Source organism: Lepus europaeus, chromosome 23 (assembly GCF_033115175.1).
Source record: "Lepus europaeus isolate LE1 chromosome 23, mLepTim1.pri, whole genome shotgun sequence".
NCBI lineage: Eukaryota > Metazoa > Chordata > Mammalia > Lagomorpha > Leporidae > Lepus > Lepus europaeus.
This window is the reverse complement of record NC_084849.1, coordinates 28,141,592-28,212,692: the sequence shown is the minus strand read 5'-3', so window position 1 is coordinate 28,212,692 and position 71,101 is coordinate 28,141,592. Positions and strand designations below refer to the sequence as shown.

General features: G+C 50.4%; 2 pseudogenes; one reads left to right on the top strand and one right to left on the bottom strand.

Annotated features, from left to right (window-relative positions):
- Positions 1–12,533: 12,533 nt before the first annotated feature.
- On the bottom strand, positions 12,534–19,402 carry LOC133752060 (coiled-coil domain-containing protein 85C-like; annotated as a pseudogene).
- A 21,484-nt stretch (positions 19,403–40,886) lies between these two features.
- LOC133752059 (coiled-coil domain-containing protein 85C-like) lies at positions 40,887–48,073 on the top strand (annotated as a pseudogene).
- The last annotated feature ends 23,028 nt before the right edge of the window (positions 48,074–71,101 follow it).

Genomic DNA, 71,101 nt, shown 5'->3' with positions numbered 1-71,101 from the left:
TGTCCTGGCTTGAAGCACCAGCAGCCCAGATGGGCGCAGGTTTGAGACCTGCCTGCTCCCCTTCCAATACAGCTCTCTGCTATGGCCTGGGAAAGCAGTAGAAGGTGGCCCATGTCCTTGGGCCCCTGCACCCGCGTGGGAGACCTGGAAGAAGCTCCTGGCTTTGGACCAGCCCAGCTCCAGCTGTTGCGACCATTTGGGCATTGAACCACCGGAAGGAAGACCTTTCTCTCTGTATCTCCCTCTCACTGTCTCAAACAAATAAATCATTAAAAAATATATTGGCAAAGATGGTGAGCAGTCAGAATCATCACACATTACCTGCTATGCCACAACACTGGCCCCATCTCTCTGTTTTTAAAGATTATTTATGTATTTGAAAGTCAGACTTATAGAGAGAGGGAGAGACACACACACACACACACACACAAGCTTCTATTTGTTGGCTCACTCCCCAAATGGCTGCAACAGCTGCTGCTGGCCCAGGCCGAAGCCAGGAGCCAGGCACTTCTTCCAGGTCTCTGACATGGGTGCAGGGGCCCAAGCCCTTGGGCCATCCTCTGCTGCTTTTCCGGGTACATCAGCAGGGAGCTGCATTGGAAGTGGAGCAGCCAGGATGCAAACCAGTGCCCATTTGGAATGTTGGTGCCACAGGGGGCTGTTTAACCCACTATGCCACAATGCCGGCCCACGTAGTGTTTTCTTAACATGCTTATTTATTTTCATCTACTTTGGGGGAGGGAACAGAGAGAGAAAGAGAGCGAGAAGACGAGAAGAGAAAAGAAGAGAAGAGAAAAGAGAGAACCCTTCCACTGGTTCATTCCCCAAGTGCCTACAATAGCCAGAGTTGGCCCAGATCAAAGCCAGGACACAGAAACTCCCTATGGGTCTTCCACATAGGTGGCAGTGGCACAGGCACTTGAGCCATCATTCGCTGCCTCCCAGCATGCACTAGCAGGAAGCTGGATTGGAAACAGAGCAGCTGGGACTCGAACTGGCACTCTGATAGAGAACACGGGCATTCCAGGCAGCGACGACTGAACATGCTGTACCATGATGCCCAGCTCTATCATTTTTTTAATGTATTTTGGATTCATGTCTACTGCTTCAACATTTTTGCACTGATATTTAAAAATGAGATGAGTCTTTAATTTTATTATTTTTCTATGCTGTAGTTGCTAAGTTTTAGCATTAGTATCTTCAGGTTCATAAAATTAATCTGCCTTCCTATTTCTTATTTTTAAAAATGTTTTGACAGGTAGAATTATAGACAGAGAGAGAGACAGAGAGAAAGGTCTTCCTTCCATTGGTTCAGCCCCTAAATGGCCGCCACAGCCAGCGCAGTGCCGATCCACAGCCAGGAGCCAGGTGCTTCCTCCTGGTCTCCCACGCAGGTGCAGGGCCCAAGCACTTGAGCCATCCTCCACTGCACTCCCGGGCCACAGCAGAGAGCTGGCCTGGAAGAGGAGCTCCCAGGACAGAATCCGGCGCCCATATGAGATGCTGGCACCACAAGCAGAGTATTAACCAAATGATCCAGGGCGCTGGCCCAATCTGTCTTCCTTTTAGCTCTATGTTGTCTAACAATTTAAAGCTGAAATCTGTGTTTTAAAATTTCTCAGAAAAATGCCTTTTCAACCACAGCGAACTAATGAAAATATAAAAGCAAAATCAAACACCTACGGGGTTAGATAAAGTAGAAACACAATATGCACCTAAATCAAGAGAAAGAAGTGTTTGAGGGGCTAGCGCTGTGGCGCAGTGGGTTAAAGCTGTGGCCTGCAGCACCGGCATCCCATACGGACGCCGGTTCGAGTCCTGGCTGCTCCACTTCCAATCCAGCTCTCTGCTATGGCCTGGGAAGCAGTAGAAGATGGCCCAAGTGTTCGGACCCTGCACCCACGTGGGAGACTTGGAGGAAGCTTTACCGCTTTACCACAGGACTGGCCCTACAAACTCTGGTTACCAATCTTTGTCACAGTGAAGAATTCGACACTACTACAGTTTTTTTAATTTTTTTTTTTGACAGGCAGAGTGGACAGTGAGAGAGAGAGAGAACAGAGAGAAAGGTCTTCCTTTTGCCGTTGGTTCACCCTCCAGTGGCCACCGCGGCCGGTGCACTGTGCTGCTCGGAAGGCAGGAGCCAGGTGCTTCTCCTGGTCTCAAATGGGGTGCAGGGCCTAAGGACCTGGGCCATCCTCCACTGCACTCCCTGGCCACAGCAGAGAGCTGGCCTGGAAGAAGGGCAACTGGGACAGAATCCGGCGTCCCACCGGGACTAGAACCTGGTGTACCGGCGCCACTAGGCGGAGGATTAGCCTGTTGAGCCACGGCGCCGGCCACTACTACAGTGTTAATGATTCTGTGACTTTAAACTTAGGAGTGAATTTGAAATCTTTTCATCTGATGACCATTTACAGCCCTTGCCTGCACTCCTGCTCAGCTACAGGATTTTCACTTTGTACTTGTTGAACTCTTCACTTTGTGCAGCACTAAGCCTTTGACCACAACGGGAACCAAGAATGCTACCTCAAAAACAAAACATTGATAAACTAAAAAAAAATCAAGTAAAAAAATAAAAGTGTAAGGATGACCAATCAACCACACCAGCACCCACAATAACCAACTTTCCTCACTAGGACACCACAGCTGGACAACCACAAAGGCCAGCTTCTTCAACCTCAGTCACTCCATCGTCTGAATTCTACAAGCCAGTAACAATTTCTACCTTATCACCACCCACCCTGCACATCATTCTACACACCCGCACAACTGGAAGGCACCCAAAACCCCATCACGTGACCCCCAAGTTTCAGGACACCTTCAGTAGCCAAGGCAGTTATACAACCCAACACCGCAAGAACACGCCCTAAATAGGAATACTATTCACCCTAAAAACCTTCCCCCAAGACTTCACATGATTCCGCACCCAAAACTTCCCCAACGATAAACCCGAACCACGAGAAACAGAAGCGTTGAAATGGAAACCTTACACAATACACCACACACACACACACACAATCTTAATGAAAACCCAGCGCACGTCGTAATTCTCACGTGGAATTTAACCAGACCAACGACAAAAAACAAATCCTCCCTCTGTTCCGCGACAGGAACTTACCGGCCCCGGCAGCACCTGCAGCAGGAAACCCAGCAGACCACCCGCCCCCCAAGCAGCCCCAAGTCCCCGACACCCACACTCCCAGCGACCTGGAGGCTTCCTCCCGGCTCCCACCCCCCAGGAGAGCGTCCCGGGCCTCCGGTCAAGACCCCCACCCCGCGACGCCCCACAGACGCTGACCACAGGACTCACCGGGCCTCAGGGCAGCACGGGGATGGCGACGCGACGCGCAGGCACCGGGACCGGGCACCTTCTCAGGCGGGAGGCGCACCCGCCCGGCACCTGGAGCACTCGTGTCCGCGTGCCGGCCCTTTCTTCCGTGCGGCCTCTCCACAGCATCTTCTGGTCCTGAAGGTCAAGCCTGGCGCGCTGCACATCCTGCAGGGGACAACCCTCCGCCTCAGAACACAACCACAGGAACAACACGGCTGACGCAGCCCCGGGCAGCGCATTTATAGCCCCGCTATTCAAATGAGGGCTCCTGAGAGGTTCACTTCCATTGGGTACCCTGGAAGGCACCAACCAATCAGAAAGGACCGCTGGCGACTGCGCAAAGGCGGCCGTCCCCAAGCCACTCCAAGGCTGCTGAGCATCCTGAAGTGGCGCGAGTGAGTTCTCTGCGCCTGCGCAGTGATGCGGGGCAGCGGGCGCACGGCACCACAGCCTCCCTGCCTGAAGAGGGCGCTCCTGCGACGCGGCGGCTGCCGGCCCAGGAAGCCCGAGTGTCCCGCCCCTCCCGGCTGCCCAGAAGCCGGGCGCTGACAGCAGCGGGGCCTGCAGCCGGCGCCCAGGGAGGACGGAGCAGCCCCGGCCGCCCGTGACGCCCCTGCCCGCGAGCGCCCTGAGGAGCCGCTGCTGGCAAGGCCGCCTTCCCGGACCCCGCCTGCCCGGGGAGCCCCGGCAGGCAGGTCCCCATCTCGCCCAGGTTCCCGGCCCCGGGGCTCGGCAGGCGCCCTCCCCCACCTGACCTGTGTCCTCCAGGCTCGGTTGGCCTTGCCTTTTGGACTGGACCCTCGCCTAGCCCGGCGGTGGCCTGCAGTCCGCTCTCCAGCGCCTCTGCTCGCACTGCCGGTGCCGGGCTGCGGCTACCTCGGTGCCCGCCGCTCCCTGTCCAGCGGGGCCGGGCCCCAGTGCGTGGAAGATCTCTGTTTCTCGTCCTGTCAGGAGAAAATAAATAATGGAGCATTTGCTAAAGGGAGCGGACGAAATGAGAAACTTGGAGACCTGAACGGACTGAAAGCCGCTTTTCCAGCTGAGAGACTGTGAGATCCCTGCTCAGGAGGTTTTCCCCGGGCTGGGTGTCTTGTATTTTCCTCACAGCTTTGGAACCAAGATTACCCCGGAGTCACGAAGTGATATGGGCAGTTTTTGCTTTTATTTATTTTCTGGAAACCTTGTAAGAGATTAGGAATGTAGTAGACTTTATTAGCAAAGCCATCTGGGCTTAGAGCTCTGGGAGAGATGCTTTGATTAGTATTTCTAGCCATTAATTGCTTTATTTTCGCATCCAAAATTTCTTCTTTTGCCCAAAATGCCAATACATAATTCCCCAGGAATGTATGCATTGAAGATAGGTTTAGAAATGGATCAAAGGGCCGGCACTGGGGTGCAACGCATAAAGCCCCGCCTGTGGTGCCAGCATCCATATGGGCGCTGGTTTGAGTCCCGGCTGCTCTACATCGGATCCAGCTCTCCGCTGTGGCCTGGGAAAGCAGTAGAGGATGGCCCAAGACTTTGTGCCCTGCACCCAGGGGGGAGACCCAGAGGAAGCTCCTGGCTCCTGGCTCTGGATCAGCACAGCTCCTGCTGTTGTGGCCGTTTGGAGAGTGAACCAGCAGATGGAAGACTTCTCTCTCTGTCTCTCTGCCTCTGCCTCTCAAATAAATAAATAAATCTTTTTTTTAAAGAAATGTATCAATACATGTATTCATAATATTTAGAAGTAATTTCTGAAAGATTCTTTGTTTTTCCTCCCTGCTTTCTGTTTGGCATTTTATGCATCTCATCTTTTCCCCCTCTCTCTTAGAAGATGTCTACCTCATCAGTCTTGAAAGAACCAGGTCTTGGTTTTCCTGAGCATTGTACTTTTTCACTGTGCACTTCACTGATTTCTATTACTATCCCCACCCCTGCCACCGCCCCGTCCAGCCTTAGGTTCCTTAATGTGTCGGAAGCTTGGCCCTCACTGTGCATGTTTGGGAGGGTGGACCTTTAAGAGGTGAGGCCCAGCAGGAAGTCCCAAGGTCAACTGGGGGCACTACTCTCAGAAGGGACTGTGCAAGCTCCATCTTGCTCTGGCTCCCAGTGTTGAGATGTGATCTCTTCTTCCACAACCCATGTGCCGTGGAGCCCTCACCAGAGTCAGGTTATGCTGTTTGGGCTTTTAGCCTCCAAACCTGTGAGCTGAATATACCTGCTTACTTCATACAGTTAGTTTGCCTTGGGCGTTTCATTACAGTAACAGAAGCTGACTAGTCGTCTTTGTTATTTTATTTCTCCTTGTATATCTGTCTTCTTCTTAATCTTCTTTGGTCTACAGCTCTTTATGTAATTTCTGGATTTCAATGTTTAGTTCATTACAGCTAACTATTCACAACTCCCAAAAATGTACATTTAATATACTGTTTGCAATATGCCCTAAAAGTTCACATGCAGGGGCCGGCTCTGTGGCATAGTAGGTAACGCCACCACCTGCAGGGCGAGCATCCCATATGGGCACTGGTTCAAGATCCAGCTGCTCCACTTCCGATCCAGCTCTCTGCCATGGCCTGGGAAAGCAGTAGAAGATGGCCCAAGTCCTTGGGCCCCTGCACCCGCGTGGGAGACCCGGAAGAACCTCCTGGATCCTGGCTTCGGATCAGTGCAGCTCTGGCCGCTCTGGCCAATTGGAGAGTGAACCAGAGGATAGAAGACTTTCTCTCTCTCTCTCTCTCTCTCTCTCTCTCTCTCTCTCTCTTCCCCTTCTCGTCTCTCTCTGTACCTCTGACTTTCAAATAAATAAATCTTTTTTAAAAAAAGTTGACATGCAGTGTTTTCATTGCCATTCAGTTCTAAATGTGATTTTTTGACTTTCCAGTCCACAAGCTACATAATAACATGCTACTTAATTTTCAGATTCAAGCGATTTTAGAAACTGTTCTTTAGCTTTTACTTTCTAATTTTGATCCTTCTGAACACAGTGTTTGATATCTATCCACTGATTAGTAATCTAAAACCTCTTTTACAGCCTAATTATGGGCAATTTTTTTAAAATGTAAATGTGCTTGAAAAGAATGTTTATATTTTGTTTGCTTGGTACAGAAAATTTTATACAACTAAGATACACAAATTGTTATTGCCGTATAACCTAGCCTGTTAGTTGCACCGCTTAGATTCTGGAGGGCTCTGACTTTTCTGTCATGATTGCTTCCAGAGGGAGTACTAACATCTCTGACCACAGCTAATGTTGTTACATGTGGCACCCAAGCTGGCACCGTGAGAAAAGACAAAGAAACTAAAGGCTCAAGGAGAGAAAAGAGAAAGATGAAGCTTTTCATTATTCATAGATGATATACTATGTGAATTAAAATTTATATAAAGTTTTTAGCATTTTTCTTTTTTCTTTTTTTTAAGAGGCAGAGTGAACAGTGAGAGAGAGAGAGACAGAGAGAAAGGTCTTCCTTTTTCCGTTGGTTCACCCCCCAAGGGCCGCTGCGCTGTGGTGATCCAAAGCCAGGAGCCAGGTGCTTCTCCTGGTCTCCCATGCAGGTGCAGGGTCCAAGCACTTGGGTCATCCTCCACTGCCTTCCCGGGGCACAGCAGAGAGCTGGACTGGAAGAGGAGCAACTGGGACAGAATCTGGCGCCCCGACTGGGATTAGAACCCGGGGTGCTGGTGCCGCAGGCGGAGGATTAGCCTAGTGAGCCGTGGCGCCAGCCTAAAGTTTTTAGTATTAATGCTAGTATCTAGGTAGCTGACAAAAGAAGAAATTTAAATTTGCCCGCCTGGCACTGTGGTACAGCGGGTTAATGCCCTGGCCAGAAGCGTCAGCATCCCATATGGGCGCCAGTTTGAAACCCAGCTGCTCAGCTGCTCCACTTCCCATCCCGCTCTCTGCTATGGCCTAGGAAAGCAGTAGAAGATGGCCCAAGACCTTGGGTCCCTGAACCCATGTGAGAGACCCAGAAGAAGCTTCTGGCTTCCGGCTTCAGATCAGCACAACTCTGGCTATTGCGGCCATTGGGGAGTGAACCACCGGATGGAAGACCTCTGTCTCTCTGCCTTTCCTCTCTCTGTGTAACTCTTTCAAATAAATAAATGAATCTTTTAAAAATTCGCATTTCTGTACATAAATGATAAAGAATTAGGACATGTCATTTAAGAAGCATTACTGATCAGAAGAACCAAGCATATAAGGTCACTAGGGGTCAGACAGGTGTAACAGAGATGCACACCCAAGAATGGAGCATCAGGGATTGTGATGGTGAACACTGGAAATCACACCTGTGAACTAGCTAACTTTATTCTGGTAGCCATACACAGCAGAGGGACGCTACCATCCTGAAATGAGGTCTTGAGGTGGACACAGGCTGGTGGGTAGGATGCTGGTCAGGACACGTGTGCCCATGTACCCATGTGGCAGTGCCTGGGTTTGAGTCCCAGCTCCACCCCTGCTCATGTGCATGCTGGGAGGCAGCAGGTGATGGCTCCAGTGGGTGGGTTCCCATCACCCATGTGGGAGACCTGGATTGAGTTCCAGCCTCCCAGTTCTGTGTGGCCCAGCCCTGGCCATCTGTGGGCATCTGGGGATGGGGAGAGAACCAGCAGATAGATGGGAGCACTTTTTATTTTATCTGTCTCTGCCTCTCCAATAAAAATCTTAAAAATCCCTAAAAAGGAAAACGTTTATAGTTGTTTACTGACATGCAAAGATGTTTGAACCATGTTTACGAGTAAAAAGAAAACCAAGAGATGTCCGAGAATAGCAGCAGCATGCTCCCAGTTATGTAAGATAATGCATACACGCCTACTTGCTTTATGCACTAAACGGCATCTGGCAGCAGGTTCACTAAGATACTGTGTGTCACCTTCTGATGGGATTTTGGTGATTTCGTGTTTGAACTTTTCTTTATAGTGTGACTCTGCCAGTGAGGATGTGGCATTGTTATTCTCAGGTATGGCTATGTACTGGTTCCTTTTTTAAAAAAAAAGATTTTTTGTATTTATTTGACAGGTAGAGTTACAGAGAGAGAGAGAGAGAGGGAGAGAGAGAGAGAGAGAGGTCTTCCTTTCCTTCCATTGGTTCACTCCCCAAACAGCCACAATGGCCAGAGCTGTGCCGATCCAAAGCCAGGAGCCAGGTGCTTCCTCCTGGTCTCCCACGCAGGTGCAGGTCCCAAGCATCTGGGCCATCCTCCACTGCACTCCTGGACCACAGCAGAGAGCTGGACAGGAAGAGGAGCAACTGGGACAGAACCTAGCGCCCATATGGGCTGCCGGCACCGCAGGTGGAGGATTAACCTACTGCGCCACGGCGCCAGCCCCTATGTGCTGGTTCTTAACTCGGGTACTGGTCACACAGTTGCTTCCTCATCATTCTTCTGATGTACATTTCACTATAACAATATTTCAAAAGAATGTATCACTGTTATAAGCAGAGCAAAAAAAAAAAGCCATTGTTCATTTCCAACAAAATTGTGCTTTTTAGACAATGATAGGAAAAAATTCAAGAGTTGTAGATGGGGCTGTGGAAGAAACAGTTTAATTTGTATTTATTTATTTTTATTTTATTTGAAGGGAGAGAGACAAATGCAGAGAGAGAGAGAGAGAGAGAGAGAGAGAGAGAGAGATCTTCCATCCACTGATTCACTCCCTCAGTTATTTGCAATGGCTGAAGCCAGGAGCTGGGAACTCAGCCCAGGTCTCCCACGTGGCTGGCAGGAGCCCAGCTGCTTGCGCCTTCATCTGCTGCTTCCCAGGCAGCACGTCAGCAGGAAGCAGGGATCAGCAGTGGAGCCGACACTCAAACCCAGGCATTCCAATACGGGGTGCAGGCATCCCAACACCACTGTGTCAAACAACCACCCTGAAAATCGCATTTCCATGGAACTTCTTACACTGCTATTTGGGCAATAAATACAAATTGGTTGGGGAAATCTGACCACGGAATGGACAGGTCCACAGTTCCTTCAAGCTGCAGACTGTACTGGGGCCCGGAATGTCTAGCACACTCCCAAGACTCCATGAGCAGTGGTTCTAGTGACAAGGCCTCTAATTACCTGATCCGCACTCCAGGAGTAGAAGGTGAGGGAAGAGACACCGAAGATGAGTCCTGGCCAGGGGATGTCCCCAGAGACAGGATCACAGAAATGTGGAAAGCATCCGGGCGAAGGAGGTAGCACCTCCGGCTTGGCAGTCCAGTAGCCATCACTGATGACCCTGGGGATGGCATCAAAGTACTTATTCAGCAGCTCCTGGTATCCTCCCACTGCAACAAAGGCTGAAAAAGATCACACTCGTCAGCTCCTTAAACAGAGTGTTCACATACCATACTTTTGATTTTAAACAAATGTTTGTTTTTTGTTTACTTAAAAGGCAGAAAGAGAGAGAGAGAGAGGGAGAGAGAGAGAGAGAGAGAGACCTTTCATCTCCTGGTTCATTCCCCAAATGCCTTCAAAAGCCAAGGCCAGGCTGATGCCAGGGTGCCAGAGTTCCATCCAAGTCTTCCATGTGGATGGCAGGGCCCCAAGCACCTGAGCCATCAGCAGCCTGGGAGGGTACAGACTAGCAGGAAGCTAGACCTGGAAGTGGACTCAACCCCAGGCACTCCATTATGGGATGCAGGCATCTGAAGTGGCATTTAAACTACTGTCCTCAAACCTGCCCTGTGGTCTCCATTTCTAGTCAACACTATACTAAGGTCCTAGCCAGTGTAATAAGGCAAGAAAAACAATTTTAGTCTAGAAAGGAAGAAAACAAAAGAGTAACATCTTGACCTGGGTGCTGGGTACCAGAGTGGTTTTGCTTTGATCTTTTATCAGTTTGCACTCTGATTTGTGTACTTTTCAGTTAAAAAGTTTATCAAAAATATAAAAACAGAAAAAATGAAGCAGATCTCTACTCAGTGACACAGAAAACCTGCCCGTAATATAGTACCAGTGGGAGAATAACTGGATGTAAAACTTTTTTTATTTAAAGATTTATTCATTTATTTGAAAGGCAGAGTTACAGATAGGGGGAGAGAGAGAGAGAGAGAGAGAGAGAGAGAGAGAGAGAGAGAGAGACTCCATCTGCTGGTTCACTCCCAAATGACTGCAGTGGCTGGAGCTGTGCCGATCCAAAGCCAGGAGCCAGGAGCTTCTTCTGGGTCTCCCATGCGCGTGCAGGGTCCCAAGCACTTGGGCCATCTTCTGCTGCTTTCCCAGGCCACAGCAGAGAGCTGGATCAGAAGTAGAGCAGCTGGGACTTGCTGGAGCCCATAAGGGATGCCAGCACTGCAGACAATGGCTTTACCCACTACTCCATGGCGCTGTGGCATAGCTGGTAAGGCCACCACCTGCAGCACCGGCATCCCACGGAGGGTGCCAGTTTGAGTCACTGATGCTCGACTTCCGATCCAGATCTCTGCTGTGGCCTGGGAAAGCAGTGGAGGATGGCCAAGTGCTTTGGCCCCTGCACCCATGTGGGGACCTGGAAGAAGCTCCTGGTTCTTGGCTTCGAATCAGCCCAGCTCTGGCTATAGCAGCCATCTGGGGAATGAACCAGTGGATGGAAGACCTCTCTCTCTCTGCCTCTGCCTCTCTATAACTCTGCCTCTTGAATATCTATTCTTTTCTCTCCCCAAATCAAAGTGGCTCAACAGGAGGTAGAAACGGGCCGGGCACCCACGGCTCTGGCTGCGGGCGGGCGGCTGCAGGTCTCACCGCGGGCACCGCCTCAGAAGCCAGTGTTGCGCCCGCACAGCGTGAACAGACGCCTGTGCCGCTCCGCAGCCGTGCAGTCTGCTCCTTAAAAAATCAGTAGTATGCAGTTTGCTCACTCTCAAGTCTCAAGAAAAAAAAATGAAAGGTCACTTTTTTCTCTTTAAACACCAGTGTGTGGCAAGAACTCGTGGAGAGAAACACGCCTGCCTAAAAACTCAGCAGATTCTGACTTCAGGGTGGCAGGCCCCCGAGCGGGGCTGGGCCAGTGGCCTCCTTCACGGTGGGGCTCTCAGCACCCCAGCCCAACGAGGGGCTCAGAGCTGAGGCTCCAGAGGGAGGGGCTGGCCCCATGTCACCCTGCTAGTGGCAGAGCTGGGCATCACCCTGAGCCACGGCCAAATGGCCACCTGAGGCCCCAGCCGCTGGCTCTACGGCCACCAGCTGTACCCAGGCGCACAGTCGTGGCTCCATTTGAGATGTGTCCCACGGGCAGTTCCACCCTCGCAAACCAGAGGCCGCCAGCAGGGGCAGGAAGGGACAGGAGGGCTCTCAGGATGTGCTCCGCGGGTCCCTGGACACCACACAGCTTTAGGGACAGGGTCACTCCCCTCTGGAAGGGAAGGTCGCTTCAAGGCCCACCTGCAGGGGACTGACCGATCCCAGGAGTCTACTCATTGCTTATTTCTGTGGTGGCCTGGCTACCTGATGTGCACACAACACACTCCCGGCTCTGCTCCAGGCAGCTGCGGTCCCACCCACTCCCGGGCTGCTCTGCGGCTCTGTGGATTCCAGGACCCAGAAGGTGCCTCTGGCGCTCCCAGCCCGGCTGCCCACCTGGGCAGGAATCACCCAGTGCCATGACCAGCAGGTGTTCACCCAGCTTCAAGAGCACAGCCTGGTGATGGAAGCTCCTTCCAGAAAAAGCTCAGAGGGCTCCCTGGAACTGCACACGGCCCGTCCCCTGTTCAGTGCCCCTCAGCACGCCCTGGGCCGTGAGCCTTTCCCCTGAGTTAGGACCCAAGGGTGCCGCAGGCACACACAGTGGGAACAACCCCCGTGCCTTGGATCCCCAGGCCTCACAGGGGCCCAGATGGGACCTGCCGGCCACACACGGCCCCTGGGCACCTCGCTCAGTACTGTGGAAGAGTGAGGAAGGTGCTGAAGCAGTGTGCGCAAGGTGGCCCGTCCCGTCCTAGGTCCCCAGGACCCAGGAGCTCATCGCACTGCCCACACGACCACCAGCTCTGGGCCTCGTCCTCACATGTCCTCACGTGTCCTCACGTGTCAGTTCCTGCTTCCCTTCACAGCTGACCCACGGAGCCGCCTCGGCAGTGGCCGACAGCCCTGAGGCTCAGAGGGGACTTGGTGAGTTTCCTTGTCCAGGACATAGGGAGCCCAGATGGAGGCCTGGCCAGGCCGGGCACGCCGCGTGCTATGTACAGTGCGCCCCCAGGTAGGAAGACGGCGTCTGGGCACCAGGCGTGCCAGTTCACGGCCGGGGAGGAGCGGCCCTACAAGGGCCCCTTGAACTGGTTGCCAGCCAGGTGCTGCCGGGTGGAGGGCTTGGAGCTGGCAGCGTCTCCCAGCTTCCTCCAGACCATGTTGCAGATCTCGCGGCCGATGGCCTTCTCCTTCTCGCTCAGGTCCTCCTCACAGCTGTCCTGGAGCTGCCGGTCCAGCTTCTCGTGCACCTCCAGGACCTTCATCGCATGCACAACAGCCTCGGGCTTCTGTCCCGCAGAGCTGTAGCCGGAGGAGGCAGGCGAGGGCAGCTCAGGCACAGGGCAGGCGGGGCCATTCGGCAGGCCGTCCTGGTAGGGCGGGGGCAGGGCGGCGAGCTGGGAAGCCTTTCCGCAGTGTCCGGAACCCTCCGGGGCCCGCCTGTGCCGGGAGCTTGTCACCTTCGAGCAGCTTCACCTTGGACTCCAGCTGCCTGACGTAGGTGGACGATGGATCGGCAAGCCACTGGGGATGCTGCGGTAAGTGGCGGCGCTGAGAGATCGTCCAGGGACCGGCGGTGACTCCGGCCTTGCCTCCGGGCGCCTTGAGCGGCCCGGGAGGCAGCAGCGCGGGTGGGACGTGGTGGTGGTGGTGCCGGTCCGGCCTGCCGCCGCTGCCAGCACTGCAGGTGCTGCTCCAGTCGCCCACGTCGCGGGTCCCCGCGCCCGGCGCCGCCCGCCAGCGGCCCGCTCATGCTGGCCTGGCTGTCGATGGAGCTGCGGGAGCCCGCGCCGCCGCCAACGCCGCGCGCTCCTCGCCCAGCAGCAGCACCAGCTCCTTGAGCTCCAGGTTCTCGCGCAGCAGGGCCTCCTGGCGCGCCCGGAGCTCGCGCAGCTTCTGCTGCGAGCAGGCAACCCCGTGCCACACGGCGCCGGCCTGCGCCCCTTCTGCCGGTGTCGCCGAGGAAGCAGCAGAGCTAGCGCAGCTCCTGGCTGTCGTCCTGCAGCCGCCGGTTCACGTGCTTGAGGCCGCGGATCTCCAGCAGGTGCAGCCGCCGCCGGTTCACGTCCCAGAGGCCGCGGATCTCCAGCAGGTGCAGCCGCCGCCGGTTCACGCCCCAGAGGCCGCGGATCTCCAGCAGGTGCAGCCGCCGCCGGTTCACATCCTAGAGGCCGCGGATCTCCAGCAGGTGCAGCCGCCGCCGGTTCACATCCTAGAGGCCGCGGATCTCCAGCGTGAGGCCCACCTTCTCGCCCTCGGCGCGCCGGAGCCGCCGCGCCAGCTCCTCCTTGCTCCAGCGCAGCATCTCCTCGTCGGGCACCTGGCTCAGCGCCTCCGCCTCCTCCTCCTCCGCCTCCGCCGCCGGGGCTTCGCCATGGCGGGGCCGTCACCGCGGCATCGCCCTCGCCGAGCTGGCGCTCCCTGCGCTGAGGCTGCGCTGGGCCGGTCCGCGCGCGGGCGGGGGGCGGTTGGGGGCGCGCGTGGCCCGCCCCGCGCCACCTCGCGTGCCCTCACGCAGCGCCCGCTGGGCCGCCGGGGAGCCCGCGTGCCTGGGGACTCAGGAGCGGGGACGGCTGCTGCGTCAGCGGCCGCCGAGCCGGGCTCACCACGCTGGGGAGAAGCGGGTGGAGGCCCGCCCCCGGCCCCGCTCCCCGAGCCCCCCTGATTATCTGTAAGACACTAGTTAAGACAAGGTACATGCATATGATGAAATACAATGTAGATTACAAAAATAAGGTAGCTCTACTATGTGACAAAAATAATATGCAATACATAATCTCATTAAAATCCTACAGGTCTATGACACTTGTGGACACATTTAGATATGCAGGATAGTGACTTTGGCAGTGTATAGAACAAAATTTTTCTGGGACTAGAATTATGGTGATAAAGATGAAGTAGGGAGAAAATGTCAAGTTCTGTACTTGAACTGTAACATTTGTTTTCTTACAGCCAGCAACTGTCACATTCAAAGTAAAAGAAATTCCTAGAGGCATTTAAAAAGGAACAAAAGACCTCCCAAGGCAATAATAACTTTTGAATGGAGTGGAAGTAACCACTCCATTCAAAACCAAAACTTGGCACCTGTGTTGTGGCGTAGCAGGTGAGGCTGCTGCCTGTAATGCTGGTATCCCATGTGGGTGCTGGTTCAAGTCCTGGCAGCTCCACTTCTGGTCCCGCCCCCTTAGGAAATGGCCTAAGTGCTTGGGCCCCTGCACCCTTGTAGGAGATCCAGAAGAAGCTTCTGGCTCCTGGCTCCCGACCGGCTCAGATCCAGCCATTGTGGCCATTTGGGGGGGGGGGGGGGGTGAACTAGCGGACGGAAGAGCTCTCTCTGTGTCTCTCCCTCCCTCTCCCTCTGTAACTCTGCCTTTCAAATAGATAAATAAATATTCCAAAAAAAAAACAAAACAAAACAAAAAAACAAGCAAAAAAAATCCAAACCCAACTCTTGGGGCCGGTGTTGTGGCAGTGAATTAAGCTGCTGCCTGTTAACTCCAGCATCCCATATGGGCACCAGTTCAAGTCCCGGCTGCTCCATTTCTGATCCAGCTCCCTGCTATGGCCTGGGAAAGCAGTAGAAGATGGTCCAAGTCCTTGGGCCCCTGAACCCACGTAGGAGACTGGGAGGAAGTTCCTGGCTCCTGGCTTTGGATCGGCCCAGCTCCAGCCGTTGCAGACATCTGGGGACTGAACCAGCAGATGAAAGACCCCTCTCTCTGTCTCTACCTCCCTCTGGAACTCTGTCTTTCAAATAAATAAAATAAATCTTAACAAAAAAAAAAAAAGAAAGAAAGGTTGAGGGGCAGACATTTAGTGTAGCAATGAAGATGCTGCTTGGGATGCTCACCTCTTATATTAGAGCTGGACACTAGCCCTGCAAGAACTTTTTTATTTTTAAGATTTATTTTATTTATTTGAAAGACAGAGTTACAGAGAGAGGTAGAGCCCGAGAGAGAGAGAAAGAGAGGTCTTTCATCCACTGGTTCACTTGCCAGATGGCTGCAATAGCCAGAGCTGAGCTAATGCAAGGCCAGGAGCCCAAGGGCTTTGGCCAACTTCTGGGGCTTTCCCAGGTCATAGCAGAGACCTGGATCATAAGTGGAGCAGCCAGGACTCGAGGTGGTGCCCATGTGGGATACTGGCACTGCAGGTGACAGCTTTACCCACTATGCCACAGAGCCAGCCCCGAGGTGTCATTTTTTTTTTTAAGATTTTTATTTATTTATTTGAATGGTTGAGTTACAGAGAGAGGGAAAGACAGATAGGTCTTCCGTCCGCTGGTTCACTCCCCAAATGGCCACAACTGCTGAGCCACACAATTAGCTGAGCCAATCTGAAACCAGGAGCCAGGAGTTTCTTCCAGGTCTCCCATGTGGGAGCAGGGGCCCAAGCACTTGGGCCATCTTTTACTGCTTTCCCAGGCCACAGCAGAGAGCTGGATCAGAAATGAAGCAGCTGGGACTTGAATCGGCGCCCATACGGGATGCAGGCACTGCAGGCCGGGGCTTTACCCCACTGTGCCACAGTGCCGGTCCCCGGGTTTCACTTCCAATCCAGATTCCTGGTAACACACACCTTGGGAGGCAGCAGATGGTGGTTTAGGTAGCTGATTCTCCACCCCCCATGTGAGAGATGTGGACTGAGTTCCTGGCTTTTGGTTTTGGCCTGGCCTAGCCCTAGCTGTTGTGGACACCTGGGGAGTGAATCCCTGGATGGAAGCTCTCCCTCTGTTTCTCTGCCTTTTAAAGGAAAATGAAAATTTTAAAAAGGCTTCAAACAACAAAGCCTTTTAGGTGAATAAAAACAAAAGAACAGGCTGGCGCCCATGGCTCAGTAGGCTAATCCTCCGCCTTGCAGCGCCGGCACACCGGGTTCTAGTCCCGGTCGGGGCACCAATCCTGTCCCGGTTGCCCCTCTTCCAGGCCAGCTCTCTGCTGTGGCCAGGGAGTGCAGTGGAGGATGGCCCAAGTGCTTGGGCCCTGCACCCGCATGGGAGACCAGGAAAAGCACCTGGCTCCTGCCATCGGAACAGCGCGGTGCGCCGGCCGCAGCGCGCCTACCGCGGCGGCCATTGGAGGGTGAACCAATGGCAAAAAGGAAGACCTTTCTCTCTGTCTCCCTCTACTGTCCACTCTGCCTGTCAAAAAACAAAACAAAACAAAACATAGCACTGACAATGTTAATACAAGATAAAGTATTATACAAGAACAAAAGCATTAAACAAAAGAATTTTTTAAAAAAGATTCATTTATTTATTTGAAAGGCAGAGTTACAGAGAGGCAGAGACAGAGACAGAGAGAGAGGCCTTCCAACCACTGGTTCACTCCCCAGATGGCTGCAATGGCCACAACTGTGCAGATCTGAAGCCAGGAGCCAAGAGCCTCCTCTGGATCTCCAATGCTGGTGCAGGGGCCCAAGGACCTGGGCCATCTTCTACTGCTTTCCCAGGCCACAGCAGAGAGCTGGATCAGAAGTGGAGCAGCTGGGACTCAAACTGGTGCCCCTATGGGATGCTGGCCCTGTAGGTGGCAGCTTTACTGGCTATACCACAGCACTGGCCACAACAAAGGAATTTTTTTAAAAAGTAACTATCCAAGGTAAAATGCACAAATTAGACATAGTTCAGAATATGCATGTATCGGGCCGGTGCCGTGGCTCAACAGGCTAATCCTCCGCCTAGCGGCGCCGGCACACCAGGTTCTAGTCCCGGTTGGGGTGCCAGATTCTGTCCTGGATGCCCCTCTTCCAGGCCAGCTCTCTGCTGTGGCCCAGGAGTGCAGTGGAGGATGGCCCAAGTGCTTGGGCCCTGCACCCCATGGGAGACCAGAGAAGCACCTGGCTCCTGCCTTCAGATCAGCGTGGTGGGCCGGCTGCAGCGCGCTGGCCGCGGCGGCCATTGGAGGGTCAACCAACAGCAAAGGAAGACCTTTCTCTCTGTCTCTCTCTCTCTCTCTGTCCACTCTACCTGTCAAAAAAAATTAAATTAAAAATTAAAAAAGAATATGCATGTATCAAACACCTTAGCGGGGGAAAATGTAAGGCAACAAACAAAACCAAAGCCTTAGAGGAGGCACATTAATAAGTGAAGAATGGTAGTTATTTGTGCTATTAAGAATGTCTGTTAGGAGCCAGTGTTGTGGTGTCCCGGGAAAGTGACACTGGCATCCTATATGGGTTCCGATTCATGTCCCAGCTGCTCCATTTTCCATCAAGCTCCCTGTTAATGCACCTGGGAAAGCAGTGGAAGCTGGCCCAAGTGTTTGTCCTCTGTGACCTCATGGGACACCTGGAAGAAACTCCAGGCTTCTGGCTTCAGGCCCCGGGCCTTGCAGCCATCTGGGGAATGAACCAGCAGATGGAATATTTCTCTCTCTGTGTCTTCCCTTCTTTCTGTAACTATGACTCTCAAAATACATAAATAAAAAAAGAATGCTTGCTATATTTGTCATAGAACAAAATTATATATGATCTAAATTGCCTAATAAGTTCATAAATAGTGGAATGTCTACATAATTTAATACTATGCACATGAGTATAAAATACCTGTGCTATCTATGTTTATACAGGTCTGGAAAGACAGTCTCCAAATATTATTAAATGAAAATGACAGTTAAAAAGTCACCATTCAGGGGATAATGATGTGCTAAAGGCAGGTAAGCCATTGCCTACAGCACCAGCATCCCATATGGGTGCTGGTTTGTGTCCTGGCTGCTCCACTTCTCCACTTCTGATCCAGCTCTCTGCTATAGCCTGGGAAAGCAGTGGAAGATGGCCGAAGTCCTTGGCCCCTGCAATAGTGTGGGAGACCTGGAAAAAGCTCCTGGCTCCTGGCTTTGGCCTGGCCCAGCCCTGGCTGTTGCAGCCATTTGGGGAGTGAACCAGCGGATGGAAGACTCTCTCTCTCTCTCTCTCTCTCTCTCTCTCTCTCTCTGTATCTCAGCTTTTGAATAAATAACTCTTTAACAAAAAAGTTCTTGACTTTGAAAAAAAAAAAAAAGAGCAAAGGCCCTTAGGCTTTTCTTTTCTTTTCTTCTTCTTCTTCTTTTTTTTTTTTTTTTTTTTCGGTGATACCCAATTTATTACATCTCAACGTAAAAAGAGGGCTGGGGAGGGGGCGGCCACGGGAAGCCGCGCTCTGGATTGTCGCGCCCCAGACCGCGAGGGCTGAGGTCGCACAGGACGCAGGAGGTCTGCGGTTTCGGACAGGGTGGGCGCGGGCGATGCACTTCAACCATGAGAGGGGCCGGGGCGGGGCGGGGGTGAGGGGCTGCGGCGACACTACCGTGGCAGGGTCCCGGGGACCGGGTATTGCACTGAGCCAGGTGCGGGGGCGCGGGGCGCGGGAGTTCCCAGCTCACCCAGGTTGTACAGCACAGGAGTGCGGGCGCCGCCCACCGCTCGTGCTAGCAGCCACGGGGGAGGAGCGAGCGGGGGTGTCACCAAGGAGTTTGCAGATCTGAGGGTGGGGTCCTCGGGCCGCCCCCGGCAGAGAAGCCCCGCCTCTAGACGACGGGCCCGCCCCTAGACGGCGGACCACGCCCCGCCGGAGAGGCCCCGCCCCGGCGGCAGACCCGCCCCACCGGCCTCGCTCTGTAGCCTCAGACAAGGTCCCCAGAGGGTCTCGGCGTCTCCCGCTAGGGGCGTCCCTGGACGCGGGGTCCGGACGACGCCAGGCTGCGGACGCGGCCTCCCTGGTCCCTGTGGTCCCCCTGCCCCCGCCCCGGGGACCTGGCCCAGGCAGGCTGGTGCTGATGGGGTGGGGGCGGGCCAGCAGTGTGGAGATCTCCGTGCGCGCCATGAGGACCCAGAGCAGCGGGTACGCGGGTCGGCGCTCGGTGGTGGTGTGCGCTGGGGGCTCGGCCGTCCGCGTCTGTCCAGGGGCCGGGCAGCGCCTCCGGGCGGCGATGGGCACTGGGCTCCGGGTCTGGGAGTGCATAGAAGTTAAAAGTAGATGTCGGCGGCTGGCGTGTCCTCCCCGTCCGAGGCCTGGCTGGCGGGCTCCGAGGCGGCCTCCACGCCCGCGGCCGCCTCCTTGGGCACGATGATCTGCACGCTGCACGCGGGTTTCACCTGCACGGTGACCTGCCGCGGGTCCTCCTGGGGCTGGCCGTCGTGCCCCGAGGACTGCGTGCGCCGCCTGTACCGCGCGGTTGCTCCGATGTCTCCGACGGGGACTGCTCCGAGATGGACAGCGAGGTGGACGACAGGGTCGTGGCGATGGAGGCCGTCGTGGCTTCTTCCAAGGAAGGCGGCGTGCAGGGCAGGAGGTCGGGCCGGCCTTCGACCTCCAGCGTGGGGTAGCTGCGGGCCCCCGCAGGTCGTACTGCCTGTCCTCCCGCTCGCTGGGGATCTGGCTGGCCGAGAAGGCGGCCGTGGGCCCCAGGGGCTTCACGGCCAGCAACGCGCCGCGCCCCTTCTTGGACGGCGAGGACTTGAGGGAGTTCTTCCGGAAGACCGTGTTGCTCATGAACTTGAAGAAGCGCTCCGCGTAGACGCTGGGGCGGTGCACGGAGACGGTGTCTCCGTCGTGGACAGCGCCTTCCAGGTGTGTTCCAGCTTCTTGATGAACCTGTAGGACTGCAGGATGTCGATGGTGCCCATGTGCAGCAGCAGGTGCTCGCCGCGCCCATTCACGGCCGGGATCCCGCCCATCCTGTCCTTGGCCTCCATGGCCTCACCCCAACGTTCAAGGATATGGACTCGAGCTGGGGAGAGCTCCTAAGAGGCCAAGCCCAGGAGGGACGGAGGGGTGGATCAGCTGTGGCCTAATGTAGCTTGTTACAAACTGCTGCGCTTTCATTCAGGGTGACCTGGGAGTTTCTGGAGGATTTTAAGCCAAAAAACCTCACGGTCTGTTGAGATTTTTCAAACAACTTCTCTTTGGCCATGTTGTTGAGACTAGGCGTGGAGGAGCACAGGTAGAAGGAGGGATCCCACAGTGAGGACGGCAGCTTGGAACCCAGGGAAATGGTCAGATCCCAAGCAGCCGCAGGCAGAATTGCAGGATTTCCTGATGGACAGGGTGCTAGACGTGAGGCAATGAGGAAGGGCTGGGGATGACTCCAAGTTGGTCAACCTGAGCAACCAGAAGGATGGAGATGCTATTGACAGGATGGGGAACATTCGCAGAGGAAAAACCCAGCATTCCCTTTGAGATCTGTCCAAGGTGAGATTTCTGATGAACTTTTCAACTGAAGACAATAGCAGGCCATGCAACACACCAGTCTGAGCCCCAGCCAGAGACCTGGGTTCAGATACACATTTGGGACTGGTGAGCACGGAATGGGGTCTGAAGTCATGAGACCAGATGAGACTGCCGAGAGCTGAGGAGAGATCAGATCAGGAGTTCTGGTACCTTCAGCATTAAGAGGCTAGGGAGACCAGGACGTGGGCAGCGGCTGGTGCAGTGGTGGACATGAGCAAGGGTGATGGTCAACCCAACAGGGAAGGACTGGGACTGCGGGTTTCTAAAGCTACATCTGAGCCGGGTGAGAGGACCGAGAACTGGGCATGGGAATAAGTGCTGTGGAGGTCACTGGGGTTCCTGGCAGAAACCACTGATACCCAGCAGCTATCTGCTGGTTGAAAAAATACAAAAAGAAGAGTGAGAAATTTTTTATTTCATTCCAATTTCCTTTAAATATGCTACAATACAGTGTATTCATTCAGCCATAATTATATTGAAAAGTCACAGCAACAAATTAATAAATTGCAACACTGATATGTAAATACCGGGAATCATTAAACCATGTTGATGTATTTTGAAAACTCCCTCAAGTGTCTCAATCTTGTAAGACACAGGCTGCTGGTTCCCATTTTTCTGGGTACTGAAAACATGACTTTAAGGTCAAAGACAAGTTCAGACAAAGACTAGAAGTGGACTGGTGTTGTGGCATAGCGGACAGAGCCACCACCTGTGATGCCATCATACCATATGAATGCCAGTTCAAGTTCCAGCTGCTCCACTTCCGATCCAGCTCCCTGCTAATGTGCCTGGGAAAAGCAGTAGAAAATGGCCCAAGTGCTTGGGCTCCTTCCACCCTCGAGGGAGACTCAGAAGAAGCTCCTGGCTCTTGGCTTTGGCCAGGCCCAGCCCCAGCCCCAGTCCCAGCAGCCATCTTGGGAGGAAACCAGCAGATAGAACCCTCTCTGTAACTCTGACTTTCAAATAAATAAATACATCTTTTTAAAAAAAAGAAGAAGACTGGAGGTCTTATAGCCCAGGAAGAGATCCTGGTGATAAGGGTCCTCATCCAAAATAAATAAATAAATAAATAAATAAAGTAGGAGTCCTACATTAATCAATGTTTACAATAAGAGAAAAAAATTAACGCCTAATCCAGAAAGCTCACCCCAGGAAAAAGCATTTCCTCAAATCTCCCAGATACTGGGGAAAGATGTTTCTTTTAGGTTGTTTATGGCTGCACGTTCCTCTTCCCTCAAAGGAAGGCAGTCTGTCCTCCCGAGACCGGGCTTCTCTGCAGGAGAAGCTGCCCCATGTGAAAACCGCACACGTGCCACAGACTTCACCTCTGAGGCCAAAGAATAAACGATTAAATAAGGTCTTGGTTCTTGCACAATTTCCTGTTTGTACCTTACATTCTTATGTGGGCACTCTGTGTAGATTTTTACATCACAATAATAAACTGTGAAGATGGCTCAGGCTTGGCACAGTTCCCATCTTTCTCCCTAGGATGGCCCCCTGACCCCTACCCATGGGCAGAAAGCTGCTTGTACCGCTGTGGGGACTGTGAGTCCCTCTTCTTGGATGGAATAATTCTGTATGACAAATAAATATTTAATATACAAACAAAACCTATTTCTAGCCTTCTACCCTGCCCCCACCGTCAGCTTTGTGCTATTCCACAGCTCCATGTTTGGCCTCTTTTGCTCCCTTTCTGGAATGGTCTCACACTTCAGTTACCTGGAAAACACCTACTCCACCTCCAAATCCTGCTCAAACAACCCCGCCTCTCCAGGACCTTTCCTATCTCACAGTAAGTGTTCCCTCTACCCAGCAAGCCTGAGTTTACCTGCGCACCTCCTTTTAGGCTCCCTGTGCAGTACTGATTAATGTATTCTGATTAGACCAATATGCACCTAACTCCCATTCCAGAGGGTGGAGTTATCTATTTTTTGTCTGTGTCTTGGAACTTAGAACAGTACCTTATACTTACTGGGTACCTAATAAATGGTTATTGAACTAAACTGAGTGGACGAATGGAAATATTTAATTAAGAACCTTGAGTTAAGGGAAGGGCTGGCACTGTGGCATAGTAGGCTAAGTCTCCACGTGTGGCGCCAGCATCCTATATGGGTGCTGGTTCTTGTTCCGACTGCTCCTCTTCCAATCCAGCACTCTGCTTATGGCCTGAGAAATCAGTGGAAGATGGCCCAAGTCCTTGGTCCCCTGCATACGTGTGGGAGACCCAGAAAAAGCTCCTGGCTCCTGGCTTTGGATCGGCCCCGTTCTGGCCATTGTGGCCATTTGGGGAGTGAACCGGCAGATGGAAGACCTCTCTCTGTCTCTCCCTCTCTCTCTGTAACTCTACCTCTCAAATAAATAAAAAAATAAAATCTTTAACAAAAAGAGTTATGGGAACTACTGATTAAATGGCATTTCAGATTTAACAACTTAAAATTATTCTAAGTAAAAGACATGTAAATTAAAGTAATAAACAGCTAGGATGTGGCCCCCAGAGTGGAATGCCGCACGTGAGGCTTGCTCACCGGGAACCATGTGAGATTTCAGCTAGCCAGGAAGAAGTCTCCTATTGTCACACATCTGCGGGACAGCACAGCCTATAATACAATAATAATAATAAAAACAATAATATCCCAGTGGAATACGAGAGTCTAAACTGCTCCAAAGACACAGGTCTCTAAAGGAGATGGCCTTCATTTAGCAAATCCACACTTCCCCTCTTTCATCTGAAGGACAGAACCCATGGCAACAACAGCTGGGACTGGGCCAGGCTTGGGCCAAACACTCTATGACTCTAAAGATCTTCTAAAGAAAGGTATCAACAACGTGTTGGTAGAGGCACATTAGAACTTTAAAAAGGAATTTACACAATATTTTAAGAAGAAAGAAATTGCTGTTTCAATTAGAAAAGCACCAAACAGGGGCTGGCATTGTGGTGTAGTGGGTTAAGCCACCACCTGCAGTACCAGCATCCCATATAGTCACCAGTTCAAGTCCTACCTGCTCCATTTCCAAGACAGCTCCCTGCTAATGGCCTGGGAAAGCAGCAGAAGATAGCCCAGTCCTTGGGCCCCTGCATCCATGTGGGAGAACTTAGAAGAAGCTCTTGGCTCCTGGCTTTGGCCTGGCCCAACCCTGGCCACTGCAGCCATTTGGGGAGTGAACCAGGGACGGAAAAGATCTCTGTCTCTCCCTCTCTCTGTGTAAATCAGCATTTCAACTAAATAAAATAAAATTTAAAAGAAAAACTTAAAAAGCACCAAACCAGAAGGAGAGATTCTGGGAAGAAGGTGACTTAGCACATGTCCCTGACTTCTTCCTCTAGACTAGCTATTTATTTATTTATAATTTGTATTATCTCATATATACAACACTATGTACATAGTAATTCTTCCCACTGTACCCGCCTTCCACTCGTTCTCCCCTGGTTCCTGCTCCCTCCCATGTTTTATCTGAGAAATAAAAATAAAAATAAATGAATGGCATAAAGACAACTGAGAGAAGTATTCCTCAACAGTCTATACAAGGGCTGATAGATCTTTTGGAACTCTCAGACATAACTATTACTTATGAGACATAATAATAGCCTCCTTTTAATATACTAAAAGAACAAGTTTTACTGTTGAGCTTCATGGTACCACTCTTTGGGAGACAGAAGTCCTTGGTGGGAAGTTAGTGCACAGTGACTCTTGTTGTTTATTTAACAAATAAGACTCTTATGGATGACATCAGTAATCACCAAGACTCTTGAGATGATCTGCCTCGCCAATGGAAGCCTTTTGGATCCACTAGCTGGACAAGGCCATAAGCAAAGTTCTCTCCTCCCTTCAGAGAAAAGTACATCCTTCCTTGGTGGCCCCCTTTTCCACTGGGGTCTCACCCACAGGGGTCTTTTATGTAGGACATCTTTTGCCCGAGTGTCTTGGCTTTCCATGCCTGATATGTTCCCCCTGGGCTTTCCAGCCACCTTGAAGTGCCTTAAAGGGCTGATTCTGACGTTGGAGCCTCCATGCTCTCTTTCTGGAAAAATACAACACCCACAGCAGCCAGGCTGATGCGGTGGAAAATGCATCCAACTTTCTCTAAGATGTCTGGGCTGAAACTATTAAAGAGAAAACAAACAAACAAAAGTGTAAGGCCCCCATGCCCTGCGTTAATATCTTTTAAGAGCCAAGGCACCAGCGGCAGAGTAAGACTCCCCAGTCCCTGTGGGGCTCAGCAGTCAGAAGCTTATGAATGTTTTCAGAAAGGAGGCCCAACTGTGCAAACGTGGGCACTTCTGGTCTGTGGGAAGAGGGCGTTGTGTTTAATAATGGGAAGAAAATAAAATTAAAACACCTCTCATCTATCATATAATAAAGGTAAATTCCAGAGGGTCTGAGATTGAATCACTTAAAATCTATAAAAATGTTATTAAAATGTTTAGAATAATACTTGTGCAATCTTGGGGTGGGAGAAAATCAAGTGACTTCTGCAAAATGAATAAAATTTCTAATAACAAAAAGACACTATTGAGAGCAGTGATTCTCAACCAGGGGTGATTTCCCCACCCCCTTAGGGAGCATCTGGCAACATCTGGAGACAGCTTTGACAGCCACAAGTTCTCTCTCTCTCTCCCTGTAACTCTTTCAAATAAATAAATAAACAAACCTTAAAATAAAAATAATGGCAGTAAAGGAGAGGTAGTCTCTACTCTCTTAAGAAAACCTTGTGGAAATATATTAAACACTGTTTAATCAAATTTGAAAGGAACATTTAGAGTCTAGGAGTATAGTGATTCTTTCCAACATACCCACCCTGACACTCACTCTCTTTGGTTTTGTTTGTTTGTTTGTTTTTGTTTTGTTTTGTTTTTGACAGGCAGAGTGGACAGTGAGAGAGAGAGAGACAGAGAGAAAGGTCTTCCTTTTTCTGTTGGTTCACCCTCCAATGACCACTGCGGCCAGCACACCGCACTGATCCGAAAGCAGGAGCCAGGTGCTTCTGCTGGTCTCCTATGCGGGTGCAGGACCCAAGGACTTGGGCCATCCTCCATTGCACTTCTGGGCCACAGTAGAGAGCTGGCCTGGAAGAGGAGCAACCGTGACAGAATCCGGTGCCCCAACCGGGACCAGAACCCAGTGTGCCGGTGCCACAGGTAGAGGATTAGCCTATTGAGCCTCAGCGCCGGCCCCTGCCACTCACTCTCTCACCCCTCCTCCTCCTCCCTCTCCCATTCCCAGTCCCATTCTCCACTAAGATCTATTGGTGATGTATGCATTTTAAATCTGGGCCTGCCATGACTCTCCTTGACATGTTTGTCCCTTAAATTGTGCTTACACAAATTTTTTGGTCGATAGTACTAAGACCTGCTATTGTAACTAGTGTGCTACAGCTTTTTCTACGTGCCATATCTCCTCCTATGCACTTTACATTCCCAGAGGTTAATCCATTTAATTCTCACTGTAAGCAAATCACCTGGGTCTTTGACAAGGGCAAGGAAGACTGTTTTGGTGCCCAGTCAGTAGTTTATGGTGGGGGCAGGCACTGTGGCGTAGACGGTTGGGCCTTAGCCTGCAGTGTCAGCATCCACACGGGCGCCGGTTCCTTGCATCCACTTGGGGGGTGAACCAGCTGATGGAAGTATCTCTCTCTCCTCCACTCTCTCTATCCCTGCCTTTCAAATAAACAAATAAATCTTCAAGTAAAAAAAGAAATGAAAACTTTTGAAAAAGCAAAATAAAAAAATAGAAAAAAAAAAGAGAAGTCAATGGTTTTGGCATCCAGAGCAAAATAATGTGGCCCTCATTTAGTACAGTGCTGCTCAATAGGAAGTCTAATGGGAATCACAGGTGCACTTTAAAGTTTCCATGAGCCACATTAAAAAAAAAAAGTAAGAGAGGGGGTGGGCATATGGCTCAGTGGTTATATCACTGCTTGGGACTCCTGCATCCCATATTGGAGTGCCTGGTTCAAGTCTTGGTTATTCAACTTCCCATCCAGTTTCGCTGGTTCTTGTAATTTAGCTTATTCATACACTGTACATAGTAGTGAGAAAATATCAGTACAGAGTGCCATTAAAATAATTAATTGCCTTCTGTTTCTTTCAACAGTTCCATAAGTGGTGAAGATTCATAGAACTTGCACATAAATACTGAATGCTCTTCGCAAGCATACCCACTCATGCTGCTTTTCATAGTTTGCTGTAAAAACTGATTTTGGAAAGAGTTCTTTATTTGAAAGGCAGAAGGAGGGAGAGACACAGGGACATCTTTCATCCACTGGTTCACTCCTCCAATAGCCATGATGTCAGGGTTGGCCAGGTGAAATACAGCAGCCTAGAACTCCATCCGGGTCTCCCACAAGAGTGACAAAGGCCCAGCACTTGGGCTACCTGCCATTGCCTTCACAGCCATATTCGCTGGAAGCTAGGTCAGGAGTGGAGCTATCAGGACTGGAACTGGCACTCTGATGTGGGATGCTGTTGTCCTGAGCATGGACTCGACCTGCTGTGCCATAGTGCTGGCCCCTACTTACACTATTAATGGAACAATATTTCTTTTTTTAAAATAAAGATTTATTTGAAACTCAGATTTACACAGTGAGAGAAGGAGAGGCAGAGAGAGAGAGGTCTTCCATCTGTTGGTTCACTAGTTGGCTACAACAGCCAGAGCTGTGCTGATCCAAAGTCAGGAGCCAGGAGCCAGGAGCCAGGAGTGTCTTCCAGGTCTCCCATGCAGGTGCAGGGGCCCAAAGGACTTGGGCCATCTTCCACTGCTTTCCCAGGCCATAGCAGAGAGCTGGGTCAGAAGTGGAGCAGTCAGGACTAGAACTGGTGTCCATATGGAATGCCAGCACTGCAGGTGGCTTTACCGGCTATGCCACAGCGCTGGTCACAGTTGAACAATATTTCTTGCTGCATGACAACCAAAATAAAAGAAAGGTACTTGCCAAACTTCAAATTTTGAATCCATTAATATTTAATTAAAAGCATAACATATAATGTACTAAAAGTTAAAATATAAACATATAATTATGAGCAATTATTTGAAATTCATTTGAAAAAAAATTCATTTTTTGTAAGATATCTCTTAAAGCATTTTTCTCATGATTTTCTAAGAAGTTTCATGACTGCAATGATAATTCCATTTGTCATCTTTCCATCTGAAATGTTTTCCTTTTGGTACAAGAATACAAGCTGCTTTAAATATGGCCTTGAGTTATTGACTCAAATTCTGTTAAATTATTTTTAATTTCAAGCAACTGATCTTATAATGTTTTAAAATCAATGAAACTGGCCGACGCCACAGCTCTCTAGGCTAATCCTCCACCTGCAGCGCCGGCACACTGGGTTCTAGTCTCGGTCAGCGCCGGTTTCTGTCCCGGTTGCCCCTCTTCCAGGCCAGCTCTCTGCTGTGGCCAGGGAGTGCAGTGGAGGATGGCCCAGGTGCTTGGGCCCTGCACCCCATGGGAGACCAGGATAAGCACCTGGCTCCTGCCCAGTGCCCCTTTGGGCACCACCCTCAAGTTCAGGGGTCCCGGGACCACCTTACTTGACAGCAGTCGGTGATGCACTTGGGAGTCTCCAGTGTGGAGACTTGGAATGACCCACAGGACTCCCTGGAAACCATCACGCTCACGGCCATGGTTACCCCAGGAAGCTAAAGGAAGGGGCCCGGTGCGGACCTTGGACATTTCTCCCCGCAGGGTCACAGATGGCAGTGCCAGGACAATGCGCACACTCAGCACGGCCAGCCGGGGTTGGGGGCCTGGGCGCCGGAGCCCAGAGTTTGCCCAGCAGTGTTGTTACGTGGGCAGGATGGCCTGCCTGCCCTCGCCAGAGGGGTTGATCCTCCCAGGGTGATTCGTCCGTGTTGCGTCCTTGTTGGGGCAAGCTCAGGCTGATAAGAACTCCCCCTGGGCCACCTCCCCGCTCCAGGACAAGGGACAAAGGCCAGGGTCTCTCTGGGGGAGACCCAGTGCCTCAGCCCCTGACCTCTGCCCTCGAGCTGGGTGTGCACCCCAGTTCTGGGGCACCTTTGGTGCCCAAAGGGGCACTGTGCCCTCACCTTGCCCACCCGTCTGTCCGCACAGCCTGTGACGTGTCCGCCATCTGCCCCGCCACCTTCACGGCCGGGCAAAGCCCACGGTTCTCGAATGCTTGTCAGGAGAAGCACTTGCCCTTTGTCCCCGCCTGGGCCGTGGCACCTGGCAGTGAGGCCGAGACTGCAAAAGACCCCTGAAGCCTCCCAAGAGCCCCGGGGGTGAGATGAGGGCGTGGCCCTGCGCAGAGGCCGGGCAGCTCCAAGCGCTGGGTCGGCCTTTCCCCAGGGCGAGCCAGAGCGGGGCCCTCCACACCACGCCACGCCACGCCAGGGACTGAGTGTGTCACCCAGATATGGGGCATGCCGGGCTGAGTCAGGCCAGGGCCTTACCCAGAGCAGAGGAGCTGATGCTGGTGCTGGCCAAGCCGAGACCTGACCGTCGCCAAGGCTGGCCATGGGCAGCTCAGCCAGGCTTGCACTGTGAGGTCCAGTTCTCAGCTACAAAGAGGGGACTTGGTCAGGCGGTGGTGTGTGGGGTCCCCGGCACCGGGCTTCCAGAAGCATCAGAGATTGCAGGTGACAGGAGCCAGCAGAGGGGCTAGAGGGGTCCAAGCCCAGCCCCGAGGTCTGAGGGTGGTGCACAGGGAGGGGCTCCGGGAGCCAACTCCATTCCTTGCAGACAACCCCTCCCTGGCCCCTACAGGACGGATCCCACCGGCTCACTTGGGGACAGCTGCAGCTTGAGGCCATCGGCTGGCCGCAGAGCACACCCAGGCTGCCGCAGCCTCCCTGGCTTCCGGGAGTGTGGGAGCCTCGCTGCCTGCAGCCCACCCCCCAGGGCGAGGGGTCCTTCTGTAGGCTCCTCTGTTCGTCTTCACACGAGGTCTTAGTGCCAGCATCCCATGTGGGCACCGGTTAGTCTTGGCCGCTCCACTATCAAGGGTCCAGCTCTCTGCTGTGGCCTGAGAAAGCAGTAGAAGATGGCCCAAGTAGGCGTAAGAGTGTTAATTGTTAAATTAACAAGAGTCACTGTGCATTAACTTCCCATGCAGGACTTCTGTCCTCAAAGAGTTGCATTATAGTTATGTCTATGTGCTCTCAAAAGATGTATCATTCTTGGGTGCTTCTTTAAAGTTAACTAAGTTTATAAAAAGGAAAAAGAAGTGAAATTAACTTCAAGATACAATGACTGAACAACCCTTGTCTCGACTGTTGAGTAATTTTGTTTGTGTGTGTGTAAATTGTTGAACTTTTTACTTAGTATAGAGTTGGTCTTCTGTGTATAAAGTTAATTGAAAATGGATCTTAGTGGAGAATGGGACTGGGAATGGGAGGGAGGAGGAGGAGGGGTGAGAGAGTGAGTTGGAGGGTGGGTGTGTTGGGAAGAATCACTATACTCCTAGAGTTGTACTTATGAAATGCACAAAGTTTGTATTCTTAAATAAAAGGTTTATTTGGAGGAAAATAAAATAAAATAATCTTACTTACAAAAATGTCTTTCAAAAAAGATTTTGAGGGCTGGTATCATGGCACAGTGAGTTAAAGCACTACGTGCAACACTGGCATCCCATATGAGCTCTGGTTCTAGTCCTATCTGCTCTGCTTCCAATCCAGCTCCCTGTAATGCACCCGGGGAAATCAGTGCAAGATGGCCCAAGTACTTGGATGCCTGCCACCCACACACATGGGAAACCTGGGTGCTCTTGGCTCCAACCTGGCCCACCCCAGCCATTGTGGCCATTTGGGGAATGGACCAGGGAATGGAAGATATATCTCTCTCTCCCTCTCTCCCTCTCTCCCTCTCTCTCTCTCTCTTTCTCTGTTTCTTTCTCTCTCCCTCTATCACTCTGCCTTACAGATAAAATAAATCTTTAGAAAAAGAGATTTTAAGACGTACTAAAACTGAAAGGACAATCACCAGACTTGCAATACAAATGAACAATGTTAGAGAAAGTCATTCAAGCAGGAAGACATGACATCAGATAGAAATTTGGACCTACACAAATGAATAACAAAGAATGCTGGAAATGGTAGCCATGTGGGAAAATGTAAGGATTTGTTTCATACTATTTAAATATATTTATTTTGAAAGATAAATATCACTAACTACAATGTCACATTTCTAACAACTATGAAGTAACAGTGTGTGAAAACAATTTCATAAAGACTGAGAAGGAAGATAATGAAAGTGAACCTTGCAGAGCTCTTTTCCCATATGTGAAGTGAAATAATATCACTTGAATGGAAAGCAGGTTAAGTTTAACATCTATATGATAGGGGGCCTGCTCTGTGGCATAGCAGGTAAAGCCGCCTGCCTGCAGTGCCAGCATCCCACATGGGCACCGGTTCAGGTCCCGGCTGCTTCACTTCCAATCCAGCTCTCTGCTGTGGCCTGGGAAAGCAGTAGAAGATGGCCCAAGTCCTTGGGCCCCTGCACCCAGGTGGGAGACCCGGAAGAAGCTCCTGGTTCCTGGTTTAGATAGGCGCAGCTCTGGCCGCTGTGGCCATTAGGGAGTAAATCAGCGGATAGAAGACCTCTCTGTCTCTGCCTGTCTTTCTCTCTGTGTGTTACTCTGACTTTCAAATAAATAAATAAATCTTAAAAAAATAAATAAAATGTATATGATAAATCCTAACATAACCACTGATAAAACCCAACAGAGTTACAGCGAATTAGATAATAAAGGAGATAAAATGAAAGCATGCAGATACACACACACACACCCCAATTCAAGAGAAGGAAAAAAAAGAATGTATGGGGTAAATGGAAAACAACTCACATTTTGCTATATTTAGAGCAAACATATCAATAATTATATTAGATGAAAATGGTATGGATTCAGCATTGTGGCACAGGTTAAGCTACCACTTATGACCCTGGCATCCCGTACTGCAGTGCCAGTTTGAGTGCTGGCTGTTTTGCTTCTGGCATTCTAATGACATGGAAGAGAGTATCTGATTAAATAAGAAATTAAGATCAAGCACCTGCTAGCTACAAGAAACGTACTTTGAATATAAAGACATAAATAGGCTAAAAGAGTAGAAAAAAGATTTACTAACACTAATCAAGGAAAGTTGGAAGTCATGTTAACCCAAGATAGATTTCAGAACAAAGACAGAACAAACACCAGGTACAAGTAGGGTCATTTTATAACAAAGGCCACTTCACCTAAAGGACATAACACTTATATGCTTCATGCAATAGCACAGCTCTTGTTGGATATGCCAAAATATTTTAAGATAAAAAAATAAACAGTATTAAGAGGAACTTTCAACTACTCCATAGTAAATTTGATCAAAAGTTTCCTTTCATTGATTTTATTTATTTATTTATTTATTTATTTATTTATTGACAGGCAGAGTGAACAGTGAGAGAGACAGAGAGAAAGGTCTTCCTTTGCCATTGGTTCACCCTCCAATGGCCGCCGTGGCTGGTGCACCACGCTGATCCAAAGGCAGGAGCCAGGTGCTTACCCTGGTCTCCCATGGGGTGCAGGGCCCAAGCACCTGGGCCATCCTCCACTGCACTCCTGGGCCATAGCAGAGAGCTGGCCTGGAAGAGGGGCAACCGGGACAGAATCCGGCGCTGACCGAGACTAGAACCCAGTGTGCCGGCGCTGCAGGTGGAGGATTAGCCTAGAGAGCTGTGGCGTCGGCCGGTTTCATTGATTTTAAAACATTATAAGATCAGTTGCTTGAAATTAAAAATAATTTAACAGAATTTGAGTCAATAACTCAAGGCCATATTTAAAGCAGCTTGTATTCTTGTACCAAAAGGAAAACATTTCAGATGGAAAGATGACAAATGGAATTATCATTGCAGTCATGAAACTTCTTAGAAAATCATGAGAAAAATGCTTTAAGAGATATCTTACAAAAAATGAATTTTTTTTCAAATGAATTTCAAATAATTGCTCATAATTATATGTTTATATTTTAACTTTTAGTACATTATATGTTATGCTTTTAATTAAATATTAATGGATTCAAAATTTGAAGTTTGGCAAGTACCTTTCTTTTATTTTGGTTGTCATGCAGCAAGAAATATTGTTCAACTGTGACCAGCACTGTGGCATAGCCAGTAAAGCCACCTGCAGTGCTGGCATTCCATATGGACACCAGTTCTAGTCCTGACTGCTCCACTTCTGACCCAGCTCTCTGCTGTGGCCTGGGAAAGCAGTGGAGGTGGAGAATGGCCCAAGTCCTTGGGCCCCTGCACCTGCGTGGGAGACCTGGAAGACACTCCTGGCTCCTGGCTTTGGATCAGCACAGCTCTGGCTGTTGTAGCCAACTAGTGAACCAACAGATGGAAGACCTCTCTCTCTCTGCCTCTCCTTCTCTCACTGTGTAAATCTGAGTTTCAAATAAATCTTTTTTTAAAAAAGAAATATTGTTCCATTAATAGTGTAAGTAGGGGCCAGCACTATGGCACAGCAGGTCGAGTCCATGCTCAGGACAACAGCATCCCACATCAGAGTGCCAGTTCCAGTCCTGATAGCTCCACTCCTGACCTAGCTTCCAGCGAATATGGCTGTGAAGGCAATGGCAGGTAGCCCAAGTGCTGGGTCTTTGTCACTCTTGTGGGAGACCCAGATGGAGTTCTAGGCTGCTGTATTTCACCTGGCCAACCCTGACATCATGGCTATTGGAGGAGTGAACCAGTGGATGAAAGATGTCCCTGTGTCTCTCCCTCCTTCTGCCTTTCAAATAAAGAACTCTTTCCAAAATCAGTTTTTACAGCAAACTATGAAAAGCAGCATGAGTGGGTATGCTTGCGAAGAGCATTCAGTATTTATGTGCAAGTTCTATGAATCTTCACCACTTATGGAACTGTTGAAAGAAACAGAAGGCAATTAATTATTTTAATGGCACTCTGTACTGATATTTTCTCACTACTATGTACAGTGTATGAATAAGCTAAATTACAAGAACCAGCGAAACTGGATGGGAAGTTGAATAACCAAGACTTGAACCAGGCACTCCAATATGGGATGCAGGAGTCCCAAGCAGTGATATAACCACTGAGCCATATGCCCACCCCCTCTCTTACTTTTTTTTTTTAATGTGGCTCATGGAAACTTTAAAGTGCACCTGTGATTCCCATTAGACTTCCTATTGAGCAGCACTGTACTAAATGAGGGCCACATTATTTTGCTCTGGATGCCAAAACCATTGACTTCTCTTTTTTTTTTCTATTTTTTTATTTTGCTTTTTCAAAAGTTTTCATTTCTTTTTTTACTTGAAGATTTATTTGTTTATTTGAAAGGCAGGGATAGAGAGAGTGGAGGAGAGAGAGATACTTCCATCAGCTGGTTCACCCCCCAAGTGGATGCAAGGAACCGGCGCCCGTGTGGATGCTGACACTGCAGGCTAAGGCCCAACCGTCTACGCCACAGTGCCTGCCCCCACCATAAACTACTGACTGGGCACCAAAACAGTCTTCCTTGCCCTTGTCAAAGACCCAGGTGATTTGCTTACAGTGAGAATTAAATGGATTAACCTCTGGGAATGTAAAGTGCATAGGAGGAGATATGGCACGTAGAAAAAGCTGTAGCACACTAGTTACAATAGCAGGTCTTAGTACTATCGACCAAAAAATTTGTGTAAGCACAATTTAAGGGACAAACATGTCAAGGAGAGTCATGGCAGGCCCAGATTTAAAATGCATACATCACCAATAGATCTTAGTGGAGAATGGGACTGGGAATGGGAGAGGGAGGAGGAGGAGGGGTGAGAGAGTGAGTGGCAGGGGCCGGCGCTGAGGCTCAATAGGCTAATCCTCTACCTGTGGCACCGGCACACTGGGTTCTGGTCCCGGTTGGGGCACCGGATTCTGTCACGGTTGCTCCTCTTCCAGGCCAGCTCTCTACTGTGGCCCAGAAGTGCAATGGAGGATGGCCCAAGTCCTTGGGTCCTGCACCCGCATAGGAGACCAGCAGAAGCACCTGGCTCCTGCTTTCGGATCAGTGCGGTGTGCTGGCCGCAGTGGTCATTGGAGGGTGAACCAACAGAAAAAGGAAGACCTTTCTCTCTGTCTCTCTCTCTCTCACTGTCCACTCTGCCTGTCAAAAACAAAACAAAACAAAAACAAACAAACAAACAAAACCAAAGAGAGTGAGTGTCAGGGTGGGTATGTTGGAAAGAATCACTATACTCCTAGACTCTAAATGTTCCTTTCAAATTTGATTAAACAGTGTTTAATATATTTCCACAAGGTTTTCTTAAGAGAGTAGAGACTACCTCTCCTTTACTGCCATTATTTTTATTTTAAGGTTTGTTTATTTATTTATTTGAAAGAGTTACAGGGAGAGAGAGAGAGAACTTGTGGCTGTCAAAGCTGTCTCCAGATGTTGCCAGATGCTCCCTAAGGGGGTGGGGAAATCACCCCTGGTTGAGAATCACTGCTCTCAATAGTGTCTTTTTGTTATTAGAAATTTTATTCATTTTGCAGAAGTCACTTGATTTTCTCCCACCCCAAGATTGCACAAGTATTATTCTAAACATTTTAATAACATTTTTATAGATTTTAAGTGATTCAATCTCAGACCCTCTGGAATTTACCTTTATTATATGATAGATGAGAGGTGTTTTAATTTTATTTTCTTCCCATTATTAAACACAACGCCCTCTTCCCACAGACCAGAAGTGCCCACGTTTGCACAGTTGGGCCTCCTTTCTGAAAACATTCATAAGCTTCTGACTGCTGAGCCCCACAGGGACTGGGGAGTCTTACTCTGCCGCTGGTGCCTTGGCTCTTAAAAGATATTAACGCAGGGCATGGGGGCCTTACACTTTTGTTTGTTTGTTTTCTCTTTAATAGTTTCAGCCCAGACATCTTAGAGAAAGTTGGATGCATTTTCCACCGCATCAGCCTGGCTGCTGTGGGTGTTGTATTTTTCCAGAAAGAGAGCATGGAGGCTCCAACGTCAGAATCAGCCCTTTAAGGCACTTCAAGGTGGCTGGAAAGCCCAGGGGGAACATATCAGGCATGGAAAGCCAAGACACTCGGGCAAAAGATGTCCTACATAAAAGACCCCTGTGGGTGAGACCCCAGTGGAAAAGGGGGCCACCAAGGAAGGATGTACTTTTCTCTGAAGGGAGGAGAGAACTTTGCTTATGGCCTTGTCCAGCTAGTGGATCCAAAAGGCTTCCATTGGCGAGGCAGATCATCTCAAGAGTCTTGGTGATTACTGATGTCATCCATAAGAGTCTTATTTGTTAAATAAACAACAAGAGTCACTGTGCACTAACTTCCCACCAAGGACTTCTGTCTCCCAAAGAGTGGTACCATGAAGCTCAACAGTAAAACTTGTTCTTTTAGTATATTAAAAGGAGGCTATTATTATGTCTCATAAGTAATAGTTATGTCTGAGAGTTCCAAAAGATCTATCAGCCCTTGTATAGACTGTTGAGGAATACTTCTCTCAGTTGTCTTTATGCCATTCATTTATTTTTATTTTTATTTCTCAGATAAAACATGGGAGGGAGCAGGAACCAGGGGAGAACGAGTGGAAGGCGGGTACAGTGGGAAGAATTACTATGTACATAGTGTTGTATATATGAGATAATACAAATTATAAATAAATAAATAGCTAGTCTAGAGGAAGAAGTCAGGGACATGTGCTAAGTCACCTTCTTCCCAGAATCTCTCCTTCTGGTTTGGTGCTTTTTAAGTTTTTCTTTTAAATTTTATTTTATTTAGTTGAAATGCTGATTTACACAGAGAGAGGGAGAGACAGAGATCTTTTCCGTCCCTGGTTCACTCCCCAAATGGCTGCAGTGGCCAGGGTTGGGCCAGGCCAAAGCCAGGAGCCAAGAGCTTCTTCTAAGTTCTCCCACATGGATGCAGGGGCCCAAGGACTGGGCTATCTTCTGCTGCTTTCCCAGGCCATTAGCAGGGAGCTGTCTTGGAAATGGAGCAGGTAGGACTTGAACTGGTGACTATATGGGATGCTGGTACTGCAGGTGGTGGCTTAACCCACTACACCACAATGCCAGCCCCTGTTTGGTGCTTTTCTAATTGAAACAGCAATTTCTTTCTTCTTAAAATATTGTGTAAATTCCTTTTTAAAGTTCTAATGTGCCTCTACCAACACGTTGTTGATACCTTTCTTTAGAAGATCTTTAGAGTCATAGAGTGTTTGGCCCAAGCCTGGCCCAGTCCCAGCTGTTGTTGCCATGGGTTCTGTCCTTCAGATGAAAGAGGGGAAGTGTGGATTTGCTAAATGAAGGCCATCTCCTTTAGAGACCTGTGTCTTTGGAGCAGTTTAGACTCTCGTATTCCACTGGGATATTATTGTTTTTATTATTATTATTGTATTATAGGCTGTGCTGTCCCGCAGATGTGTGACAATAGGAGACTTCTTCCTGGCTAGCTGAAATCTCACATGGTTCCCGGTGAGCAAGCCTCACGTGCGGCATTCCACTCTGGGGGCCACATCCTAGCTGTTTATTACTTTAATTTACATGTCTTTTACTTAGAATAATTTTAAGTTGTTAAATCTGAAATGCCATTTAATCAGTAGTTCCCATAACTCTTTTTGTTAAAGATTTTATTTTTTTATTTATTTGAGAGGTAGAGTTACAGAGAGAGAGGGAGAGACAGAGAGAGGTCTTCCATCTGCCGGTTCACTCCCCAAATGGCCACAATGGCCAGAACGGGGCCGATCCAAAGCCAGGAGCCAGGAGCTTTTTCTGGGTCTCCCACACGTATGCAGGGGACCAAGGACTTGGGCCATCTTCCACTGATTTCTCAGGCCATAAGCAGAGTGCTGGATTGGAAGAGGAGCAGTCGGAACAAGAACCAGCACCCATATAGGATGCTGGCGCCACACGTGGAGACTTAGCCTACTATGCCACAGTGCCAGCCCTTCCCTTAACTCAAGGTTCTTAATTAAATATTTCCATTCGTCCACTCAGTTTAGTTCAATAACCATTTATTAGGTACCCAGTAAGTATAAGGTACTGTTCTAAGTTCCAAGACACAGACAAAAAATAGATAACTCCACCCTCTGGAATGGGAGTTAGGTGCATATTGGTCTAATCAGAATACATTAATCAGTACTGCACAGGGAGCCTAAAAGGAGGTGCGCAGGTAAACTCAGGCTTGCTGGGTAGAGGGAACACTTACTGTGAGATAGGAAAGGTCCTGGAGAGGCGGGGTTGTTTGAGCAGGATTTGGAGGTGGAGTAGGTGTTTTCCAGGTAACTGAAGTGTGAGACCATTCCAGAAAGGGAGCAAAAGAGGCCAAACATGGAGCTGTGGAATAGCACAAAGCTGACGGTGGGGGCAGGGTAGAAGGCTAGAAATAGGTTTTGTTTGTATATTAAATATTTATTTGTCATACAGAATTATTCCATCCAAGAAGAGGGACTCACAGTCCCCACAGCGGTACAAGCAGCTTTCTGCCCATGGGTAGGGGTCAGGGGGCCATCCTAGGGAGAAAGATGGGAACTGTGCCAAGCCTGAGCCATCTTCACAGTTTATTATTGTGATGTAAAAATCTACACAGAGTGCCCACATAAGAATGTAAGGTACAAACAGGAAATTGTGCAAGAACCAAGACCTTATTTAATCGTTTATTCTTTGGCCTCAGAGGTGAAGTCTGTGGCACGTGTGCGGTTTTCACATGGGGCAGCTTCTCCTGCAGAGAAGCCCGGTCTCGGGAGGACAGACTGCCTTCCTTTGAGGGAAGAGGAACGTGCAGCCATAAACAACCTAAAAGAAACATCTTTCCCCAGTATCTGGGAGATTTGAGGAAATGCTTTTTCCTGGGGTGAGCTTTCTGGATTAGGCGTTAATTTTTTTCTCTTATTGTAAACATTGATTAATGTAGGACTCCTACTTTATTTATTTATTTATTTATTTATTTTGGATGAGGACCCTTATCACCAGGATCTCTTCCTGGGCTATAAGACCTCCAGTCTTCTTCTTTTTTTTAAAAAGATGTATTTATTTATTTGAAAGTCAGAGTTACAGAGAGGGTTCTATCTGCTGGTTTCCTCCCAAGATGGCTGCTGGGACTGGGGCTGGGGCTGGGCCTGGCCAAAGCCAAGAGCCAGGAGCTTCTTCTGAGTCTCCCTCGAGGGTGGAAGGAGCCCAAGCACTTGGGCCATTTTCTACTGCTTTTCCCAGGCACATTAGCAGGGAGCTGGATCGGAAGTGGAGCAGCTGGAACTTGAACTGGCATTCATATGGTATGATGGCATCACAGGTGGTGGCTCTGTCCGCTATGCCACAACACCAGTCCACTTCTAGTCTTTGTCTGAACTTGTCTTTGACCTTAAAGTCATGTTTTCAGTACCCAGAAAAATGGGAACCAGCAGCCTGTGTCTTACAAGATTGAGACACTTGAGGGAGTTTTCAAAATACATCAACATGGTTTAATGATTCCCGGTATTTACATATCAGTGTTGCAATTTATTAATTTGTTGCTGTGACTTTTCAATATAATTATGGCTGAATGAATACACTGTATTGTAGCATATTTAAAGGAAATTGGAATGAAATAAAAAATTTCTCACTCTTCTTTTTGTATTTTTTCAACCAGCAGATAGCTGCTGGGTATCAGTGGTTTCTGCCAGGAACCCCAGTGACCTCCACAGCACTTATTCCCATGCCCAGTTCTCGGTCCTCTCACCCGGCTCAGATGTAGCTTTAGAAACCCGCAGTCCCAGTCCTTCCCTGTTGGGTTGACCATCACCCTTGCTCATGTCCACCACTGCACCAGCCGCTGCCCACGTCCTGGTCTCCCTAGCCTCTTAATGCTGAAGGTACCAGAACTCCTGATCTGATCTCTCCTCAGCTCTCGGCAGTCTCATCTGGTCTCATGACTTCAGACCCCATTCCGTGCTCACCAGTCCCAAATGTGTATCTGAACCCAGGTCTCTGGCTGGGGCTCAGACTGGTGTGTTGCATGGCCTGCTATTGTCTTCAGTTGAAAAGTTCATCAGAAATCTCACCTTGGACAGATCTCAAAGGGAATGCTGGGTTTTTCCTCTGCGAATGTTCCCCATCCTGTCAATAGCATCTCCATCCTTCTGGTTGCTCAGGTTGACCAACTTGGAGTCATCCCCAGCCCTTCCTCATTGCCTCACGTCTAGCACCCTGTCCATCAGGAAATCCTGCAATTCTGCCTGCGGCTGCTTGGGATCTGACCATTTCCCTGGGTTCCAAGCTGCCGTCCTCACTGTGGGATCCCTCCTTCTACCTGTGCTCCTCCACGCCTAGTCTCAACAACATGGCCAAAGAGAAGTTGTTTGAAAAATCTCAACAGACCGTGAGGTTTTTTGGCTTAAAATCCTCCAGAAACTCCCAGGTCACCCTGAATGAAAGCGCAGCAGTTTGTAACAAGCTACATTAGGCCACAGCTGATCCACCCCTCCGTCCCTCCTGGGCTTGGCCTCTTAGGAGCTCTCCCCAGCTCGAGTCCATATCCTTGAACGTTGGGGTGAGGCCATGGAGGCCAAGGACAGGATGGGCGGGATCCCGGCCGTGAATGGGCGCGGCGAGCACCTGCTGCTGCACATGGGCACCATCGACATCCTGCAGTCCTACAGGTTCATCAAGAAGCTGGAACACACCTGGAAGGCGCTGTCCACGACGGAGACACCGTCTCCGTGCACCGCCCCAGCGTCTACGCGGAGCGCTTCTTCAAGTTCATGAGCAACACGGTCTTCCGGAAGAACTCCCTCAAGTCCTCGCCGTCCAAGAAGGGGCGCGGCGCGTTGCTGGCCGTGAAGCCCCTGGGGCCCACGGCCGCCTTCTCGGCCAGCCAGATCCCCAGCGAGCGGGAGGACAGGCAGTACGACCTGCGGGGGCCCGCAGCTACCCCACGCTGGAGGTCGAAGGCCGGCCCGACCTCCTGCCCTGCACGCCGCCTTCCTTGGAAGAAGCCACGACGGCCTCCATCGCCACGACCCTGTCGTCCACCTCGCTGTCCATCTCGGAGCAGTCCCCGTCGGAGACATCGGAGCAACCGCGCGGTACAGGCGGCGCACGCAGTCCTCGGGGCACGACGGCCAGCCCCAGGAGGACCCGCGGCAGGTCACCGTGCAGGTGGAACCCGCGTGCAGCGTGCAGATCATCGTGCCCAAGGAGGCGGCCGCGGGCGTGGAGGCCGCCTCGGAGCCCGCCAGCCAGGCCTCGGACGGGGAGGACACGCCAGCCGCCGACATCTACTTTTAACTTCTATGCACTCCCAGACCCGGAGCCCAGTGCCCATCGCCGCCCGGAGGCGCTGCCCGGCCCCTGGACAGACGCGGACGGCCGAGCCCCCAGCGCACACCACCACCGAGCGCCGACCCGCGTACCCGCTGCTCTGGGTCCTCATGGCGCGCACGGAGATCTCCACACTGCTGGCCCGCCCCCACCCCATCAGCACCAGCCTGCCTGGGCCAGGTCCCCGGGGCGGGGGCAGGGGGACCACAGGGACCAGGGAGGCCGCGTCCGCAGCCTGGCGTCGTCCGGACCCCGCGTCCAGGGACGCCCCTAGCGGGAGACGCCGAGACCCTCTGGGGACCTTGTCTGAGGCTACAGAGCGAGGCCGGTGGGGCGGGTCTGCCGCCGGGGCGGGGCCTCTCCGGCGGGGCGTGGTCCGCCGTCTAGGGGCGGGCCCGTCGTCTAGAGGCGGGGCTTCTCTGCCGGGGGCGGCCCGAGGACCCCACCCTCAGATCTGCAAACTCCTTGGTGACACCCCCGCTCGCTCCTCCCCCGTGGCTGCTAGCACGAGCGGTGGGCGGCGCCCGCACTCCTGTGCTGTACAACCTGGGTGAGCTGGGAACTCCCGCGCCCCGCGCCCCCGCACCTGGCTCAGTGCAATACCCGGTCCCCGGGACCCTGCCACGGTAGTGTCGCCGCAGCCCCTCACCCCCGCCCCGCCCCGGCCCCTCTCATGGTTGAAGTGCATCGCCCGCGCCCACCCTGTCCGAAACCGCAGACCTCCTGCGTCCTGTGCGACCTCAGCCCTCGCGGTCTGGGGCGCGACAATCCAGAGCGCGGCTTCCCGTGGCCGCCCCCTCCCCAGCCCTCTTTTTACGTTGAGATGTAATAAATTGGGTATCACCGAAAAAAAAAAAAAAAAAAAAGAAGAAGAAGAAGAAAAGAAAAGAAAAGCCTAAGGGCCTTTGCTCTTTTTTTTTTTTTTCAAAGTCAAGAACTTTTTTGTTAAAGAGTTATTTATTCAAAAGCTGAGATACAGAGAGAGAGAGAGAGAGAGAGAGAGAGAGAGAGAGTCTTCCATCCGCTGGTTCACTCCCCAAATGGCTGCAACAGCCAGGGCTGGGCCAGGCCAAAGCCAGGAGCCAGGAGCTTTTTCCAGGTCTCCCACACTATTGCAGGGGCCAAGGACTTCGGCCATCTTCCACTGCTTTCCCAGGCTATAGCAGAGAGCTGGATCAGAAGTGGAGAAGTGGAGCAGCCAGGACACAAACCAGCACCCATATGGGATGCTGGTGCTGTAGGCAATGGCTTACCTGCCTTTAGCACATCATTATCCCCTGAATGGTGACTTTTTAACTGTCATTTTCATTTAATAATATTTGGAGACTGTCTTTCCAGACCTGTATAAACATAGATAGCACAGGTATTTTATACTCATGTGCATAGTATTAAATTATGTAGACATTCCACTATTTATGAACTTATTAGGCAATTTAGATCATATATAATTTTGTTCTATGACAAATATAGCAAGCATTCTTTTTTTATTTATGTATTTTGAGAGTCATAGTTACAGAAAGAAGGGAAGACACAGAGAGAGAAATATTCCATCTGCTGGTTCATTCCCCAGATGGCTGCAAGGCCCGGGGCCTGAAGCCAGAAGCCTGGAGTTTCTTCCAGGTGTCCCATGAGGTCACAGAGGACAAACACTTGGGCCAGCTTCCACTGCTTTCCCAGGTGCATTAACAGGGAGCTTGATGGAAAATGGAGCAGCTGGGACATGAATCGGAACCCATATAGGATGCCAGTGTCACTTTCCCGGGACACCACAACACTGGCTCCTAACAGACATTCTTAATAGCACAAATAACTACCATTCTTCACTTATTAATGTGCCTCCTCTAAGGCTTTGGTTTTGTTTGTTGCCTTACATTTTCCCCCGCTAAGGTGTTTGATACATGCATATTCTTTTTTAATTTTTAATTTAATTTTTTTTGACAGGTAGAGTGGACAGAGAGAGAGAGAGAGACAGAGAGAAAGGTCTTCCTTTGCTGTTGGTTGACCCTCCAATGGCCGCCGTGGCCAGCGCGCTGCGGCCGGCCCACCGCGCTGATCTGAAGGCAGGAGCCAGGTGCTTCTCTGGTCTCCCATGGGGTGCAGGGCCCAAGCACTTGGGCCATCCTCCACTGCACTCCTGGGCCACAGCAGAGAGCTGGCCTGGAAGAGGGGCATCCAGGACAGAATCTGGCACCCCAACCGGGACTAGAACCTGGTGTGCCGGCGCCGCTAGGCGGAGGATTAGCGTGTTGAGCCACGGCACCGGCCTGATACATGCATATTCTGAACTATGTCTAATTTGTGCATTTTACCTTGGATAGTTACTTTTTAAAAAAATTCCTTTGTTGTGGCCAGTGCTGTGGTATAGCCAGTAAAGCTGCCACCTACAGGGCCAGCATCCCATAGGGGCACCAGTTTGAGTCCCAGCTGCTCCACTTCTGATCCAGCTCTCTGCTGTGGCCTGGGAAAGCAGTAGAAGATGGCCCAGGTCCTTGGGCCCCTGCACCAGCATTGGAGATCCAGAGGAGGCTCTTGGCTCCTGGCTTCAGATCTGCACAGTTGTGGCCATTGCAGCCATCTGGGGAGTGAACCAGTGGTTGGAAGGCCTCTCTCTCTGTCTCTGTCTCTGCCTCTCTGTAACTCTGCCTTTCAAATAAATAAATGAATCTTTTTTAAAAAATTCTTTTGTTTAATGCTTTTGTTCTTGTATAATACTTTATCTTGTATTAACATTGTCAGTGCTATGTTTTGTTTTGTTTTGTTTTTTGACAGGCAGAGTGGACAGTAGAGGGAGACAGAGAGAAAGGTCTTCCTTTTTGCCGTTGGTTCACCCTCCAATGGCCACCGCGGTAGGCGCGCTGCGGCCGGCGCACCGCGCTGTTCCGATGGCAGGAGCCAGGTGCTTCTCCTGGTCTCCCATGCGGGTGCAGGGCCCAAGCACTTGGGCCATCCTCCACTGCACTCCCTGGCCACAGCAGAGAGCTGGCCTGGAAGAGGGGCAACCGGGACAGGATTGGTGCCCCGACCGGGACTAGAACCCGGTGTGCCGGCGCTGCAAGGCGGAGGATTAGCCTACTGAGCCATGGGCGCCAGCCTGTTCTTTTGTTTTTATTCACCTAAAAGGCTTTGTTGTTTGAAGCCTTTTTAAAATTTTCATTTTCCTTTAAAAGGCAGAGAAACAGAGGGAGAGCTTCCATCCAGGGATTCACTCCCCAGGTGTCCACAACAGCTAGGGCTAGGCCAGGCCAAAACCAAAAGCCAGGAACTCAGTCCACATCTCTCACATGGGGGGTGGAGAATCAGCTACCTAAACCACCATCTGCTGCCTCCCAAGGTGTGTGTTACCAGGAATCTGGATTGGAAGTGAAACCCGGGGGCCGGCACTGTGGCACAGTGGGTTAAAGCCCCGGCCTGCAGTGCCGGCATCCCGTATGGGCGCCGATTCAAGTCCCAGCTGCTTCATTTCCGGTCCAGCTCTCAGCTGTGGCCTGGGAGAGCAGCAGAGGATAGCCCAAGTGCTTGGGCCCCTGCTCCCACATGGGAGACCTGGAAGAAACTCCTGGCTCCTGGTTTCAGATTGGCTCAGCTAATTGTGTGGCTCAGCAGTTGTGGCCATTTGGGGAATGAACCAGCGGACGGAAGACCTATCTGTCTTTCCCTCTCTCTGTAACTCAACCATTCAAATAAATAAATAAAAATCTTAAAAAAAAAATGACACCTCGGGGCTGGCTCTGTGGCATAGTGGGTAAAGCTGTCACCTGCAGTGCCAGTATCCCACATGGGCACCACCTCGAGTCCTGGCTGCTCCACTTATGATCCAGGTCTCTGCTATGACCTGGGAAAGCCCCAGAAGATGGCCAAAGCCCTTGGGCTCCTGGCCTTGCATTAGCTCAGCTCTGGCTATTGCAGCCATCTGGCAAGTGAACCAGTGGATGGAAGACCTCTCTTTCTCTCTCTCTCGGGCTCTACCTCTCTCTGTAACTCTGTCTTTCAAATAAATAAAATAAATCTTAAAAATAAAAAAGATCTTGCAGGGCTAGTGTCCAGCTCTAATATAAGAGGTGAGCATCCCAAGCAGCATCTTCATTGCTACACTAAATGCCTGCCCCTCAACCTTTCTTTCTTTCTTTTTTTTTTTTTGTTAAGATTTATTTTATTTATTTGAAAGACAGAGTTCCAGAGGGAGGTAGAGACAGAGAGAGGGGTCTTTCACCTGCTGGTTCAGTCCCCAGATGTCTGCAACGGCTGGAGCTGGGCCGATCCAAAGCCAGGAGCCAGGAGCTTCCTCCCAGTCTCCTACGTGGGTTCAGGGGCCCAAGGACTTGGACCATCTTCTACTGCTTTCCCAGGCCATAGCAGGGAGCTGGATCAGAAATGGAGCAGCCGGGACTTGAACTGGCGCCCATATGGGATGCCGGAACTTCAGGCCGGGGCTTTAACCTGCTTCGCCACAGTACTGACCCCTCAACCTTTCTTAATAACTTAGTTTTACATGTGTCTCATATCAAAAGCATAATATTTATTTTTTTGTGATTTTTTAAGGTTTTCTTTTTTTCATTTGAAAGGCAGAGTTTCAGAGAGAGACAAAGATCTTCCATCCACTGGTTCACTCCCCAGATGGCCACATCAGCCAGGGCTGGACCAGGCTGACGCCAAGACCCAGAAGCTCCATCTGGGTCTCCCACATGGGTGACAGGGGCCCAGGTACTTGGGCCATCTTCTGCTGCTTTCCCAGGCGCATCGTCAGGGAGCTGGATTATAAGTGGAACAGCAGGAACTCAAACCAGTGTTCGTATGGAATGCTGGCGTTAACAGGCAGCAGCTTAATTCACTGCCACAACACCGGCCCCAAGAGTTGGGTTTGGATTTTTTTGCTTGTTTTTTTTTTTTTTTTTGAATATTTATTTATCTATTTGAAAGGCAGAGTTACAGAGGGAGAGGGAGGGAGAGACACAGAGAGAGCTCTTCCGTCCGCTAGTTCACCCCCCCCAAATGGCCACAATGGCTGGATCTGAGCCGGTCGGGAGCCAGGAGCCAGAAGCTTCTTCTGGATCTCCTACAAGGGTGCAGGGGCCCAAGCACTTAGGCCATTTCCTAAGGGGGCGGGACCAGAAGTGGAGCTGCCAGGACTTGAACCAGCACCCACATGGGATACCAGCATTACAGGCAGCAGCCTCACCTGCTACGCCACAACACAGGTGCCAAGTTTTGGTTTTGAATGGAGTGGTTACTTCCACTCCATTCAAAAGTTATTATTGCCTTGGGAGGTCTTTTGTTCCTTTTTAAATGCCTCTAGGAATTTCTTTTATTTTGAATGTGACAGTTGCTGGCTGTAAGAAAACAAATGTTACAGTTCAAGTACAGAACTTGACATTTTCTCCCTACTTCATCTTTATCACCATAATTCTAGTCCCCAGAATTTTGTTCTATATACTGCCGAAGTCACTATCCTGCATATCTAAATGTGTCCACAAGTGTCATAGACACGTAGAATTAATGAGATTATGTAGTATATATTATCATTTTTGTCACATAATAGAGCTACTTTATTTTTGTAATCTACATTGTATTTCATCATATTCATGTACCTTGTCTTAACTAGTGTCTTACAGATAATCAGGGGGGCTCGGGGAGCGGGGCCGGGGGCGGGCCTCCACCCGCTTCTCCCCAGCGTGGTGAGCCCGGCTCGGCGGCCGCTGACGCAGCAGCCGTGCCCGCTCCTGAGTCCCCAGGCACGCGGGCTCCCCGGCGGCCCAGCGGGCGCTGCGTGAGGGCACGCGAGGTGGCGCGGGGCGGGCCACGCGCGCCCCCAACCGCCCCCCGCCCGCGCGCGGACCGGCCCAGCGCAGCCTCAGCGCAGGGAGCGCCAGCTCGGCGAGGGCGATGCCGCGGTGACGGCCCCGCCACGGCGAAGCCCCGGCGGCGGAGGCGGAGGAGGAGGAGGCGGAGGCGCTGAGCCAGGTGCCCGACGAGGAGATGCTGCGCTGGAGCAAGGAGGAGCTGGCGCGGCGGCGGCGGCGCGCCGAGGGCGAGAAGGTGGGCCTCACGCTGGAGATCCGCGGCCTCTAGGACGTGAACCGGCGGCGGCTGCACCTGCTGGAGATTCGCGGCCTCTGGGGCGTGAACCGGCGGCGGCTGCACCTGCTGGAGATTCGCGGCCTCTGGGGCGTGAACCGGCGGCGGCTGCACCTGCTGGAGATCCGCGGCCTCTGGGACGTGAACCGGCGGCTGCAGGACGACAGCCAGGAGCTGCGCCAGCTCTGCTGCTTCCTCGAAGACGACCGGCAGAAGGGGCGCAAGCAGACGCCGTGTGGCACGGGGTGGCCCGCTCGCAGCAGAAGCTGCGCGAGCTCCGGGCGCGACAGGAGGCCCTGCTGCGCGAGAACCTGGAGCTCAAGGAGCTGGTGCTGCTGGGCGAGGAGCGCGCGGCGTTGGCGGCGGCGCGGGCTCCCGCAGCTCCATCGACAGCCAGGCCAGCCTGAGCGGGCCGCTGGCGGGCGGCACCGGGCGCGGGGACCCGCGACCTGGGCGATGGGAACAGCACCTGCAGTGCTGGCAGCGGCGGGAGCCCGGACCAGTACCACCACCACCACGTCCCACCCGCGCTGCTGCCTCCCGGGCCGCTCAAGGCGCCCGGCGGCAAGGCCGGAGTCACCGCCGGTCCCTGGACGATCTCTCAGCGCCGCCGCATCACCGCAGCATCCCCAGTGGCTTGCCGATCCATCGTCCACCTACGTCAGGCAGCTGGAGTCCAAGGTGAAGCTGCTCGAAGGTGACACGCTCCCGGCACAGGCGGGCCCCGGAGGGTTCCGGACACTGCGGAAAGGCTTCCCAGCTCGCTGCCCTGCCACTGCCCTACCAGGACGGCCTGCCGAATGGCCCGGCCTGCCCTGTGCCTGAGCTGCCCTCGCCTGCCTCCTCCGGCTCCAGCTCTGCCAGACAGAAGCCCGAGGCTGTTGTGCATGCGATGAAGGTCCTGGAGGTGCACGAGAAGCTGGACCGGCAGCTCCAGGACAGCTGTGAGGAGGACCTGAGCGAGAAGCAGAAGGCCATCGGCCGCGAGATCTGCAACGTGGTCTGGAGGAAGCTGGGAGACCCTGCCAGCTCCAAGCCCTCCACCCGGCAGCACCTGGCTGGCAACCAGTTCAAGGGGCCCTTGTAGGGCCGGTCCTCCCCGGCCGTGGACTGGCACGCCTGGCGCCCAGACCTACCTACCTGGGGGCGCACTGTACATAGCACGCGGCGTGCCCGGCCTGGCCAGGCCTCCATCTCCCGCCTCACTCACCAGCAAATCCCAAGACGAGAAGCTGCCGACCTGTCTGTCTCTGGGCCCCAAGCCGCGGCTACATTAGCAAGAGGCCCGAGGCAGCTGCTGCTGCTGCTGTGATGGCTCCTGGGCCCCGCCCTCCACAGGGGCCCTCACCAAGCCTCCACCCTGCGGCCTGCTGCCCACACAGGGACCGATGCCACTGGAGCCTGGGTCCTGGTGTGCGTGGCACCGCCTCTGCCAAGCCTTCACCTGCCCCGGCTCCCTCAGCACTGGGCTCCCTACGTCCTGGACAAGGAAACTCACCAAGTCCCCTCTGAGCCTCAGGGCTGTCGGCTACTGCCGAGGCGGCTCCATGGGTCAGCTGTGAAGGGAAGCAGGAACTGACACGTGAGGACACGTGAGGACATGTGAGGACGAGGCCCAGAGCGGGTGATCGTGTGGGCAGTGCGATGAGCTCCTGGGTCCTGGAGCCCTAGGACGGAACGGGCCACCTTGCGCACACTGCTTCAGCACCTTCCTCACTCTTCCACAGTACTGAGCGAGGTGCCCAGGGGCCGTGTGTGGCCGGCAGGTCCCACCTGGGCCCCTGTGAGGCCTGGGGATCCAAGGCACGGGGGTTGTTCCCACTGTGTGTGCCTGAGGCACCCTTGGGTCCTAACTCAGGGGAAAGGCTCACAGCCCAGGGCGTGCTGAGTGGGCGCTGAACAGGGGACGGGCCGTGTGCAGTTCCAGGGAGCCCTCTGAGCTTTTTCTGGAAGGAGCTTCCGTCACCAGGCTGTGCTCTTGAAGCTGGGTGAACACCTGCTGGTCATGGCACTGGGCGATTCCTGCCCAGGTGGGCAGCTGGGCTGGGAGCGCCAGAGGCACCTTCTGGGTCCTGGAATCCACAGAGCCGCAGAGCAGCCCGGGAGTGGGTGGGACCGCAGCTGCCTGGAGCTGAGCCGGGAGTGTGTTGTGTGCACATCAGGTAGCCGGGCCACCACTGAAATAAGCAATGAGTAGACTCCTGGGATCGGTCAGTCCCCTGCAGGTGGGCCTTGAAGTGACCTTCCCTTCCAGAGGGGAGTGACCCTGTCCCTAAAGCTGTGTGGTGTCCAGGGACCCGCGGAGCACATCCTGAGAGCCCTCCTGTCCCTTCCTGCCCCTGCTGGTGGCCTCTGGTTTGCGAGGGTGGAACTGCCCGTGGGACACAATGGAGCCACGACTGTGCGCCTGGGTACAGCTGGTGGCCGTAGAGCCAGCAGCTGGGGCCTCAGGCGGCCATTTGGCCGTGGCATCACCCTGAACCACTAGCAGGGTGACACAGGGCCAGCCCCTCCCTCTGGAGCCTCAGCTCTGAGCCCCTCGTTGGGCTGGGGTGCTGAGAGCCCCACCGTGAAGGAGGCCACTGGCCCAGCCCCGCTCAGGGGCCTGCCACCCTGAAGTCAGAATCTGCTGAGTTTTTAGGCAGGCGTGTTTCTCTCCACGAGTTCTTGCCACACACCGGTGTTTAAAGAGAAAAAAGTGACCTTTCATTTTTTTTTCTTGAGACTCGAGAGTGAGCAAACTGCAGACTACTGATTTTTTAAGGAGCAGACTGCACGGCTGCGGAGCGGCACAGGCGTCTGTTCACGCTGTGCGGGCGCAACGCTGGCTTCTGAGGCGGTGCCCGCGGTGAGACCTGCAGCCGCCCGCCCGCAGCCAGAGCCGTGGGTGCCCGGCCCGTTTCTACCTCCTGTTGAGCCATTTTGATTTGGGGAGAAAAAGAATAGATATTCGAGAGGCAGAGTTATAGAGAGGCAGAGGCAGAGAGAGAGAGAGAGGTCTTCCATCCACTGGTTCATTCCCCAGATGGCTGCTATAGCCAGAGCTGGGCTGATTCGAAGCCAAGAACCAGGAGCTTCTTCCAGGTCCCCACATGGGTGCAGGGGCCGAAGCACTTGGGCCACCCTCCACTGCTTTCCCAGGCCACAGCAGAGAGCTGGATCAGAAGTCGAGCATCAGTGACTCAAACTGGCACCCTCCATGGGATGCCGGTGCTGCAGGTGGTGGCCTTACCAGCTATGCCACAGCGCCATGGAGTAGTGGGTAAAGCCATTGTCTGCAGTGCTGGCATCCCTTATGGGCTCCGGCAAGTCCCAGCTGCTCTACTTCTGATCCAGTTCTCTGCTGTGGCCTGGGAAAGCAGCAGAAGATGGCCCAAGTGCTTGGGACCCTGCACGCGCATGGCAGACCCAGAAGAAGCTCCTGGCTCCTGGCTTTGGATCAGCACAACTCTAGCCACTGCAGTCATTTGGGGAGTGAACCAGCAGATGGAGTCTCTCTCTCTCTCTCTCTCTCTCTCTCTCTCTCTCTCTCTCTCTCCCTATCTGTAACTCTGCCTTTCAAATAAATGAATAAATCTTAAAATAAAAAAAGTTTTACATCCAGTTATTCTCCCACTGGTACTATATTACAGGCAGGTTTTCTGTGTCACTGAGTAGAGATCTGCTTCATTTTTTCTGTTTTTATATTTTTGATAAACTTTTTAACTGAAAAGTACACAAATCGGAGTGCAAACTGATAAAAGATCAAAGCAAAACCACTCTGGTACCCAGCACCCAGGTCAAGATGTTACACTTTTGTTTCCTTCCTTTCTAGACTAAAATTGTTTTTCTTGCCTTATTACACTGGCTAGGACCTTAGTATAGTGTTGACTAGAAATGGAGACCACAGGGCAGGTTTGAGGACAGTAGTTTAAATGCCACTTCAGATGCCTGCATCCCATAATGGAGTGCCTGGGGTTGAGTCCACTTCCAGGTCTAGCTTCCTGCTAGTCTGTACCCTCCCAGGCTGCTGATGGCTCAGGTGCTTGAGGCCCTGCCATCCACATGGAAGACTTGGATGGAACTCTAGCACCCTGGCATCAGCCTGGCCTTGGCTTTTGAAGGCATTTGGGGAATGAACCAGGAGATGAAAGGTCTCTCTCTCTCTCTCTCTCTCTCTCTCTCTCTCTCTCTTTCTGCCTTTTAAGTAAACAAAAAACAAACATTTGTTTAAAATCAAAAGTATGGTATGTGAACACTCTGTTTAAGGAGCTGACGAGTGTGATCTTTTTCAGCCTTTGTTGCAGTGGGAGGATACCAGGAGCTGCTGAATAAGTACTTTGATGCCATCCCCAGGGTCATCAGTGATGGCTACTGGACTGCCACGCCGGAGTGCTACCTCCTTCGCCCGGATGCTTTCCACATTTCTGTGATCCTGTCTCTGGGAACATCCCCTGGCCAGGACTCATCTTCGGTGTCTCTTCCCTCACCTTCTACTCCTGGAGTGCGGATCAGGTAATTAGAGGCCTTGTCACTAGAACCACTGCTCATGGGATCTTGGGAGTGTGCCAGACATTCCGGGCCCCAGCACAGTCTGCAGCTAGAAGGAACTGTGGACCTGTCCACTCTGTGGTCAGATTTCCCCAACCAATTTGTACTTATTGCCCAAATAGCAGTGTAAGAAGTTCCATGGAAATGCGATTTTCGGGGTGGTTGTTTGACACAGTGGTTCTTGGGATGCCTGCACCCCGTATTGGAATGCCTGGGTTTGAGTGTCGGCTCCACTGCTGATCCCCGCTTCCTGCTGACGTGCTGCCTGGGAAGCAGCAGATGAAGGCGCAAGCAGCTGGGCTCCTGCCAGCCACGTGGGAGACCTGGGCTGAGTTCCCAGCTCCTGGCTTCAGCCATTGCAAATAACTGAGGGAGTGAATCAGTGGATGGAAGATCTCTCTCTCTCTCTCTCTCTGCATTTGTCTCTCTCCCTTCAAATAAAATGAAAATAAATAAATACAAATTAAACTGTTTCTTCCACAGCCCCATCTACAACATATCAACTCTTGAATTTTTTCCTATCATTGTCTAAAAAGCACAATTTTGTTGGAAATGAACAATGGCTTTTTTTTTTTTGCTCTGCTTGTAACAGTGATACATTCTTTTAAAATATCATTATAGTGAAATGTACATCAGAAGAATGATGAGGAAGCATCTGTTTGACCAGTACCCCAGTTAAGAACCAGCACATAGGGGCCAGCGCCGTGGCGCAGTAGGTTAACCCTCCACCTGCGGTGCCGGCATCCCATATGGGCGCCGGGTTCTGTCCCAGTTGCTCCTCTTCCTGTCCAGCTCTCTGCTGTGGTCCAGGAGTGCAGTGGAGGATGGCCCAGATGCTTGGGACCTGCACCCCATGGGAGACCAGGAGGAAGCACCTGGCTCCTGGCTTCGGATTGGCACAGCTCTGGCCATTGTGGCTGTTTGGGGAGTGACCCAATGGAAGGAAGACCTTTCTCTCTCTCTCTCTCTCTCTCTCTCTCTCTCTCTGTAACTCTACCTGTCAAATAAATACAAAAAATCTTTTTTTTTAAAAAAGGAACCAGTACATAGCCATACCTGAGAATAACAATGCCACATCCTCACTGGCAGAGTCACACTATAAAGAAAAGTTCGAACATGAAATCACCAAAATCCCATCGGAAGGTGACACACAGTATCTTAGTGAACCTGCTGCCAGATGCCGTTTAGTGCATAAAGCAAGTAGGCGTGTATGCATTATCTTACATAACTGGGAGCATGCTGCTGCTGTTCTCGGACATCTCTTGGTTTTCTTTTTACTCGTAAACATGGTTCAAACATCTTTGCATGTCAGTAAACAACTATAAACGTTTTCCTTTTTAGGGATTTTTAAGATTTTTATTGGAGAGGCAGAGACAGATAAAATAAAAAGTGCTCTCATCTATCTGCTGGTTCTCTCCCCATCCCCAGATGCTCACAGATGGCCAGGGCTGGGCCACACAGAACTGGGAGGCTGGAACTCAATCCAGGTCTCCCACATGGGTGATGGGAACCCACCCACTGGAGCCATCACCTGCTGCCTCCCAGCGTGCACATGAGCAGGAGTGGAGCTGGGACTCAAACCCAGGCACTGCCACATGGGTACATGGGCACACGTGTCCTAACAGCATCCTACCCACCAGCCTATGTCCACCTCAAGACCTCATTTCAGGATGGTAGCGTCCCTCTGCTGTGTATGGCTACCAGAATAAAGTTAGCTAGTTCACAGGTGTGATTTCCAGTGTTCACCATCACAATCCCTGATGCTCCATTCTTGGGTGTGCATCTCTGTTACACCTGTCTGACCCCTAGTGACCTTATATGCTTGGTTCTTCTGATCAGTAATGCTTCTTAAATGACATGTCCTAATTCTTTATCATTTATGTACAGAAATGCAAATTTTTAAAAGATTCATTTATTTATTTGAAAGAGTTACACAGAGAGAGGAAAGGCAGAGAGACAGAGGTCTTCCATCCGGTAGTTCACTCCCCAATGGCCGCAATAGCCAGAGCTGTGCTGATCCGAAGCCAGGAGCCAGAAGCTTCTTCTGAGTCTCCCACATGGGTTCAGGGACCCAAGGTCTTGGGCCATCTTCTACTGCTTTCCCAGGCCATAGCAGAGAGCGGGATGGGAAGTGGAGCAGCTGGGTTTCAAACTGGTGCCCATATGGGATGCCGGCGCTTCAGACCAGGGCGTTAACCCGCTGCACCACAGCGCCAGGCGGGCAAATTTAAATTTCTTCTTTTGTCAGCTACCTAGATACTAGCATTAATACTAAAACCTTTAGGCTGGTGCCGCGGCTCACTAGGCTAATCCTCCGCCTGTGGCACCAGCACCCCGGGTTCTAGTCCCGGTCGGGGTGCCAGATTCTGTCCCGTTTGCTCCTCTTCCAGTCCAGCTCTCTGCTGTGCCCCGGGAAGGCAGTGGAGGACGGCCCAAGTGCTTGGACCCTGCACCTGCATGGGAGACCCGGAGAAGCACCTGGCTCCTGGCTTCGGATCACCACAGCGCAGCGGCCATTGGGGGGTGAACCAACGGAAAAAGGAAGACCTTTCTCTCTGTCTCTATCTCTCTCACTGTTCACTCTGCCTCTTAAAAAAAAGAAAAAAGAAAAATGCTAAAAACTTTATATAAATTTTAATTCACATAGTATATCATCTATGAATAATGAAAAGCTTCATCTTTCTCTTTCTCTCCTGAGCCTTTAGTTTCTTTGTCTTTTCTCACGGTGCCAGCTTGGGTGCCACATGTAACAACATTAGCTGTGGTCAGAGATGTTAGTACTCCCTCTGGAAGCAATCATGACAGAAAAGTCAGAGCCCTCCAGAATCTAAGCGGTGCAACTAACAGGCTAGGTTATACGGTGATATCAATTTGTGTATCTTAGTTGTATAAAATTTTCTGCACCAAGCAAACAAAATATAAACATTCTTTTCAAGCACATTTACATTTTAAAAAAATTGCCCATAATTAGGCTGTAAAAGAGGTTTTAGATTACTAATCAGTGGATAGATATCAAACACTGTGTTCAGAAGGATGAAAATTAGAAAGTAAAACCTAAAGAACAGTTTCTAAAATCGCTTGAATCTGAAAATTAAGTAGCATGTTATTATGTAGCTTGTGGACTGGAAAGTCAAAAAATCACGTTTAGAACTGAATGGCAATGAAAACACTGCATGTCAACTTTTTTAAAAAAAGATTTATTTATTTGAAAGTCAGAGGCAGAGAGAGAGAGGAGGGGGGAAGAGAGAGAGAGAGAGAGAGAGAGAGATAGATAAAGTCTTCTATCCTCTGGTTCACTCTCCAATTGGCCAGAGTGGCCAGAGCTGCACTGATCCGAAGCCAGGATCCAGGAGGTTCTTCCGGGTCTCCCACGCGGGTGCAGGGGCCCAAAGTCTTGGGCCATCTTCTACTGCTTTCCCAGGCCATAGCAGAGAGCTGGATCGGAAGTGGAGCAGCTGGGTCTCGAACCAGTGCCCATATGGGATGCTCGCCCTGCAGGTGGTGGCGTTACCTGCTACACCACAGAGCCGGCCCCTACATGTGAACTTTTAGGGCATATTGCAAACAGTATATTAAATGTACATTTTGGGAGTTGTGAATAGTTAGCTGTAATGAGCTAAACATTGAAATCCAGAAATTGCATAAAGAGCTGTAGACCAAAGAAGATTAAGAAGAAGACAGATATACAAGGAGAAATAAAATAACAAAGACGACTAGTCAGCTTCTGTTACTGTAATGAAACGCCCAAGGCAAACTAACTGTATGAAGTAAGCAGGTTTATTCAGCTCACAGGTTTGGAGGCTAAAAGCCCAAACAGCATAACCTGACTCTGGTGAGGGCTCCACGGCACATGGGTTGTGGAAGAAGAGATCACATCTCAACACTGGGAGCCAGAGCAAGATGGAGCTTGCACAGTCCCTTCTGAGAGTAGTGCCCCCAGTTGACCTTGGGACTTCCTACTGGGCCTCACCTCTTAAAGGTCCACCCTCCCTAACATGCACAGTGAGGGCCAAGCTTCCGACACATTAAGGAACCTAAGGCTGGACGGGGCGGTGGCAGGGGTGGGGATAGTAATAGAAATCAGCGAAGTGCACAGTGAAAAAGTACAGATGGTCAGTAAACCAAGACCTGGTTCTTTCAAGACTGATGAGGTAGACATCTTCTAAGAGAGAGGGAGAAAGATGAGATGCATAAAATACCAAACAGAAAGCAGGCAGGAAAACCAAAGAATCTTTCAGAAATTACTTCTAAATATTATGAATACATATGTATTGATACATTTCTTTTAAAAAAAAAGATTTATTTATTTGAGAGGCAGAGGCAGAGAGACAGAGAGAGAAGTCTTCCATCCGCTGGTTCACTCTCCAAACGGCCACAACAGCAGGAGCTGTGCTGATCCAGAGCCAGGAGCCAGGAGCTTCCTCTGGGTCTCCCACCTGGGTGCAGGGCACAAAGTCTTGGGCCATCCTCTACTGCTTTCCCAGGCCACAGCGGAGAGCTGGATCCGATGTAGAGCAGCCGGGACTCAAACCAGCGCCCATATGGATGCTGGCACCACAGGCGGGGCTTTATGTGCTGCACCCCAGTGCCGGCCCTTTGATCCATTTCTAAACCTATCTTCAATGCATACATTCCTGGGGAATTATGTATTGGCATTTTGGGCAAAAGAAGAAATTTTGGATGCGAAAATAAAGCAATTAATGGCTAGAAATGCTAATCAAAGCATCTCTCCCAGAGCTCTAAGCCCAGATGGCTTTGCTAATAAAGTCTACTACATTCCTAATCTCTTACAAGGTTTCCAGAAAATACATAAAAGCAAAAACTGCCCGTATCACTTCGTGACTCCGGGGTAATCTTGGTTCCAGAGCTGTGAGGAGAATACAAGACACCCAGCCCGGGGAAAACCTCCTGAGCAGGGATCTCACAGTCTCTCAGCTGGAAAAGCGGCTTTCAGTCCGTTCAGGTCTCCAAGTTTCTCATTTCGTCCGCTCCCTTTAGCAAATGCTCCATTATTTATTTTCTCCTGACAGGACGAGAAACAGAGATCTTCCACGCACTGGGGCCCGGCCCCGCTGGACAGGGAGCGGCGGGCACCGAGGTAGCCGCAGCCCGGCACCGGCAGTGCGAGCAGAGGCGCTGGAGAGCGGACTGCAGGCCACCGCCGGGCTAGGCGAGGGTCCAGTCCAAAAGGCAAGGCCAACCGAGCCTGGAGGACACAGGTCAGGTGGGGGAGGGCGCCTGCCGAGCCCCGGGGCCGGGAACCTGGGCGAGATGGGGACCTGCCTGCCGGGGCTCCCCGGGCAGGCGGGGTCCGGGAAGGCGGCCTTGCCAGCAGCCGCTCCTCAGGGCGCTTGTGGGCAGGGGTGTCACGGGCGGCCGGGGCTGCTCCGTCCTCCCTGGGCGCTGGCTGCAGGCCCCGCTGCTGTCAGCGCCCGGCTTCTGGGCAGCCGGGAGGGGCGGGACACTCGGGCTTCCTGGGCCGGCAGCCGCCGCGTCGCAGGAGCGCCCTCTTCAGGCAGGGAACTGTGGTGCCGTGCGCCCGCTGCCCCGCATCACTGCGCAGGCGCAGAGAACTCCCCGCGCCACTTCAGGACGCTCAGCAGCCTTGGAGTGGCTTGGGGACGGCCGCCTTTGCGCAGTCGCAAGCGGTCCTTTCTGATTGGTTGGTTGGTGCCTTCCAGGGTACCCAATGGAAGTGAACCTCTCAGGAGCCCTCATTTGAATAGTGGGGCTATAAATGCGCTGCCCGGGGCTGTGTCAGCTGTGTTGTTCCTGTGGTTGTGTTCTGAGGCGGAGGGTTGTCCCCTGCAGAATGTGCAGCGCGCCAGGCTTGACCTTCAGGACCAGAAGATGCTGTGGAGAGGCCGCACGGAAGAAAGGGCCGGCACGCGGACACGAGTGCTCCAGGTGCCGGGCGGGTGCGCCTCCCGCCTGGAGAAGGTGCCCGGTCCCGGTGCCCGCGCGTCGCGTCGCCATGCACGCGCTGCCCTGAGGCCCGGTGAGTCCTGTGGTCAGCGTCTGTGGGGCGTCGCAGGGTGGGGGTCGTGACCGGAGGCCCGGGACGCTCTCCTGGGGGGGTGGGAGCCGGGAGGAAGCCTCCAGGTCGCTGGGAGTGTGGGTGTCGGGGACTTGGGGCTGTTTGGGGGGCGGGTGGTCTGCTGGGTTTCCTGCTGCAGGTGCTGCCGGGGCCGGTAAGTTCCTGTCGCGGAATAGAGGGAGGATTTGTTTTTGTCGTTGGTCTGGTTAAATTCCGCGTGAGAATTGTGACCTGCGCTGTGTTTTCATTAAGATTGTGTGTGTATGTGTGTGTGTGTGTGTGTGGTGTATTGTGTAAGGTTTCCTTGCAACGCTTCTGTTTCTCGTGGTTCGGGTTTATCGTTGGGGAAGTTTTGGGTGCGGAATCATGTGAAGTCTTGGGGGAAGGTTTTTAGGGTGAATAGTATTCCTATTTAGGGCGTGTTCTTGCGGTGTTGGATTGTATGACTGCCTTGGCTACTGAAGGTGTCCTGGAACTTGGGGGTCACGTGATGGGGTTTTGGGTGCCTTCCAGTTGGGCGGGTGTGTAGAATGATGTGCAGGGTGGGTGGTGATAAGGTAGAAATTGTTACTGGGTTGTAGAATTCAGACGATGGAGTGACTGAGGTTGAAGAAGTTGGCCTTTGTGGTTTTCCAGCTGTGGTGTCCTAGTGAGGAAAGTTGGTTATTATGGGTGCTGGTGCGGTTGATTGGTCATCGTTACACTTTTATTTTTTTACTTGATTTTTTTTTTTAAGTTTATCCTCACTGCTCTCCCAGGCCACAGCAGAGAGGAGGATGGGAAGAGGAGCAGCCAGGACTTGAATCGGTGCCCATATGGGATGCCGGTGTTGCAGGCAGAGGCTGAACCTATTGCGCCATGGCACTGACCCCGGAATATTTTTGTTTTGTTGTACATCTGCATATATTGGAGACTCCAACACATAGTCATATAATTATTTTTGCTTTATTGCCTTTTATAAAATTTTTTTTTTTTGAGAGAGAGAGCGAGAGCGCCCCACCACTGGTTCACTCAACAAATGCCTACAGTGGCACAGGCTGGGTCAGGGCCAACACCAGGATCTGGGAACACAATTGATATCACCAATAGGTGTGGCAGGAGTCCACAGCTGAGCCGTCACTGCTGCCTCCCAGAGTCTGTATCGTGAGAAGCTGGAGCCAGGACCCAAAGCCTGTGTCAGACCCAAGCATTTTAATACAAGAGGTGAGCAGCTTAATTGGTGTCTTGTTTGCTAGCCAAACCTTGCCCCTTATTGACTTTTAATGAAATTAAGATACAGGATAGGTGTTTGGCCTAGTAGTTACAGTGCTGTTTGCGACACTCATATCACGTATCAGAATACCTGGGTTCAGACCCTGGCTCCACTCCTAATTTCAGTTTTCAGCTAATGCACACTCTGGCAGGCAGTAAGTGCTAGCTCAAGTAGTTGGGTCCCTGTCACTCCCATGGGAGACCCAAACTGAATTCTGGGGGTATAAATCAGCAGATGGGAGCTCTCTGTCTCTTCCTCTCTCTCTCTCTCTCTCTGTGTGTGTGCATCTGTGCCTCTCTGACAAATAAAATAATATTTCTTTAAAAATGAAAAACTGGGGCTGGTGCTGTGGTGCAATAGGCTAGACCTCCACCTGTGGCACAGGCATCCTATATGGACGCCGGTTCTAGTCCCAGCTGCTCCTCTTCCTATCCAGCTCTCTGCTGTGGCCTGGGAAAGCAGTAGAAGTTGGCCCAAGCGCTTGGGCCCCTGCACGTACATGGGAGACCTAGGAGAACTCCTGGTTCCTGGCTTAAGATTGGCCCAGATCCAGCTGTTGTGGCCATTTGAGAGTGAACCAGTGGATGAAACTTTTTTCTCTCCCTGTCTGTCTATAACTCTGCCTCTCAAATAAATCAATAAGATCTTTTTTAAAAGTTGACAACTGTGATGCCAGCATCCCTTTTAGGTACTGGTTCATGTCCTGGCTGTTCCACTTCTGATCCACCTCCCTGCTAATGTGCCTGAGAAAAGCAGTGGGTGAGGGCCCAAGTGCTTGGGCCCCTGTGCCCACATGGGAGACCTGGATGACGCTCCTGGCTCCTGGCTTCAGCCTGGCTCAGCCCTGCCTATTGGAGCCATCTAGGGAGTGAACCAGTGCATGGAAGATCTCTCTCTCTCTCTTTTTCTCTCTCTCTCTCTTTCTCTCCCATCCCCCCATAACTCTGAGTTTCAAATAAATAAATATTTTTAAAAATTAAAAACTAAAACTGAGTATGAAAGTGAGATGAAAAGCTGTACAATGTTTCCTTGTGCCCGTGTACTTTAACTGCCTCTCTGATGCTCATCGTTCTTTAGGTTGAAGTCTCCGTGTGGATTCCTGTTCACTCTGCAGGACTGTCTTCAGCATTCCTTGTTAGGTCTGTTGCTGATAGTTTTTTTAACAGAAAATGTTTTTATTTCACCTGTATTGTTGTGTTATATTTTCAATGGCCATAGAGTTCTGCATTGACTGTTTTTCTTTTTTTAATATTTATTTTATTTATTTGCAAGAGAGAGAGAGACAGAGAGAGAGGTCTTCCATCCGCTGGTTCACTCTCCAGATGGCTGCAACGGCTGGAGCTGCGCCAATCAGAAGCCAGGAGCCAGGAGCTTCTTCCGGGCCTCCCACGTGGGTGCAGGGGCCCAAGCACTTGGGCCCTCACCCACTGCTTTTCTCAGGCCATAGCAGAGAGCTGGATGGGAAGAGGAGCAGCCAGGACTCGAACCGGCGCCCATATGGGATGCCGGTGCTTCAGGCCATGTGTTAATCCATTGCGCCACAGCGCCGGCCCCACGAATTGACTGTTTTTCTATTACTAGTTTTGTTTTTAATTTTTTAAAAAATTATTTATTTGAGAGGCAGAGTTACAGACAAGAAGAGGGAGAAACAGAGAAAAGTCTTCCATCCGCTGGGCTGATCTGAAGCCAGGAGCCAGGAGCTAGGAGCTTCTTCTGGGTCTCCCACGTGGGTGCAGGGGCCCAAGCACTTGGGCCATCTTGTACTGCTTTCCCGGGCTATATAGCAGAGAGCTGGAACAGAAGTGCAGCAGCCAGGCCTCGAACCGGCGCCCATATGAGATGCTGGCACTGTAGGCGGCGGCTTTACCCACTACACCACAGTGCCAGCCCCTACTAGTTTTAAGATGCTATTTTATTCTCTTCTGCCCTCTTGTGTGTGATAAGAAATTAGCCATGATTGACATCGCTGCCCTCTTATGGATTTTGTTCCCTTGGCTTTGAAGATTTTCTCGTCTTTTTTCCAGCAGTGTCACAGTGCTGTGTGTGTGGTATGCGTGTGTGTATCTCCTGCTTGGGTTTTGCTGAGCCTCTCCAATGTATAAATTACTAGTTGTCATGAGATTTCTGCAATGATTGCTTTGCATATTTTAGCGGAGTCCAGGAAGCGGCCTTGCCAGCAGCGGCTCCTCAGGGCGCTCGCGGGCAGGGGCGTCACGGGCGGCCGGGGCTGCTCCGTCCTCCCTGGGCGCCGGCTGCAGGCCCCGCTGCTGTCAGCGCCCGGCTTCTGGGCAGCCGGGAGGGGCGGGACACTCGGGCTTCCTGGGCCGGCAGCCGCCGCGTCGCAGGAGCGCCCTCTTCAGGCAGGGAACTGTGGTGCCGTGCGCCCGCTGCCCCGCATCACTGCGCAGGCGCAGAGAACTCCCCGCGCCACTTCAGGACGCTCAGCAGCCTTGGAGCAGCTTGGGGACGGCTGCCTTTGCGCAGTCGCAAGCGGTCCTTTCTGATTGGTTGGTACCTTCCAGGGTACCCAATGGGAGTGAACCTCTCAGGAGCCCTCATTTGAATAGTGGGGCTATAAATGCGCTGCCCGGGGCTGTGTCAGCCGTGTTGTTCCTGTGGTTGTGTTCTGAGGCGGAGGGTTGTCCCCTGCAGGATGTGCAGTGCGCCAGGCTTGACCTTCAGGACCAGAAGATGCTGTGGAGAGGCCGCACGGAAGAAAGGGCCGGCACGCGGACACGAGTGCTCCAGGTGCCGGGCGGGTGCGCCTCCCGCCTGGAGAAGGTGCCCGGTCCCGGTGCCCGCGCGTCGCGTCGCCATGCACGCGCTGCCCTGAGGCCCGGTGAGTCCTGTGGTGAGCGTCTGTGGGGCGTCGCGGGGTGGGGGTCGTGACCGGAGGCCCGGGACGCTCTCCTGGGGGGGTGGGAGCCGGGAGGAAGCCTCCAGGTCGCTGGGAGTGTGGGTGTCGGGGACTTGGGGCTGCTTGGGGGGCGGGTGGTCTGCTGGGTTTCCTGCTGCAGGTGCTGCCGGGGCCGGTAAGTTCCTGTCGCGGAATAGAGGGAGGATTTGTTTTTTGTCGTTGGTCTGGTTAAATTCCACGTGTGAATTGCCACCTGGGCTGTGTTTTCATTAAGATTGTGTGTGTGTGTGTGTGTGTGTGGTGTATTGTGTAAGGTTTCCTTGCAACGCTTCTGTTTCTCGTGGTTCGGGTTTATCGTTGGGGAAGTTTTGGGTGCGGAATCATGTGAAGTCTTGGGGGAAGGTTTTTAGGGTGAATAGTATTCCTATTTAGGGCGTGTTCTTGCGGTGTTGGATTGTATGACTGCCTTGGCTACTGAAGGTGTCCTGGAACTTGGGGGTCACGTGATGGGGTTTTGGGTGCCTTCCAGTTGGGCGGGTGTGTAGAATGATGTGCAGGGTGGGTGGTGATAAGGTAGAAATTGTTACTGGGTTGTAGAATTCAGACGATTGAGTGACTGAGGTTGAAGAAGTTGGCCTTTGTGGTTTTCCAGCTGTGGTGTCCTAGTGAGGAAAGTTGTTTATTGTCGGTGCTGGTGCGGTTGATTGGTCATCGTTACACTTTTAGTTTTTTACTTGATTTTTTTTTAGTTTATCAATTTTTTGATTTTGAGGTAGCATTCTTGGTTCCCGTTGTGATCAAAGGCTTAGTGCTGCACAAAGTGAAGAGTTCAACAAGTACAGAGTGAAAATCCCGTAGCTGAGCAGGAGTGCAGGCAAGGGCTGTAAATGGTCATCAGATGAAAAGATTTCAAATTCACTCCTAAGGTTTAAGTCACAGAATCATTAACACTGTAATAGTGGCCCTAGCCACAGCTTAACAGGCTAATCCTCCGCCTAGCAGTGACAGCACATCTGGTCGGGGCACCAGATTCTGTCCCGGTTGCCCCTCTTCCAGGCCATCTCTCTGGTATGACCCGGGAGTGCAGTGGAGGATGGCCCAAGTGCTTGGGCCCTGCACCCCATGGGAGACCAGGAGAAGCACCTGGCTCCTGCCTTCCGATCAGCGCAGTGCACCAGTCGCTGCCTGGAATGCCCGTGTCCTCTATCAGAGTGCCAAATCGAGTCCCAGCAGCTCTGTTTCCAATCCAGCTTCCTGCTTGTGCATTCTGGGAGGCAGCGAATGATGGCTCAAGTGCTTGGGCCACTGCCACCCATGTGGAAGACCCATAGGGAGTTTCTGTGTCCTGGCTTTGATCTGGGCCAACTCTGGCTATTGTAGGCACTTGGGGAATGAATCAGTGGAAGGTTTCTCTCTTTTCTCTTCTCTTCTTTTCCTTTCTCGTCTTCTCACTCTCTTTCTCTCTCTCTCCCCCTCCCCCAAAGTAGATGAAAATAAATAAGCATGTTAAGAAAACACTACGTGGGCCGGCATTGTGGCATAGTGGGTTAAACAGCCCCCTGTGACACCAGCATTCCAAATGGGCACTGGTTTGCATCCTGGCTGCTCCACTTCCAATGCAGCTCCCTGCTAATGTACCCGGAAAAGCAGCAGAGGATGGCCCAAGGGCTTGGGCCCCTGCACCCATGTCAGAGACCTGGAAGAAGTGCCTGGCTCCTGGCTTCGGCCTGGGCCAGCAGCAGCTGTTGCAGCCATTTGGGGAGTGAGCCAACAAATAGAAGCTTGTGTGTGTGTGTGTGTGTGTGTCTCCCTCTCTCTATAAGTCTGATGTTCAAATATATAAATAATCTTTAAAAACAGAGAGATGGGGCCAGTGCTGTGGCATAGCAGGTAATGTGTGATGATTCTGACTGCTCACCATCTTTGCCAGTCATTGTGCAGTGTCCCCTCGTGTAAATCTCTGAGTGTGCCACTCCCTTGAAGTGTGCATTGTTATTACTTTAGCCCACACCAGCTTTCTCATGCTTAGTGTTTGTCACATCTTTTATCTTTAACCTCTGCATGAATTTGAAGTGAGTCGCTTGTAGAGCAAATATAGTTGGATTTTGATTTTTTTTTAATCTAGTCTGACAGTTGTGGCCTTTAAATTTGAATGCTTAGTTCATTTACATTTTCTTTATATATATATATATATATTTAGTGAATATAAATTTCCAAAGTACAGCTTATGGATTACAAAGGCTTCCCCCCCTACAACTTCCCCCCAACCCGCAACCCTCCCCTTTCCCCCCTCGCTCTCCCATTCCCATCAAGGTTCATTTACAATTCTCTTTATATACAGAAAATCAATTTAGTATATATAAAGATTTCAACAGTTTGCCCTCACATAGCAACACAAAGTGAAAAAATACTGTTGGAGTACTAGTTATAGCATTAAATAACAATGTACATCACATTAATGACAGAGATTCTGCAAGATATTTTTTTAAAAAAAGATTGATTATTTTTCTATGTAATTTCCAATTTAAAACCAAAGTTTTTTTTTCATTTTCAATTATCTTTATATACAGAAGATCGCTTTAGTATATACTAAGTAAAGATTTCATCAGTTTGCACCCACACATAACCACAAAGTGTAAAAATACTGTTTCAGTACTAGCTATATCATTACTTCACCTTCGACAACCTATTAAGGACCGATCCCACATGGGACGTAAGTACACAGTGACTCCTGATGTTGATTTAACAATTTAACACTCTTGTTTATGGCGTCAGTAATCTCCCTAGGCTCTAGCCATGAGTTGCCGAGGCTATGGAAGCCTTTAGGCTTCGCCGACTTCGATCCTATTCAGACAAGGCCATAGTCAAAGTGGAAGTTCCCTCCTCCCTTCAGAGAAAGGCACCTCCTACTTTGATGGGCCCGTTCTTTCCACTGGGATCGCACTCGCTGAGATCCTTCATTTAGGTCTTCTTCTTCTTCATCATCTTTTTTTTTTTTTTCCACCAGCGTGTCTTGGCTTTCCATGCCTAAAATACTCTCATAGGCTCTTGAGCCAGATCCAAATGCCTTAAGGGCTGATTCTGAGGCCAGAGTGCTATTTAGGACATCTGTCATTCTATGAGTCTGCTGTGTCTCCCCCTTCCCATGTTGGATCCTTCTCCCCCCCCCTTTTTTATCAGTTAGTATTAGCAGACATTAATCTTGTTTGTGTGATCCCTTTGACTCTTAGGCCTATCAGTGTGATCAGTTGTGAACTGAAATTGATCACCTGGGCTGGTGAGATGGCATTGGTACATGCCACCTTGATGGGATTGTATTGGAATCCCCTGGCACTTTTCTAACTCCATCATTTGGGGCAAATCCAATTGAGCATGTCCCCTATTATACATCTCCTCCCTCTCTTTTTCTCATTCTTATATTTAACCGGGATCACTTTTCAGTTAAGATTTAGACACTTCAGAATAATTGTGTGTTAATTACAGAGTTTACAAAAAAAATACTAAAATGGATAAAGTATTACATTGTACATCAACAGTCAGCACCATAGCTGATCAAGTCACTATTTCTCATAGTGTCCATTACACTTCCACAGGTTACCCTTTGGTGCTCAGTTAGTTGTCGCTGATCAGGGAAAACAAATGATATTTGTTTCTTTGGGACTGGCTTAATTCACTTAGCATGATGCTTTCCAGATTGCTCCATCTTGTTGCAAATGATTGGGTTTCACTGTTTTTGACTGCTGTATAGTATTCCATAGAGTACATGTCCCATAGTTTCTTTATCCAGTCTACTGTTGATGGGCATTTGGGTTGGTTCCAGGTCTTAGCTATTGTGAATTGAGCTGCAATAAACATTAATGTGCAGATGGCTTTTTTGTTTGCGAAATTAATTTCTTTTGGGTAAATTCCAAGGAGTGGGATGGCTGGGTTGAATGGTAGGGTTATATTCAGGTTTCTGAGGACTCTCCAGACTGACTTCCATAGTGGCTTAACCAGTTTACATTTCCACCAACAGTGGGTTAGTGTCCCTTTTCCCCCACATCCTCTCCAGCATCTATTGTTGGTTGATTTCTGAATGTGGGCCATTCTCACCGGGGTGAGGTGAAACCTCATTGTGGTTTTGATTTGCATTTCCCTGATTGCTAGTGATCCTGAACATTTTTTCATGCGTCTGTTGGCCATTTGGATTTCCTCTTTGGAAAGATGTCTGTTGAGGTCTTTGGCCCATCTCTGAAGTGGATTGTTTGTTTTGATGTTGTGGAGTTTCTTGATTTCTTTGTAGATTCTGGTTATCAACTCTTTATCTGTTGCATAGTTTGCAAATATTTTTTCCCATTCTGTCGGTTTCCTATTCACTTTCCTGACTGTTTCTTTTGCAGTACAGAAACTTCTCAGTTTGATGTAATCCCAATAGTTAATTTTGGCTTTGAGTGCCTGTGCTCCTGGGGTATTTTCCAGGAAGTCTTTACCTGTGCCTATATCTTGCAGGGTTTCTCCAATGCTCTCTAATAATTTGATGGTGTCGGGTTGTAGATTTAAGTCTTTAATCCATGTTGAGTGAATTTTTGTGTAAGGTGAAAGGTAGGGATCTTGCTTCATGATTCTGCACGTGGAAATCCAATTTTCCCAGCACCATTTATTGAATAGACTGTCCTTACTCCAGGAATTGTTTTTGGATCCTTGATCAAATATGAGTTGGCTGTAGATGTTTGGGTTGATTTCTGGTATTTCTATTCTGTTCCATTGGTCTATCCATCTGTTTCTGTACCAGTACCATGCTGTTTTGATAACTACTGCCCTGTAGTATGTCCTGAAATCTGGTATTGTGATGCCTCCGGCTCTGTTTCTGTTGTACAGGATTGCTTTAGCTATTCGAGGTCTCCAGTGTCTCCATATGAATTTCAGCATCATTTTTTCCAGATCTGAGAAGAGTGCCTTTGGTATTTTGATTGGTATTGCATTGAATGTATAAATTGCTTTTGGGAGAATGGACATTTTGATGATGTTGATTCTTCCAATCCATGAGCATGGAAGATTCCTCCATTTTTTGGTATCCTCTTCTATTTCTTTCTTTAAGGTTTTGTAATTTTCATCGTAGAGATCTTTAATATCCTTGGTTATGTTTATTCCAAGGTATTTGATTCTTTTTGTAGCTATTGAGAATGGGATTGAACTTAGAAGTTCTTTTTCAGCCGTGGCATTGTCTGTGTATACAAAGGCTGTTGATTTTTGTGCATTGATTTTATATCCTGCTACTTTGCCAAACTCTTCGATGAGTTCCAGTAGTCTCTTAGTAGAGTTCTTTGGGTCCCCTAAATAAAGAATCATATCGTCTGCAAAGAGGGATAGTTTGAGTTCTTCCTTCCCAATTTGTATCCCTTTAATTTCTTTTTCTTGCCTAATAGCTCTGGCTAAGACTTCCAGAATATATTGAAGAGCAGTGGTGAGAGTGGGCATCCCTGTCTGGTACCAGATCTCAGCGGAAATGCTTCCAACTTTTCCCCATTCAATAGGATACTGGCTGTAGGTTTTTCATAAATTGCTTTGATTGTATTGAGGAATGTTTCTTTTATACCCAGCTTGCTTAGAGTTTTCATCATGAAAGGGTGTTGTATTTTATCAAATGCTTTCTCTGCGTCTATTGAGAGAATCATATGGTTTTTCTTCTGCAGGCTGTTAATGTGGTGTATCACATTGATTGTTTTGCGAACATTGAACCATCCCTGCATACCCGGGATAAATCCCACTTGGTCTGGGTGGATGATCTTTCTAATGTGATGTTGCATTCTATTGGCCAGAATTTTATTGAGGATTTTTGCATCTATGTTCATCAGGGATATTGGTCTGTAATTCTCTTTCAATGCTGCATCTTTGTCTGGCTTAGGAATTAAGGTGATGCTGGCTTCATAGAAAGAATTTGGGAGGATTCCCTCTTTTTCGAATGCCCTGAACAGTTTGAGGAGAATTGGGGTTAATTCTTCTTTAAATGTCTGGTAGAACTCAGCAGTGAATCCATCTGGTCCTGGGCTTTTCTTTGTTGGGAGGGCCTTTATTACTGTTTCAATTTCTGTCTCAGTTATGGGTCTGTTTAGGTTTTCTATGTCTTCCTGGTTCAATTTAGGTAGGTTGTATGTGTCCAGGAATCTATCCATTTCTGATAGATTTCCCTGTTTGCTGGCATACAAGTCCTTGTAGTAATTTCTGATGATTCTTTTTATTTCTGTGGTGTCTGTTGTTACGTTTCCTTTTTCATCTCTAATTGTATTGATTTGGGTCTTTTCTTTTTTTAGTTAGTTGGGCCAATGGGGTGTCAATTTTGTTTATTTTTTCAAAAAACCAGCTCCTCGTTTGGCTGATTTTTTGTAATGTCTTTTTGGATTCAATCCTGTTGATTTCTTCTCTGATTTTAAGTATTTCTCTTCTCCTACTAGCTTTGGGTCTGGTTTGCTGCTGATTTGCTAGATCCTTGAGATGACTTGAAAGTTCATCTATTTGGTGCCTTTCCAATTTCTTGATGTAGGCACCTATTGATATAAATTTTCCTCTCAACACTGCTTTTGCTGTATCCCATAGGTTTTGGTATGATGTGCTGTTATCCTCATTTACTTCCAGAAAATTTTTGATTTCTCTTTTAATTTCTTCTATGATCCATTGTTCATTCAGGAGCATGTTGTTCAGTCTCCATGTGTTTGCACGTGCTCTAGGGATTCCCGAGTTGCTAATTTCCAACTTCATTCCCTTATGGTCTGAGAAGCTGCATGGTATGATTCTAATTCTTTTGAATTTGCTGAGACTTGCTTTATGGCCTAGCATGTGGTCAATCCTAGAGAAGGTTCCATGTACTGCTGAGAAGAATGTAAAGTCTTTCTGTGTAGGATAAAAAGTTCTGTAGATATCTGTTAGATCCATTTGAGCTATAGTGTCGTTTAAATCTACTGTCTCCTTGTTGGTCTTCTGTCCTGATGATCTGTCTATCTCTGAGAGTGGAGTATTGAAGTCCCCCAGAACTATTGTATTGGGGTCTAAGTCTCCCTTTAAGTCCCTTAACAAGTCTTTTAAATAAACCGGTGCCCTGTAATTAGGTGCATATACATTGATAATCGTTTTATCTTCCTGTTGAATGGATCCCTTAATCATTATATCGTGCCCCTCTTTGTCTCTCCTAATAGTTTTTGTGGTAAAGTTTATGTTGTCCGATATTAAGATGGCTACTCCCGCTCTTTTTTCATTTCTGTTGGCATGGTATATCTTTTTCCAGCCTTTCACTTTCAGTCTGTGTGCATCTTTGTTAGAAAGATGTGTTTCTCGTAAGCAGCAGATAGATGGGTTTTGTTCCTTAACCCAATCATCCAATCGGTGTCTTTTTACTGGATTGTTGAGGCCTTTAACGTTTAATGTGACTATCGATAAGTAGTAACTTTGCCCTATCATTTTTGGGTTTCCTGTGATCTTTTGCTGTGAGGTTTCCTTCCTTTACCTTGTTTCATATTGCTGACCGCGTTTCTGTGTTTCTGCGTGTATCACATCTTTAAGCATCTTTTGCAGGGCTGGACGAGTGGCGACGAATTCTTTCAATTTCTGTTTGCTGTGAAAGGTCTTTCTTTCACCTTCATTCACAAATGAGAGCTTTGCAGGATATAATATTCTGGGCTGGCAGTTTTTCTCTCTTAGTACCTGGGCTATATCTCACCATTCCCTCCTTGCTTGTAAGGTTTCTGATGAGAAGTCAGCTGTGAGTCTAATTGGGGATCCTCTGAGAGTGGTCTGATGTTTCTCTCTTGCACATTTTAAGATCTTTTCTTTATGTTTCACTGTGGTGAGTTTAATTACAACATGTCGTGGTGAGGATCTCTTTTGGTCATGTTTATTAGGGGTTCTATGAGCTTCCTGTACTAAGATGTCTCTGTCCTTCTCCAAACCTGGGAAATTTTCTGCTAGTATCTCACTGAAAAGGCCTTCTAATCCTTTCTCCCTCTCCATGCCCTCAGGAACTCCTAGGACCCGAATGTTCGGTTTTTTAATAGTATCCTGTAGATTCCCGACAATATTTTTTAGATTTCTAATTTCCTCTTCTTTTCTTTGGTTTGCCTGTTTCCTTTCCTGTTCTCTGTCTTCTGAGTCCGATATTCTCTCTTCTGCTTCACCCATTCTGTTTTTAAGGCTCTCTAATGTGTTTGTCATTTGATCTATTGAATTCTTCATTTCATTATGGTTTCTCATCACTATCACTGTTTCTTGTTCTACTAGTTGTTTCATTTCATTTTGATTCCTCCTTAATATTTCATTTTCGCGAGAGAGATTTTCTATCTTGTCCATTAAGGATTTCTGTAGTTCAAGAATTTGTTTTTGAGAGCTTCTTAATGTTCTTATCAATTTTTTGAGATCCGCTTCTTGCATTTCTTCTATCTCATCATCTTCATAATCTTGAATTGGGGTGTCTTTTTCATCTGGGGGCATTATAGTGTCTTCCTTGCTCTTGTTACCTTGGTTTCTACGTTTGTTTGGCATCTTGGAGGTGTGGCCAAAGAGCTCTGTTTGGTTCTTCAGTGTTGCCTAGGCTAAGGAGTTTGTTTTACTTATGTAAAGTGGTCCCTGCTCTTTGTCTTTCTGGGGTTTGTAAGGAGAGTGCAGAGAGAGGCTAGTATCCCAGCAGGTTCCCCCCCCCCTTTTTTTTCTTCCAGTCAGCCTGGTGTAGTTCCCCCTCCCGCCCCGCGTGAGCTCGGACCACGGTCTAACCTTCGCGGCCAAAGTCTCGGGTAACCTTTCCTTCGAGCGCCGGGGCTCAAATTCTGTGGGTGGGCTTCTGTAGCTGGGCTCGCTGTTTTGCCATCTCTCGTGGCCCCCGTGTCCATGGCGTGGCTCAGTGCGGAATGGGCGCTGCTAGGTGTGGCAGTGGGCCGCCTTGCTCTCCTTGTAGGTCCTCCGTGTCACATGCACTAGATCCAGAAGAGTTTCCTCTGCAGTTTTTTCCTCTGAGTCTCTTCTTAAGGGTACAGTAACTCCACCCTTGTTAAAATTTCTTTTGCCAAACTGTTGTGTGCGCCCTCACTCTTTGGCCATCTTCTTCATTTACATTTTCTAAAGATTTATTTATTTTAAAGGCAGAGAGAGAGAGAGAGAGGTTGAGAGAGACAGAGAGAGAAAGAGGCAGAAATCTTCCATCCACTGGTTCACTCCCCATGACTGGGGCTGGGGCGGGGCCAGGCTGAAGCCAGGAGCCAAGAGCTTTTCCGGGTCTCCCAGATAGATCCAGGGGCCAAGCACTGGGGCCATCCTCTGTTGCTTTCCCAGGCCATTAGTAGGGAGCTGGAGCAGAAGTACAGCAGGCAGAACTCAAACCGGCGCCCATAAGGATACCAGTGTTGCAAGCAGCAGCTTATCCCACTACACCACAGCGCCAGCACCAGGCCATTTACATTTCACAGCATCATCAGTGTGG